Here is a 63,820-nt window from a genome sequence, read left to right as displayed (position 1 = left end):
TTCTTGTATGACTGTAGAGCAATTTTCCCATTTTTCTAACCTTAAAAAAATTTTGGCTGATTGTAAAATAAATCCAGAGATAATTTCGTCACTCATTTGAAAAGGATCCTGAATTAGTCTAATGGGAATTGCAGCTTAGCAAGATCTTTTTACACTTGTATAAATCCTCAGGCTTAGTAGTAAAATCTCATTTTAGTATTGAAAGCTTGATGGTGATGTTGTGTTGCCATGGAATCAAGCAAATGGGAAAAATTTTGGAATGCCCTGAAGGAACAGACTTTCAGAGCTGCATGCGCTCCAAAAAGCCCAAATACCGCTGGGTTTTCACTTCCAGAAAAGGGAGATTCTCTCCTGCTTCCATTGACGCCAATGGAAGGCTTGCCACTGATCTCAGTAGGAGCAGGAGCATGCCTGAGTTTTGCAATCCATCTTTTTAAAGTCCTTAAACTGAAGTGTTTGCAGTGCCAATGAGTGCGGGGAGGTGATTTGCATATGATGGCAAATGAGCAGAACCCTGGCTTTGTGTGAATAAGCTGCTGACCACATTCGTGCATAGCAGCCTGCAGAGGAGAAAGAGCTGGCAGGACTCTTTTTTTCTAAAATAATGATTAGTCCTTCCTATGTTTAAATTCCTCATGAAGCTTCCAGCAGAGTTCAACAAAGTACCTGTTTGCTGGACAATTCTGTGCAGAGGAGGAGGGAGCAGGGACAAGGGGACTTCTTTTTACATCGGCGCTGCCCTGGCTCTGTTCTCTGAGCTCATTCCCAGCGATTCCCATGATGTCACTTTTAGTAATGGAGACATGTTTACAAAAGAGAACACAGCATCCTCTTTAAAAAGAAACTTTCAACTTGGGGAGCATTACAAAAGTTAGGAAACCAAAAACTGTGTGAGGAGGGAGTAAAGATCCAGACAAAGGTTCTTTGTTTGCAGTGACCGAACTTGACCTCACATGACTATGAACAATAATGAATATGCAGTTTGGCAGTGGCAGAACTCAGTGTCAGCACTATTGCCTTTGGTATACAATATATTAAGAGCATCTGAGAGTGGCAAGTGGCCACAAAATGGGCTGATAAGATTGTATATAAAAATGCTTTGGGTATACTTAATATCTCCTTTCAAGACAAATGATTTTTTCTTTTCTAGTTCATCCCCCTTATCTTGAGAACAAATACAAAATTCATTAGGAGTACAGTGACTCTCTCCTATGAAATATATTGTGTGTCTGTAATTTTGAAAAGATAAGGGCATTTTAGCCCAAGCTGCTCCTAGCTTTTCCCTTGAACTTGTTACTCACATTAGTACAAAAAAGGCTTTTGTTCTAACAGAAAGATCCAGTTAACTAACTGGGTTAAAACCAGGATAACTAACTTTTACACTTCCAAACTTAGCACCATTTTTCTATCAAGAAATTACACACATACTTGCGTTTTGTACAAATCAGAAAATCCTAACTATCCAAAGGGATTTGACAGTATTTTAAATTTAGCAATGAGGAATGGCAGAATTTGGAACAAGATTCTCCCATACTCGTGCCTTGAGCAATTATCTACCATAACAATGCAGGCTTCCCCTGCCTGCTGTGAGCAAGGGGGATGTATTATAAGCGTGGTTGCACTTTTCCACTTTTGTTTCTTGAGGGTATTTACAAAGCTGTCATTCTATCCAAGAGCTGATTTTATGTAAAAAGCAACAGATGAACAACTAATTTATGGCATATAGGCCCTAAATACTGTGGGATATTCCAAATTATTATCCATTTGTAAATCATTAAAAATTGATATGTGTGGGGGACTCTGGTGTTTAAAGGATACATTGCATTTGCAGGTACTGCAAGTTTCACTAATAAGTTTATTGTCAAGCCAAATAAACTTATACTTGTTGTCAATTTCTCTGCAAAAAGCAAAGCCTTTCTTCTCATCTAGTTCCCTCTCCAGGAATCCAGAACTGCTTTCTACCCTTCCAAAAAAGAAAGCAAGGAATATAATAGAAAACAGAGAAATCTAAGAGCTAAGGGCAGTAAGGGCCATTTTGAAAAAAATGGCATTTAATAGAAAAATCACAAAACCGTGATCTTATCAAATTTGCTGTGGTTTTTCCTTGAGGCACAGAACAGTGAATTTTTCTAGAATAACACAACCCCTAATTAATATGAGGTTCTAGGCAAGTGTTTCATCAGTATCTCAAAAGGAGGCACTTTTCACTGCTCAGGTTTGCTCTATTGTGCAGGTGCTGGCTTTAGAAGGACTTGTCACATCTTGTAAAGTACTGTAGATACTGGAAGCTGGGATCATAGACAGCTCTTTCAACAACAGTGCACAAGAGGCTTTGCAACACATTGTGTGACCCAGGTGTTGAATTACATTATATCCCACCCCTCCCCTCATTTTCAGATATTTGGGACCTTAATCAAGGCACTGCTGGGGGGACACTTGGAAGAGCCTTAATCCCTTTGCAGTGAAAGACACAAGATCTGATGGTTGGGAAATTTCCACCGAATTTTGGGGACATCTTCTGAAACAACCTGGGAGAGTTATGAAAGTGTCTGGGCATCATTTCTACTCTGATGCAATGGTCCTGATGCAGTTTGCCATATATTCCACTGCAGGCTTTTCACTCCCAATCCCTTATGTGATTATCTCATACAGATGAACAGAGAGACACCTACAAAGGGCTACACTCCCTGCTCCCCAGTTTATCCAAGCAAACAAAACAGATTTGCTGATTTTGGCTTTGCAAAAAGCACAAAGGAACTAAAAATCCCTATAGATGTCTAGATATATTTCCCCTGTGTCAGTTTCACTAAAAAATAGAAGGTCTCCAGGCTTTAGTTTACCATAGATATACATAACTGATTTTATGTAACAGAAATTTTATCTATGAACACAATCAACAAAAAGTAAACTATAAATGTTGTCTCAGCACAACAAAATTAACTGAGAACCCTGACAAAAAGCAGTTTTTTGCTTCTGGCCTTCTTTCTGCACTAATCTGGCTACACCAGTTGTTACATTCCAATTCTGACACTTAAGTCATGTTGAGCAATTTTCCCACAGTGTGTTTTCCAAACAAAGGCATTTTTCCCACTCCCGCTTATGTGTCTCTTGCATCTGGGAACTGCAGAAAAATGTCCTTAAGTCCTAAGATCCAGCCAACCATTGAACTTGTATTACAATGATAGATTTCAAAAACTGTGGGTGATCATTTGACCAAAACTATACCAACTGACCCAGCAAAAGTATACTTTTTCAGTTACTAAATTACAGATATTCAACTCATATAATGATAAAATCTTACATAGTTTTTTTTTCACTGTTTGAAGCATAACCTAATACTTTCCTAAGTACCTTATACCTTCATGAGAACAGAAATCTTTTTATTTGTATACCCTAAACTCTTAAATTGCCTAGTTATTTCAGGATATTCACCTGAAGTGACAGAGGCCTTGAAAAGGTTATAATCTCTTTCTAGAAGATGATGTTTTTGCAGGTCCTGTCTTTCCCCTTTATAGAACAACAGAACATATTACTAACTTGGTATTTCACACATGACCAGCCATTGGTTCAGGAAACTTGCATGGGTCACAGCATGACAGGCTGGATGCATAAAGCTGCTTGTGGGCTAAGTCACCCCACAGCTCTTTCAGATTTAGGATAATGGAGGATCATACATGCTGACTTTATTCTTACTACACTTTCCCCTTTCATTATTTCCAGAGGATGAATAAAGCAAGAGTGGTTTCTGGAGGGTTCTGGTTTATTTTACCTTTGCCTACAAAGAGAGACTAAATATTTCCAGAAGCAAAGTACCCCAGGCTGTAGGACAGGGAGGATTTGAGCCAGGTCTTTTGAGGTAGAGAAGTGACTGGTGCCTTTGTAATCAACTTCATGTCATCAAATTAACCTGAGGTACAAGCGAGGATTATATCAGATTTTGGCTTTAAAAGCCCTGTCTTTCAGAGACACAAAGTTACAAAGAAAAAACATTCCATCCACCATAAAAAAATTGAGTAAATTTAAGCACCTGTTTATCAGCATAATTTACTGAAAGCGTCACAGTAGTTCAGGTAAACTAGAATTGCTGTTAACAGGCAATAGAATCCATGCTGAAAAGCAAGAAGAGGAGCCTCCTGAATCCATTGTCTTATTTCTTCTGAGGAAAAACATTAGCAAACTGCAGATAACCACCTCTGCATTTTGCGACGGAACTTTTTAATTAATGCTATGGATTGACTAGACTGGTACAATAGAATCATAGAATCTTAAGGGTTAGGAAGGAACCTTAAAGGTTTTCTAGACCCAAGCCCCCCTACCATGGGCAGGGACCTGTCCCAGTAGACCAAATTGCTCAAGGCCTTATCCACCTGGCCTTGAACTCTTCCAGGACTGGGGCATCCACAACCTCCCTTAGCATCCTGTTCCAGTATCTCATCCCCCTCCCTCCCAGTGTAGAACATTTTCCTAATATCTAACCAAAGTTTCTCCTCTTTCAGTTTGTAAATATTATAAAGTTAATAATAATTAATAATAAATGTTATATTTATATTATTAAATAGAAAAAGTAATGAGCAGACAAGTGCACTTTGAATGTGCATTCAGAAATCTGTTTTAGTGGTCAAAATATATTGGGCATGCATTTGCCTATGCCTTCTCCTATGGCAAAAAGTTTTCTTCTCATCCTGAGCTACTGCAGTGTCTCTGAGATTAAACTAAGCTTCCCCAATCAAGCTCAGTTGTGTTTCCCCACCAGCTTTTTTCACAAAAGAACTTCCTGTGCATTTTCACCAGTGACAATGCTCAGATACATTTTTGTGAATAGTTAGTGTTTAGTATATATTATGTGACACGTGCTTAGAACATGCTAATTAAGTTAATGCATAAAAAATACTTGTGAAGCACCAGCCAAATCAGAAACTGGAGAAGGCTCCAGTGCACTTAGCAAGTTATTTCTGGAACAGCCTTCCAAAAGAGGTATGTTGCAAATATCAGCCCCAAGTCCAACCTACACTGTGGCATCATCTGACAGTTTTGACCATTCCTCATTCAGTTTCAGCTCCTCTGGTAGATCATTAGTATGTAAGGACCAGGAGGTACCATCAGCAATCCTACCCAGTATGATGAAACATGAAGCAAAATTTCATAGCTTGTTTACCCAAGCAATACCTGCTACTAAAAATAACTTGGTTACTATATTTTAACTAATACTTCAAGGACTGGCATGGATACCTTATCTGCTTCTGATCAGCCCTCAAAATAAGAGCCAATATATTTTGAAATAATATTTATTTTCTAATCTAGGCATTTTTAAATCTTGTAAAAAGGCAGATGTGGAGAAAAAGTCATCCATGTCTGTACTTAGAATATTTGGAAGCAGAACAATGTACAGTTAAAGAGTCTGCCATTTTGCAACTTTATGGTCAGTAGTATGATCCACTTCTTTGTGTGTCTTTGCTTCTCTGATTTTTCTGTTCCTCTGGGGACCCTATGTAGATGTTTCCTGACCATAGATATATGTGATATCCCTGTAGTCATTTAATGTTCAGAATTTTAAGAGGCTGCATAAGGAGTGCATTTTCAGAGGACCACACTAGAAAATATATCCTGGTGGAGCCCTCCAGTGAAGAAGTGCCTTAAATGTAACTTGTGTTTGCTATGGGAGTTCAAAAGAATTATTTAGAAAGGTGTTAAATTAAGGATAGAGAAGGAAAGGAGGTAAGTTATAGCTAAAACATTTTAAATTCAAACTGTGTCTACAATCCTTCTGATTTAAAGTTTCATTTTTGCTAAACTGAGATTTCTTTTCTCATCTGCATTCTCTTCAATTTCTTCCATTTTACATTACATTCTGTATTTAGTGCAGTGTCCAAGATATCTTTACTCTTTTTCCTCAGTACAGATCCTGACTTAGCCTAATTAAAATTAAATACAAGAAAAAGGGCTAAAACAGTAAACTTAGTATATAAAAAAAACAAAACAACCTTATTTTGAATATTGTATGAATGTTGTATGTTGCCTGATCTCTTCTCTATCTATATGTTATTTGTATTTCAGCTTGTATAGCCTGAGATCCTTGGGGTAAAATCATAGCATGGCAAAAGCCAATAGCAAATCTCCCCCTTGACCAGAAAAGCTGCATCACAGTGGTGTGTGGTACAAATATCACAAAATTTATATACTCTATTACAGTACAACCACAGGCACTTTGTGAGCCCTACTTGAGCTTATACTCCACACTTCTGTACTAACGTAACTTCCACAGGGAGCATTAATTAATGTGAAATTAATTCAGCCGAGAGTAACCTCTGAAAGCAGGCTGACACTATCAGCTGTGGCTTGTGCAGGACACCTGAGGGAGCTGCAATCTATGCATCCTTACGTAACAGGCATTAAGGAGCAGTTACACAACTTAATGCAAACACCACCGGCAGGTGAAAATCCATGGCACACACAGGATCTTGAGTAATCATCAAAGCAGTGCCAGAAAGCAAATTCTACCTGCAGAAAACAGGGGTTTGTGTTAAATCCATTTCCTGGGATGCTCTGTAGTTCTGTTGCTGGTGGCCTTAATAGTCTGCCACAAAGTGGATTTTCATTGTGAAGTTTTTATCCTTCAAAACCTGTTAATACAAACTTTGACCAACACTGCCAGAAAATGTGTGTGCAATTCAACTCATATCTTTACTGACTGCAATAATAAACTTTTGGTCTAAAACAAACAGTTCATTAGCAAACATACTTCTGTGCACTGAGGTTACTTGGGCCTCTCTCCTCCTGTCATCCCATTTTTCACTCACTGTTCAGACACTTAGAGTTTGATGTCTGAGTGTGTCTTCATGATGACAGGGCACTGCAGCTTCTTCAGATTTAGTACAGGGGTAGAATATACTGCATTTTTTAGTGCACAAAATGTATTAGTGTCCTTTAATTAAAACTTTTAATTCAGGCAATATTTCAATCTCAGAGGTTAATTTAGGTTGCAGGGTATGCCTAAAGTCAGGCAGTTATGGCTATCCACACCTCTATTCTAAACTCAAGAAATGGTATCTGTTATCTTTGCACTCTTTCAGAATATTTTCTAAAGCTGATCTGATTTCTTGATAAATATGTTTCATTTTTAATTAAAGGAGCATTCCAAGCCCCACTTTAGATACTTCACAGTGCAGAAGTTGAAGTGCTATACAAAGTATTATATGGGACAGACTCTGTTCCCTTTTACATCAAGAGAGATTGGGACTACTCCAGATTTCCACTGGTATAACAAAGTAGATTATTTTTCCTCAGCCAAGAAGAACATGGATGGCAAGACATAACTGTGGTCAGAAATTCTGTTTGAAAGATGAGTAGTTCATCACAGTTTAACTAGGTGACATCTTTAGAAAACCCTCAAGTATTTAAAACACCATCAGGCCTCAGATAAGACACAGGTGGCGTTTTTAGTCTATGGCATTGCTTCCTTGACTGATGTGTTCATAATGGATAAAGAGGTGACATTTTTGAATCAAATATATTTAAACAGCAATAAAATAATAATACTGGGTAACTAAGGCTGCCAGGGTTGGACAGCACTAATGGGGATAGGAGAGCTGAAAGAAGTTTGAAGTTTACCTTTTTCACAGCCTGATAAAAGTCCACCCATCCAACTTTTCTTCTAACCCACCAGTTTATTTGCCCTGTCAAGTATACTGTTTTAGTCTTCCATCTCTCCAAACATAAGCACTTGGAAATGCTGAAATAAATGCATTCAGTCCCTGAAAAGCCTACCCAACAAAGCCCAAAGACCAGGTTTAAGAAGACCTGAGGCTTCCTTGTTCTCTTTTTCCATTTTATTCCCACCTCTCAAGAAAACACACCATTCCTTTGGGATTTTTTGGTTAAAACATGCTGGTGGCAAAATATATCCCTCTCATCAGGGAGGTGTGCAGTGATCTAGAGAAGGGAAATGATCCACCTGAAAGAGAATTCCTCATCAGCTATCACACTGGAACAGCTGCAGTGGCAGTGGGAGGGTGTGAGGAGTAACTGAGGGAGGGGCAGGAGCAGTGCAGAGTAGCAGAGCCATTGGAAGCAGTGTCTGAGCTGTGCTCAGGCAGTCTCATCCCATTGCTTGTGAGGAGTAGCATTGTTTCCTGTTTTTGAAGGAGAGCACAAACATGGGGGAGGAAGAGCCCCAGAATGAAAACAGACTCCATGGAGAATGATGTCAAATTGTGACTTTAAAAAGTACATCTTTTACATGATTATCCTGGTTGGGGTTTAATTTTGTTTTCTGGGAGTAAAAAAAGGAAAATAGCTTGAATACTGATAACATATTTTTCTCTCATTTAAATTCCCAGTTTAAAAATAAATAAATTAAACCAGTTTGTTTTCATGCCAACAATTCAATTTATCAGAATATATTTGTATTAATTCCCTAATTAAAATTGCATTGCATTTGTCAGAGCCCTTTAGGCAACAGTAATATCAATGGGATTAATCACCAAAGCATTATTTTCTTGATCAAGGTGTTTTCCTGAAGTATTGCTACAAGGTACCTCCAATTCAGCCATGCTTGAGAACACTGTAATTGTGTTTGACAGGAGCATCATTCTTTCTTTAATGAAATAGGTTTCCAAAGTGGTTTCTGCCACCTACAGTTTGGAAACCAGTGTGCTGCCATATAGGATGGCTTCTTTCCTTGCCTACTATTGGCAAACTGCCATTTTATCTCTATATGCTCAGTTAGACCTCTGCTTACAAACTACAGGATCTATTAGTACGGAAAAAATCTGGGAAATGCGATGAAGCATTTATGTATCATCTTCTCACCTTCATATCTTAATTTTTTAAGTGTTCTTTATACTGGTTATTCCAGAACTGTCATCTACAACATCCTAATTGTATTGTTTTAACTGATAGATACATTCAAACATCATTCCACAGAGTTATTTTTAATCAGGGATTTCTCATGTTCAATTAAAAAATAGTAAAGAAGGAACACATAAAAAGATAACTGTAAAACAGACAGTGATTCAAAAGGAAGCTAGGTTGCTCTGGTTTACCTTTTGCTCCATTCTAAGACACCTGAGAAACATTTATTTTTCAACCTGCAAGTATTCTGAGCACTGTATGGAACCTCTCACTGTATTTTCTTTTATGCAAAAAATATAACAAAATAACCAGTGCATTACCATGACCTGCCAATCCAGCCACATATGTATGTGGTCATGAGAAAGGACATACATAAAATCTGCCTGGATAAAGAATGATTCATCCATAGAGAGGAGGTACCCAGGAGAGGTGCCAGGGATGATCTCTGTCCTCTGCTATTTTATCTGTCTTGCTGAGGCAGTTACAGCTCCCATGACTGTGATACCAGAATATATAAGGGCATACAGCTGTTCTTACAACACTGAAATGGGATGGACAGATAACATGGGTTATCCTGGGTCAGAAGCTTGGAGATCATTGCACAAGCTTCACATGCTCTTGGTGGGTAGAAGGTGTTTATTGACCATTCCTATATAAATCATCACCTAGCCTAATTCCCAAAGTATCCAATTGTTTCTCAAGCATTCATGCTAAAATAGTCAAGAGGTCCCATCTTGGAATGGGACTGGACATGAACCAACGGCTGAAATGACTTGCAGCAACTTCTTTCAATGCACAACAACTGCTCTTCCACTATGGTTGTCAAGATAAATATATTCCATAACAAGGCTTCTAAATGTCCATTCCAGTCAATCATTTTAATCACAGAGTGCTGAGTAAGACTGTATTTCCCCTATTGTCCATGTGGTCATAAAATTCTAATTAGATCTTATTAAGCTACTCATGCCTCTAGGTTTTCACAGTTTGATTATCAGATCATGCTTTAAGGCTACATTATACCTGAAGCTGATTTGGAAGCAAAACATCCCTGTTTACATACATGAAGAAGCCATCCCCAAACTATAAATATATGAATATGATCTTGTTAATTTACTGAAGCCAGCAGTGACATCTCTGCATGGGACACTGGCATGGTACCATCTACTCTGTGTGATGTAAGTTGAGTTTGATGACTGATGTCACCTGGTAGCTTCTCCTGTAGAGGGACCCAATGCTGCTGGGCTGAGTAACACAGTAGCCCATAAATTCTATACAGGTGCTTTACCACAAGTGGAGGAAAAATGTTCTTTACACAATTTTTTATTTTTCCCAGTCAGAAATTTTTGGTGTTTTTATACTTATCTTTATCTGTAAAATGGCAGAATACTTACCAACCTGGTAGGATGTTGGGTAGGATAATTAGCTGTTATTTTGAGATGCTCTTAGACTGATGAATGTTAAGTCCTGCAAGAGAGAGAAGTATGTGATCCACTGACACTTGATTAACACACACCTATGTCATCACCTCTGCAGCCTTAACAGCAAGAAACAAGCAAGGCTGGATTGCTCAATTAATAACTGGTTTGATAACACCTGTCAATGAAAAGTAATGTGTCCCATATGTTGACATGTTTTCCATTAAAACACCTCTTTTTACAGTCCCATCCAAGCATTTTTCATCCAGTTCCATCTTTCTAACACAGTGGATTACTATATTGCCAGTCTTTTGGAAGCTGGGCTAGATGGCCTCTGTGGGTCCCTTCCAACCTGAACTATTCTCTAATGCCAGTTCAAGTTCATGCTCAATAAGCTTAGGCAGCATTAATTTGTTTCAGACTTCATGATAATGCATTTAAAATAATTTCATTAAGACAACTTATATCTTTTTATTCTTGATTCTAAAGCCACAAGGGTATGTTGTAGCTACCTAGACAAAATCCTCATGACAGAAAACCTGAAAGCAACAAAGGTACCAAGGAAAAAGCATGCAAGAACAAATGCCATGAAGTTCCAGAGCACCAAATGTGCCAAAGACAAATTCTGCAGCAGGACCATTGCAGCAATATAGTGAAGGATGTTTTCATCATGTATTTAATACATTTTAACTTTTACAATTCAACAACAATTCAAGGTTAATGAAAATCAGAGAGGTTGTACCAGAATGGATTTCAACAATGTTAGAGAGTTTCATACAATGCACCGACTCAGGTGACTTTGGAAAGCTTCCACCTTTCATATCTTCATGCTGAAATATCTTGGCTATTTCACTGTAACCAATATGAGCTTTAAGACTAATTTAATACATTAACCTTAATATGGTACAGTCAGATGTAGAAGCCAACCAAATGAAAAGTGTTTTAAACAGTTTTTAGTAGTGTCTTGCACTAGAGCTGGTTGGATATTTTTGCATGAAAGAATGGATAGAATTATAGCATAAAGTTAATCTTTATGGGGAACTTTTCTTGTTAATCATCTCTCATTTAAATCTAAAAATAAGAGCAATTTTGTCCCAATCACTTGCTGAAAAATGAAGATGTCGGCTCAGAAATTCTGCAACACTTATGGAGAAAGAGGATGAGCTCACTAGCTAGCTCAATAGCACTAGCTTGATATCAACAATATCATTGTGTTTCAGGAGAGATGCAGTCCAAAGGCAGCATCCTGCCTTCATTCTCCTCTCCATGCCAGGATCTTTGTCATATGCTCTGCAACATCTGCCCTGGTATAATGCACCTTGAGAGATTTTGTCTGAGCTAGGAGTCCATGCACCTAAATCCATCTCCCAAGGTCTCTGCAGTAATATTTCTGAATAGAAAAGATTTTCAGTTTTCTCTCTTAGAAATCTGTGGACAAGTCTGTGATCACAGACAAACTTTTCTCTGTTCTCTTTACATGGACATCATTGTACACACACAAAGCAAAATTTCCAATAAGTTTGGACATGCAGGGCAGTTTGAGGCAGAAAAGCACTAATAGATTATATTAATACAAATTAAAGTCCTGACCCTCAAAAACTTATTGAGCTGAATGGTTCCCTCTCAGGAGAGGAATTTCAGTGATGCTGAAGAGGCCTGTGACATGTGCATTACTCACAGGAGCCATGGTGCAAGGCTGGAAATCCACTTCCAGCACATTATGCATGTGTGGTTTCAGCTGTCCTAATTGTAGGCTCACAAAGACACACACATTTTGGCTTTCCAGCAGAGGGGGTAACAAAAACCTACAGCCACTCAGCACCAGTGTAACAGCAATGTACTGCAGCAGACACCTCTCCACAGCAACTGGGATGAGCTGGTGGCTGCTGCTGTGCCATACTTCAAACCAGCACTTTCCATGGAGAGGAAACAAGGCAGAATGAAAGCTATGAGGAGTTCTCACATTTTTACATCTGCATATCTTAGTGTTCATAACATGCCTTTGAAATTTCCATTTCAACACCTGGATATTCATTTTGAAAAGAATAATTTGAATTTCCATTGAAAATGCAATGGCAATAAAAGACAAGATAGGAGGATAGACACAGCTCACTCCAAATCAGAAGATTAATTATTTAGTCTTCTTAAATCTATCCCTATAAGAAATTAGATAATTACATATTACCTAGGAAAATCCAGTTGCTGATATATCTAGTGGATACTCAGATGAGTGAAAACAGACATGGCGCTAATCAAGTGGGAAAGTCTGAAAGAGCAACACAGAAAACCATCGTGGGTTCTTAATGCAGAGGAGTTAACCATCTGGGGCAGTATTGCATACCTTGTGACCACAATTGTAGCCCCAGCTGTAGCCTGAGAGGAGCTGTGATTCTGCCTCCCTGGGCATCTGTGAGACCTGCAAGGTCTGCAAGGTAGCAGGTGGTGCTCTGGTACAGTCAGAAGGGGTGATAATTTGGAGATTTTTTAAAAAAGCATTATTAACACAAAACTGGAGTGGACTTACAGGTCTCAATGATATAAATGATTTGCCACACCTTGCTCTTTCATCTGCTTTGTCTGTGCCTAGAAAAATTGTCCTAAGTCCTGCTGAGTCCTGCTAATACTGAGGAGTTACTGAGAGGCTGAGGAAAAGTTGAACTGGACTGAAGGACCAACACACTGGGTGAGCTTCACCCAGGTAAGCCTAGATGTTTGTATCTGTCTCTCACACTAGGAAGAAACACTCATTTCTAGGGCACAGACCTTCTGATCCCAGAGCAAATGCCTCAAGCATCCAGATGCATCACTCATAACAGGCTTTGAAGGACCCAGTTTCTCTGCACTGAATATAAAATTTAAGTTGACTATTCCAAACATAGACAAACCATTGACTTCTAATCATGCCAAAACCCATCCCAGCTGACCACCCTGACAGTCTGGTATTGGAGCAAATCAATGAAGAGTTTATCTAGATGCACAGGAGTGATAGGAAACCCTGAGATATTTGTAGTTACCCAGTGCTACAGCTCAAGGAAGTCCAAGCCTGGACTTTGAAATATAAACAACTTCAGAGTGATCATCAAAGGCTTTAACCAGCTCAAATCTCTGCCAGCAGAGCCTTGCAGCTCCATCTTCCCAGCAGGGTTGCTTCTGTCCTTGGAGAAGACATTAATCCTCCCAATGAGGATATCCAAGGCTCTCACTGTGATGGAGTTAATTATAGGTAACCTGCTGATGTTCAATTAAATATGCTCACCAGCACAATTTGTGGGGTGCATGGTATGCTTTGCTATGCCAAGTAAAAGGATCTAACATTGGACAGGAATAAATACCAGCTTGTACTGCAGGAGATTAGTGATCTGAAGCACCTGCTGTGTGACAGAGACATGCAAGTTTAGATGCCAGTTCAAACAAAGACCTTTAAACAAGGAGGTTTTGTCATGCAGTGTTAGGAAGTACAATTCTTCCTTAATCAAAATTAAGGAGTAATTTTTGAATATTCGCTTGTTATTAGAGACCAGAGGAGGAGTGAGCAGAACTCTAATCCGCCCAGTGTGCTACAAATATTGTAAGAAGAGACAATTTTCCTGGTAAGAGGACTGAAAGCTAAAAATATAAGGCAGAAGCTGAAGGGCAGCCAAAAGCACAGGGTGATATTCCATGTCTGTGGTCACACAGCTGGCCTGTGCCCAGGGCCTCTAGAGGTTGTAGGGGAAAAAAGTGTTGCATGGAATGATGTCTTTCACTGTCCTAAATTAACATGAAGCCAAAGTTCACCATCAGTGCAAGGGCTCAGCTGGCAGAATCTGCTGCTGAATGACTGATCCCACCACCACCAATGGAACCAGCAGTGGGAGTGGATTTGGAGCAGTCTCCAGTGGGATCAGAAAGCTGTTTTACAGAAACCATTGCAGAAATCAGGAGAGATCCAAGGAAAAGCACCAGTCCTTCCTAAACTGGACACACAGATCTGGAAAGGGGCTTGGTACTACCCCAAAGTTCCCCAATTTCTTGAAGTCTGAACACAAGGAGATGTAAAAAACAGAAATATGTTCTAGGTAATATGACAGAGTCTTTCTGTCTTCCATACCTTACAAAACTTAACCAATACAAAAACCAATACAAACAAACCTACCTTAGCTGAAGAACCTTGGTGGGAAAGTCAAGGGGAAATTACGTCCTCCCAAAAGTTTCTGGAACAGTCAAAGATACCCAGAGGCTGAAAATACATGAGAGACCCTCAGTGAGCACTGTGAGTTTCAGAAAAAAGTCCAAAATATTTTGTTCAAGTCATTTCTTCAAAGTTAGGATCAAAAATGAAGCAGCCAAATGAAAAAGAAAACAAACAAAACCCCAAAAAACTCAAAACATCAAAGTACTATGAATAGAATATGAAAAATCCAAGGAAACTGCACAATGTATGTGATTCCCTGTGCAGGGCTAGCACCTGGCCTGTACGTACTTGAACATACCAAGATTTATTCCTATCCATGGACTACACAATGTATTTATGTTTGCAATTGATGTATTGCACAATGTAATGAATAGCAAAGTAATAACAGAGAATAAGTCAGTTTCCTTGGCACCAGGTTCTGGATAGCACTAATCTGCAAATAGCACATGACTCATTGGCAATTCCCTTTCATATGCCAATTTAAAGGGAATTATATAGAAATTTATATTCTGCCCATACACACATCTACATCCTGTTCAGATAACCAATTTATACAGGTGTTGGCTGTGATGTGTATGGTCTACTAACATGAGTCCTGATTATTAACCAAAAACAGTTAGCAGAGAAGGATGAGCATGGCGTAAGTGAAATCCTATCTTTAGGCCATTACATCTAAGAAAAACTGTCATCACATTAAAGCAGACTATAACCTTTAGGTGAATTAGCAGCTACCTGTTTTACACGTGGGAGAGAATTAATTTTTTTCAAAAAGTAGGTAGCAGGCAATTTACTTTGGAAGGGCTGAATGCCCTCAGTGTTAAGATCCTAGGACTTAAGCTACCACTGTGGGTTGTTTCAAGAACAGCACAAGACATTCCAACACATCACAGGAGGATTCCTGGCCTCCATGGTATTCAATCAAGAAATGTCTCTGTTCCAAGCCTTGCTTTTCATTGCTCTTTGTAAGAACAACACAGGGAGTAGAAATTTAGCACAGGAGAGGCAGGTGGTGGATGCAACCCACTTCCAGACACTGCCTAGTTAATTACAGCTATGGAATCATACTCAATTGTAGTGTGAGCCAAATAGATTCCAGGTTTTTTTAATTACTTGTTGCTATATTAATGTTACTTCTATATTGGTTAGAAAAGCTGTGACTCAGAAAAGAGCCACCACAAGAATGACAAGTATTTCAAACTGCAAAGAAATGCACTGGTCTTTCCTGATGCAGATCCACCAAGTGGTAAGGTGGTGAAAATAAAAGGGAATCTTAGGACAGATAAAATAATATTCTACTTAACTCATGCATGTTATTAAATACCTATTAAGACATGAGTAGCAGAGAATCTTATGGGGTGGGGGGGAAAATTGCTGAAGTCAGATCTGCTGTGCCAGTGGTTCAGAAAGGCCAGACCCTTCTAAGCTGGGAACTGGAGTGAGTAAATCCCCTCTGTCTCTGCATGGCTGATTCCTGTATCCCAGGTGAGTGCTTAGCTAAGGGTGTATCACACTCACAGCTCAACACACACACACCAGGCTGCACCTCTGCCTCTGCTCAGGACAGCTTGCCTGCACAGCCATGCACACACTGAAGAAGTGCCTGAACCCCCTCTCTGGCCTGCCCTAAGAGCAGATCCCCCCCTGCTTTGTGCTCACTTGGCTTCCCATCTTATTTGTTTTTTTCTCATTTCTTTTGCCTTTCAATGTTTTTCAAAATCAAATGAATGCTGTGCAAGAGCTGTGTCAGTGCAATGCCTACCCGGCAAGGTCAGGAAGATGGCAAAAGCCATCTGGCTTACAAGGATGAGGGAGAAGGGCAAACAAGAGCAGTTATGTCAGACACTTTCAGAAGCACAGACAAGGCAGGGTCAGAGAGACCAGAACAGTTAAAATCACTCAGGTCCTATCCTGAGCACTGCAGTAAGGCTCAAAAAATACTCTTGTAAATCATTCTGAATCTCAGGAGACTAAAGAAGCTTTAAATTTTCTCTTGCATTGTGTAAGAAAAGGATTTTCACCTGAGAAGCAGATATAGAAGACTTTTGACCACAAAAGTCTTCTGTCTGTACCTCCTAAAGGTATCTCTCATTTTAGGGCAGAAATAAAAGCAGGATGCAGAGGCTGAGTATTCTTCTGATCCCTATCAGCTGCTCGTTAGCTATTTAGAAACTCATTAACTTCCAAAAGAGACCTTGGCCCTAATTAATGCCTGGACTGATCAGCCTGCCCCTTCCTCCTTTACCTCTGCCTCTCAGAGCCTTCTATAATGATTAAAGGAAGCCACATTTCCTTTGTATAATTTTAAAAATGTCATTTTTTCAGCTGTCAGGATCTGCACACAGCTGTTGAATTCAGTTCTATCTTGGAGCTTACCAGACCACTCCAGAATTCTCCAGCTTGCTTTGGCGCCCTAGTCCTTCATGCATACGTGTATCACTCTTAAATCCTTCACTAAACCAGGCTCTGCAATTTCCTGTCCTTGGCCTTTCCTGCAACAGAATCTGTTTTAACTGTGATTGAAGTCCCACCAAGGCCATTCAATCAACTGTATTGTTGGTGCTAATCCTGCAATCTTTTTAACACTATCAATAAGAGGGAAATGTATAAAAAAAATGGATTAGTTCCATCTTCCAAAATTATAATGTATTCTGCATGTAGATATGTACCCTCCATCACAGTGACAAAAAGAACTTATCAATATAATAGAAAAAGAAGAGAACTCTTCATTTTAATTTCTGTCTAAATAGATGCAGTTAACACTCTCAAGTTCAATAAGTATGAGCACTAAAAGATAAACTGGAAAAAAAGAAAAATGAGAAAAGTTACAATTGCAAATCACAAACACAGTCTTACTTGGGGTCTTATGCAGTTTAATGTCTCTGGCCAATACATGCAAATTATTTTTTATTTATTGAATTTCTTCCAGTTTCTCAGAAATATATTTCACACTCATCACATCTGCAGAAGAAAGTAAAGGCTGCCATGCCCTGGAACTGGTCATTTTGGATGACTGGACATGGGGTGCTCTGCTGCACAGCCACAGGTCACTCACAGTCCTCTTCCCAGGTAACTGTGATAGTCCTTATTCACCAAAATTAAAGGAAGCAATGCCCTTGCACATGGGCTATTAAAATAGTGAGTACAAGGGCTATAAAGTAGTAATACTACCCTAACAACTCTCTAATTAATATAATTAATGTAAATGTTACTAAAGGCTCTTATCTTATTGTAGCTATGCCCACAGTGTTACAGGAAGGCAAACTGAAGCTATCGTAATTCATTAGCATAATTATATATTAATGATAACCCTAAATTTCTTTTTCCAAAACAATGTTTGGAAAACATCATCACTACAGCAACAGGAATTCCAGCAAGAGTGAGAATAGTAAACTCCTGAAGGGTGTCCTACTAGTAGCAATTAAGTTGTATTAAATTAAATTGCAATCAAAATATTTGTCAGCCTGGTAAACATAATAAAATATTTCAACAGAACAGGATGCCATTCCACACAAAGAATTTCCTAACTTTATTTCTAAGAGAGCCATGAAGCTAGGAGTCCAGTTAAAATAACAGTCAGTGACCTGTTAAAAATGTTCTTGCTCTGGCATCCTTACCTTGAGTAGTCACATATTTACCAAGCTTGAGCCAAAGGTATGGTCAAACCACTGATTAAATATTTCCTGAATTCTACTGCTGTTTTCCTTAGGATTCCATATATATGTTTACCCTGACCACGTTTGCCTATTTTCTGCTTTTTTACATTCTCATACACAAATTTCCAATTTTGTATTCACTTTGTATTAACCAGTCCTTTGTATTCAAACACAATTTTATGCACACACTCAGGCATTTTCAATTTCTTAAAGACCAGTCTTTAAAAAGAAACACACTAAATAAGTGAGTTTTCCCTAAGTAAAAATTTTAGTCTATATTACTCTTGGGAGAAAAGGTTTCTGCTTCAGAGAATTCTGTGACAGAGAAAACTTCCCCAAACAAGAAGTGCTTTCCCAAACAAGAAGATTTTTAAGCACAACTGATCAAATACCAGACCTTCAATCCTGAAGAGCACTGCAATATTTCCACATTCATTCTCTATAGAATTTGGTTTAAAAATGGAAATAATGAATTCTGTGGAAATACAGATATATCCTAAAAATATACTTTCCTGATAGGATGGAACATTATCTCCTTACCGGTTTTCATTTTTAAGTAACTTAATGGCAACAGACCCTTTTCAGAGTGAGCACTGCTCTTCCAAATGGCCCTCTCTGCCAATATTCTCAGGGAATAACTCTAAGCTGCCCTGAGCAGTGCTGGAGGCTCCTGTACTTGCAGGATAAAGACCAATCTGAAGAATACATGGTGGCCTCAGCAGCCTTGTTGTGAAGTGTCACTTCAGACAAAGTAGAGTCATTGGAAAAAGTACTTGGTGAAAGATAGGAGTTAATTTTTAAAAGGCTTTAGTGCATGACACTCAAAATTCAATAGATCTATTTGGCAAATATAGAGGAAGACACTTTTCCAGTGCTAATAATAGCGGAGAAAAGTCCATCAGTTTTGCAATCCTGAAAATAACTAGACTTAGATTCCTAACTAACTTTTTTAAAAAATATGAGTTAGTCATCTAAAATCTCTTAGATCAATTTTTAAAAGGTATTTAGGTGCCAAGCTCCCTAGACCTAAGATATTTTTTCATAAACAGGAAGTCTTGCAGAGAATATCACATAATTTAAAATTTATAAAAAGCATACTTGCCAAGCAGAAAACTCACAATTGTCAAGCAGTTAAATAACTCATCAGCATGATTGATCTCAGTGACCTTTAATCCCAATGGCTCTTTTCCCAAGCCATCCAGGACACTCTGTCCAGTATGTTACATCTAAAAGATAATATCCATTGCAGATAAGATGGCTATATACAGCATTTAGATACAAATACCAGGGCTTGTCCCTTCACCTGAGCTACACTGCCCACTAGTCAGGATGCCCCCAACTTTGGCATGGACAGGCAAATAAGAGATAAGAGAATCAGAGGAACTGCCCCTCCTGTGTGCAAAATGAGAGGAAAGGGCAGTCCATGCCTCAGGGAAGGCAGGGGCAGTTCCCTTTGCACGGTGAGCTGCAGAATCCTCCCTGAGGAAGGCAGAAAAATGAAATACCAAGGTACAGTTTCCCTCTTCATGCTTTGAGCTCCTGGTGCCAGGCTGTACCTGGCCTCCTCACTTCAAGAGAGCCTGGTTAGACTGAGACTAAAGGGTCCAGGCTGGCTGTGACTGTGCAGCAAAGCAGGAATCACAAGAGCCTTTCTTTCCTTCTCTTTGGATGGGCACGATTGAAATAGCTTTAAAAAGTGCAAACCCAGGGATGTATAACCTGAGATCACAGCAGCAGCAGCCTGCTGCCAAGGAGTCATGTTAGCTGACCATCACTGTCTGCCCAACACCAGCTCCTGCCTGCAGAGCCATTTCTGGCCAATGTCATACTGCTGGTGAGAGGAGCAGATGTGAAAAGCCAGCAGGAAGCCACCATGGAAACCCTGCACAAAGCAAAGGACTGTTGGAAGGAAATATTTACAACCAAAATTTCACACACAAGCATATTTAAGTAGCATGGGCAAAGTCATGAAATGAAGGAGATTGATGGAGCAGCAGTGTTTGCTGAGCTCAGTGGAAGGGGTAGTGCACAGAGAGGTGGTGGGACAGGAAACATGGAAAGGGATGGGAAGGTGAGAATACCAGAAGGTGACATTACATAGTAACTCCTTCAGACATTGTGAGTTTAGTGGCATATTGGGCAGATCATAAGGGTTGCAATCACATGAGGAAAATGAAGACTGGGAAGTGGAGAAATGAACTGGTACAGGAATTCACACGCTGACTGAAAGGCTGGCGAGCTCAGCTGAATTGGCTCCTGACAGGAGGTGCAGAAGGAAAGAAATATACAGCATTTGTTGTCCTAGAGAGAAGCATCTTTCCAAACTACTTGTTACAAGCCACAAGATTAAGGCTTGCAGGAGAAGCTAAAAAGGTCTGGATGATTGAACTTATTTCATTCAAATCTGCCATTCCTGAGTGATGTAGGCTTTGATCTATTCTATTTTTACTTATCTGTTCATAAATTATCCACATTATTAGTTAACGAATGTATTGACAAAGATACAAGAAAATTATGTATGCTCTCCTATTTTACTTGCTTGCCATATTGAAATAGCAACACTAAATCATAATTATTATAGACAATGAAAATAATCAGAACAGGCCAAGGAAGGGTCCAAAAGATGGGCACCATTCAGAGGAGGGTGAGATGTCTTCACCAGATTTCATCAGTCACTTTGCCTTTCTGTGCCACATGTGCCTGTTCATAGTACATCACTAACACCATCTCCTGGCCAGTTGGTGTCTGGACTAAAATCTTTATGAAGGTCTCAGAAAGCCTGAAATGCATGGTATTGCAAACATAGAAAATACCACTGTTGCCATATCTTCTCTACATTCATATCCACTGATTTCACCTGTGCCAAAATAATACCATACCCACCCCCAGGATTAGATGTAGAGAGTGGGCATTCCAACTACATTCTTTTTTCCCAAAGGATTTCCAGAAAGATGTATCCGAATACTCTCAAATCAGCTTACATTTTCAGAACTGACTATTGATTGATGTATTTAGGTACATTTTATTTTGGAGCCCACTGAGAAAAAAACAAAACTGATATTAAGAAAAAAGCTGTGAAAACAGATCCTTTCCTAGTATTTCAAGTTCAGCACTTTAAGCCTTACACACTTTCTGAAGCATCAATAATGTATCTTACCAGCCTATTGCTGTAAAAGATTCAGTATTCCCTGCTCTTCTTATTTTCTCTGTTTTTTTTTTAAAGATATCAAGACCATCCAGAGATGCAAAGAGTAACTCTTCAACTTCATGTGCTTTTGGTATATCCAAGCACTCAGCAGTTTGAGGTCTATTTACTGAATTTATCCAGATGTTTGCAAGCATTTAAAACAAGGATTTGACATTTTCTTGATCTTTCAAAATCTTACATATCTGTAGATGGCCAGTATACATGTAAGGGCACTACCTTGGAGATTGCTTAGGGTTTATTGCTCCTATGTATCAATTAGGCCAGACACCTTTCATTTCAAAATCACTTCAGAAATGACTCACAGCTCAAGGAGCTTTGGCTTTCAAGATCATATTTCCAGAAAATAAATAATCAGAATCAGTAACTTGAATTTTTATATTTAAATTAATTCAGGAACATAAGGTCAACTTCTAATTTTAGCTAATCTTAGAATAAACAAACAACAGCAGAGCTTCCTGCGTCATTAACAGCATAATCAATCTGGAGTCTTGAGCACAGTCTGTCCTGGAGGATTGAGTACTTGGAGCTGTGGTGGGTTATGGAGGAGAACAACTCTATGAATCCCTTGGAAGGTAATCACATTATTGTATTCCTGAGGGATTTTCATAAAAGGGAACTACAGTGTCATACTTTCTGGAATAGCTTGTAGGAAATACTACATGAATGCCATTGGTATCATAATTTCAAGCATTTTTATGACCACAATGCTCTGTTCAGCCAGCTTAGATCGAAATGATGGTTTGCTGCAGACTATTTGCTCCAATTACATTACTGGAAGCTACACCAGAAGGGAGAAACTGTCATTTTAAGAGCTAGCAAATAGTACTTTTGCTCAGGATGGTTGAATTGATTTTGAGTGATCAATACAACACCAGCTACAGCTCAGCAGAAGAAAACACAAAGGTGTCAGCTTTCTCAAACCTGACTATCAGAGGGAGCCCATGAAAATCTCTGAAGAAATGTACATGGACCACAGCCACCTCTTGCATTTGGTGTTTAAGTGAATTCTATAATAAGTAATTAAAATTATTAATAATATAAAATTTTAATAATAATTAAAATTAATGATCCAGCCAATTTAAAAAGTAAGATCTGGATTTTGTTTGGTATTGGTTGAGTCGTAATGCAACAAAGAAATGAAAACTCAACTGAGTGCCTGAAACTTTTAGATCAATTGCTCTGCTCCATTCCACTGCATGAAGCTGTTACATTTCTCTGCTACTGTGAAACACTGTGGATGGAAAGAACCATCTCAGTGGATGTCATCAATAGTGTGTTGGTGCAATTTGAGGAAAACAATACCCTTTAACTGATCTGAAAATTGATCTGTTATCTGTGGGAAGTCTCAGAATGTGACCTTTTTGGAGGCTGAATGCTAAAGAATGTGTCTTGACGAAGTGAGAAGCTTTGTTTATAGCAAATCCACTGAGACACTCAACTGGTAATCAAGTCACCAAATCATTGTCAAAAAGCCATAAAGGCCAGTGGAAATGTTAAACTGACAAGCGAGGGGGAGTTTACTACTTAAGGTGGCAAAAGAGCCTCTGACATGTGAGTCCTATGTTCCAGAAGACATGACCTGGCACTCCAGACGATCATTCCAGCTTCCCAAAAAGCTTTTCTCATTCACAGACAAACCCATCCAGAGTTTGCTTGGACACTTCCTGCTCCACGCTGCTTATTCTTTCAGTGGCAAAGGAAGAGTAAGAGCAGGATGGGCAGCTCAAGAGCCCTACACTGAGCTTGAGCTTTGCCATTCTGTGGCTCAGTTCCATTATCTGCAAAGCAGAGATAATGGTACTAAGATTGTGATAAGCATTATTATGATCAGTTTACAAGCACAGCACCAGCTAATTAATGCAGCTAAGTTTGATACATGTAGCTCTCAGTGCCACATAACTCTTTACAACAAACAGATCCCTTTCACGGCAAAAGAGACTGTCTCCAAGGATGATGCTATCAGACTGCCAAAAATCACAAACTTTCAAAAATGAGGACAACACTGGTATAATGGATACAGTGTGCTGAGAAAAGTAGGTCTAAGATTGAACTAGCAGGATTATGTAGCTTGGGAAACCAAAACTGTGATTTTAATCAGCAGCTGCCACTGATAGAAGCGCAAAGGTTTGTGTTGGATTTGAGACTGCAGCACTACAGATACTGAAGGCTTATTTTATAGGGGAAACAAATGGATCTTAACTCTTCAAAGGATATGAATTTATGGAAAGCATTTCAATAACATGATTTTTACCAGTCCTTCATGTGTGCATTCCTATCTGGATCCCACAAAGCAGGTTTATAGTTCTGCTGGATCAGACCATGGAGAACTAAGGAAGCTGGAGAAGTGCTCTGTAGCTCAGGTAAGGGTAGAGGGGTTAAAGAGGGAGCAGGAGCACTCCAGGCTCCCAGGGCAATACAGATTGCAAGTCTGAGGAAAGGTTTCCAGGCTTGGGAATATGAGGCACTTCCAAGCTACATGGCAATCAAGTCCTTTACTGTAATTCAGCATTCCTCCTGCTTCTGAAATTTCTTTATCAGTTTGCCCCTTCATCTGTCTTTCTTTTGTTTTTTTCTTCCTTAACCATATTTTTAAAATGAGCAGCATACATTTAGGATCAGTTTCTGAGCAATCAGTGGAATTGGCACTGAGGGACCCTAGAGGATAAATTTGCCTTTAGTATACTTTTTATGTGTCACTGCACTGCAGTCCTGTTTTTGTAAGGTTTTCAGTAGCAAAGCATGCAGGCTGGGTGAGCAGCATTATTTATGGCCAGCACACATGGCCAGGAATGAGGCAGAAGATCAGACATCTGCTGGGGTGACATACCCACCCCAAACTGAGAAACAGCATATTTCAGCACCCTTCCCAGCACCAGTGGGATAATGCTCAGAAAAGAGAGCATTACTGAACCAAGAAGTGATGGTCACTGTGTCAGAGCCAGCTGCCAAACTGAGAAGATTAAACTAATGAATGACACAAAGAGTCCATTCTTGTTTTGTTCTCACCTTCCTCTTAAAATCCTCCCCCACACTGAGGTGAGATCCTCACCCACAGTGCCAAGAGATCAAGACCTGTTGATGAGATAACAAGAACTAAAAGGTTTACAAGGTGTTATACAGGATGGCATGATTGAGATCCAGAAAAGCACTTAGGTACCTCAGAAGCCATTCAGGCCACGTTCAGGTGATTACAGAATGCTATTCCACAGCAGGAACCAGCCATTACAAAATGCTTAATCCCTGTGTTCTCAGCAGAAAATCCCTGCAGTTCTGCTCTGACAGGTCCCAGATGGGACAGCAGCTCTGGACACAGTGGAGCCCAGCAGCCACAGCCACATCCTCTTCAAAGAACAGCTGGAGCAGACTGGTGGTCAGAGCCCTCACCCAGGATTACAGGAGACCCAGTTCTTGCTTGTTGAGATCAAAGCTATCTTTCCCCAGAAGTGCTCCAGCTTCTGCCTGGAAGCTGTCCTTGGGCACCCAGTGAGTAATTGGAGGGTGCTGGAGCAGGCTCAGGCATGTGTGCTGCTGACTTTGCAGGGCTGCTCGGGCTCCCAGGGCGAGCAAAAATGAATGCCAAGCCAAGCAGAGCAGTGTGTCTGGCTGGTCTCCACTCAGCTGCCCACACACAGACATCCAGTGTCATTTAAGATGTCCTGACTATCCCTGGCTTCCAGTTCCTGCTCCAAAAGTGCCTGAATGTCCCAGAGGTCCTGTGTCACAGGATATCTTGGGCACCTTACAGATATCTGTGCAGGTATCTTGGCCACCTTACAGCACTTGCTAATGCAATACATGCCTCGTTTAGACAAATTAATTAAGTACATGGCAAGTTTAGGCATCCCCAACTAGAGGCAGTCCAAGGACTGAGGTCTCACATGACTGGTGTTAGTCACCAGTTCTGGTCTCGCATGACCTGTTCTACATGTCTCATACACTCATTAAATCAAGCACCATGTCTTTATTAAATCAACCTCCAAAGTCTTATCCTTCATAACTAGCTGGATCCAAGACATCCCCTAAAAAATCACAACAAATAAAGCACTTACCCACACAAAGGCTTCAAGGAAACTCAGCTGCAAACTGATGTTCTGTTCCAACAGCAGTAAACTGCAAAACAGGCAGGATTTTGCTGGAGAAGCATCCAAAGAACATTAAATGTGCTGGCAAAGCTAAACAGCAATAGAATCAGGCATTCAAATGAACATGAAATATGATTATTGACTTCAGCCACAATTTTGTGTTCAGCAAGATTTGCTGATGTAAATATCTGTTTTGAATAGCAAAATTATCAAGGCTTCTTCAGCTGAGAGACTGTCCTCTCTCACACCCTCCCTCACAGGAGTGCATGTACCAGCAGCAGCACTGTCTCATCAAGCTCATGGCTGCAGGTGATTGCTGAAAAACTATGATTCAGTGTTGCGTAGTTACACAGACAGACAGCTAACACATGAGTAAGTCAAGAGCAGAAGACTGTCTCTTCCAGTGGCCTGAACAGCCATCTCTGGTTTTTATGTGGCTCCTCCACCATGACAGTTTCCTCTGATTTCCCCTTCTTCTGAAGAATATCAGCCACTTGGGGACTTGGGGTGCAGGAGATCTGTGTGTCCCAGGCTCTCTGTATGTACATGCATTGTGCTATAATCTGCACACAAGGCTAAAATATTTATGGAATAGAACTGTAGAATAATTTCGGTTGGAAAAAGATCTTGAAGTCCAACTGTCCTGAATGCCAAGAGCACCACTAGCCATGTCCTGTAGTGCCACATCTGCACGTACCTCCAGGGATGGTGACTCAGTCACGTGCTGAAGCAAGTGACCAGCCACGTGCCATGAGTAATAAACTATTGGAAAGGTATTTACACTGTAAAAGGCAAAACAATCCTAAATCCCTAAGGTATTTATGACTTGAGGGAATAAGTCTACACAGCACAGCTCAATCAGGCTTCAGGAAAATTTGATTGTACCAACAGAGTGCTGCACTTTCAAGGGGATCCACTCACTCAGATCAGGCCAAATGTAAATACAGCTGCTATGCTTCCAGACGCAGCATGGATCTCTGCTATGCCTGTGGGATAAATACACCTCTTATCTCAGACAAAACTGACTATGCCAGGTTTTGGTGCGTGGAAACACTATCATTTTTACATTGCAGCCTCTAGATGAGTGTCAGCTGAGCTGCCTTCCCCTGGGACCAGCTGCCTGTCTCCATTATCCCATAAGTCCTTCCATACAGCTGAGGGACTCTTCAGGTTTATTGTTTTGTCCAAAACCAATGAAAACTGGATGTTGCTATATCCCTTGCAGGTTCAAACAGCAGAATCTCATTTGCTTCATGTAAGAGCCAGACAGTTGATACTCACACAGCTTTCCATCACAATGTGAGGAACAAGGCTGGAGACACAAGCTGCCCTTGTAGGTGGAATCCACAATAAGTCCTTCATTTGCTCTTGGTTGAAATCTGTACAAACACTTAGGTTGCTGAGATTATTCAATGGTCTTGGAAAGATTCAGGGAACTGCAACAATCCTCAATGGTCTGCTTTGCAAGTTAATGGCTTTCCTTTTTCAGTGTGAGCACTTACTGAGAGAAACCTAACCCTTCTCCAAGCCTTCACCTCTGATCAGTGCAGGTATCAAATGCTGGTTGGCTTAGGTACATTCTGTGCTTGTTTCTCATGCAAATGCAAACTACTATACACCAGCTGGCACCACTGCCAAATTTGTTTCATGGTTTTCATTCTGTTTTCTACCTTTTGCCTAAAAGGAGTATTATGTACATGGAGATAAGTTTTCTGTGAGAAGATAGTGAAAGATTTATTTTCTCATACAAATTATGGGATTAGATCCATTTTGGAGTAATTCCACTGAAACCTGTACTGTTATACCAATGATAATTTAATTAGCGTATTTGCTAAAAATTATCAGTAAAAAGCTAATCTGTGTTTCAAGAGCTTTGTTAATTTTGTTAATGTTATGGTGAGGCGGATCACTTACATAATTTTCAGCAAGGCATTTACACTATTCCTAATCAAGATTAGCCAAATATCTTATACTCCAAATCAGCCCTGTGTGTACAGGCCTGATAGGCCAAGTCCACCCTCAGGACTGAATCTGATTCTTTGAGTTTGAAGAATTAGCTTGTACACAGCCATGAGTCCTTTCCCATGCCCAAGTCACAAGCCCTCTTCTGCAAGTGTCCCCTTGTTTCTGTGCTAAATATTCTTGTCAACAGGGTTGATCAGAAAGTCTCACCAGAAACCCTGGTTTCTTCTTCCAGACCAAATACACACTCACACACAGAAAGACAAAAAAATAGTGCATGTTGACACAGTGTATATTTAGATTTAGCCTTAGGAAATCATAATTAGGCCTGAATCCCTGTGGGATTTGGGGTGAGGCTATAAAACAGGTACCTGGAGTTAAATCTTCCTTGCTTTAAGATTTCTGATGAGGATAATCTCTAGTTAAGAGAGATCACACCAAATGATTGATGAGCTTTGCTTCTTTTTCAGTGGATTGTTCTTTAATTCAATTAAAATAACAACAAACCCTGCCCAGAGGATTTTATCCATGTGTCCATCTTTAAGTAATCTCATTTAAATCAGAATGTGGTGTCTTGCAGACTCACAAGAGCAGTAAGAGCAACTCCTTACAAAGCTTCAGTCTTGGTTCAGACTTGATATTTGAAATCAAGCACCAGCATGGCTTTTCAACCTTTTAGGGCTTTGGATCAGCTTTTCAACCTTTGTTTAGGGCTTTGGATCAGTTTGCCAGAAGAAGTCACCCTGATCACTTAATTCTTCATGTCACTGCAGATTGATGTGCACACGACCATTGCCAAGCAGACCTCACAGTGCAGGTGCACCCATTGCCCTGCTTTGCTCAGGTCTTCTGGCTTGAGACACTTCTTGTAGCGAATGCTGTCATCAAGGTGTTCCTACAAATCTCACTCACAGGCTAGTTAAAAACTCCTCGTTGAGCATTTCAGGTTTAGGTCAGGGCCACTGTGCTCTTCCATTTGATTCTCTCAAAAACTCCAAACTACTGACAACTGGTACACCTTTATTACTGTGCCACCCTGTTTGCCAAAAACTGCCTGGGAGAAGGCAGATCCACACCAAAGTCCTGCTGTGGGTGGGGCAGAATGAGGTTCTGCACAAGAGGAGCCAACAGACCATCTCTGAGGAGCCCCAACGGGGCTGGGTCCCACGTTAGTGACTCAGGACATCAGAGCAGGAGTGGTTCAACAGCACACGGGACTGGGTCAGGTTTGGGACACAGTGCCCAAAGCTCCAAAGCTGAGCCTGGGCCACTTCCCATGGCAAAACTGTTTAAAACCCATATTCTGTATAAAATAGTAGTAGTGCACCCACTACTTTTTTGGGCCTTTCACTATAAGCTGACAAAAACAGGATCTAATGAGGCACCAGAAAATCCCACCAGCTAGCCAAGACTTTCACACGCAACTTCGTGACTGGTGGTCATACAAAGAGTAAATTTTTTTCAGTTTTCTGTGCAATGGTAAATTTTATACAATCTATAGTTTAATGTTAAATGTATATTACACAGCCTTGTGTGCATTTAGTATTATGTACTATAATGATGTAGCATAATGCTAAGGCTTATGGAAGAGTCTACCTAAACTCAGATTACTTGCCTGAGCTTTTAGAAAAAAATAAGTAAAAAAACAACTCCAAAGGCAGTATATGATCTGTTGCCACTACTTTTGTTCATTTGTATGGCACAAAAGCTTGACATTCTCAATAAACCATTTAAGACAAGCAGCTAATTCCTATAAATATGTTTTCACTGAATTCTAGCAGGCAGCTGTATCTTCACCTCTCCAGAAATTTACATCTTCCTAATAAACTCACAAACCAAAAAATTTTGTACCTTCAGGAGGTTTCTGTTCACTTGTTTGCAAGATCAGTAAAAAGCCACTGTAGAAAGATTTGTAAAAATCAAATAGCAGCAATGCAGTCTCATCTAGGGGAAGAGAACTGCTTTTCTATAACTCTTTTTTTTTTCCTCTCACACTGGACAATACTGGCAGGTTGAGATTTAACCAGAGATGGGCTCCTTTTACAAGATTGCTTATATAAAGCGAAGATAACACCAGCTGGGTTCATTTGAAAGAGGACATCTTGGAAAGAGCTGACGGCGCTGCTTTTGGAATAAGACTGGAATGAAAATCTGAAATAATTAGCACCTTCCTGCCCGTCTCGTAGGTATAACCTTTAATTTCTTGTAGAATGCATGGGATGATAATTAGAAGGAATTGTCACTGATACGTACTTTAAGACCCTTTTATAAACTCATGTATATTTATATATTTTTAAATAGAGGCTGAGTGAAAATGTTGAAATTGATTGGTTTTGTTAGAACTAGTGAATTGGAATGATTTTTTTTTCCCTGTAAATGATATTTCTTACTTCTGACTTAGTCTGCTTAGTGATGTGTGTATGAGGGCTGATACTGAAGAGTGTCTTCAAAGGGAAATTATGAGAATTGCAGTTCCAGTCCCACAGGCTCTATATGTTTTTCCCCTGTGGGAAACAGCTTTCAGGTTGGAGGCCTGAAATATAAATGTAAATAACTTCTATGGATGTTTTCCTCAAAACTCAACATTTAGCAGCAAAGGAGAAAATGCATAATTCACCAAAACTGAGCTATCTTAAGTTTATATGCATCAGAATACCAATCACCACAGAGAATAGTTTCAGCACTAAATTTTAAGCACATTATATATGCTCTTGTGTCATATTTCTTCTAGTAATTTCTATTTCCTCTTTTTTTCAAATTCCACTGTTTCAGTTTCATTTGGTTATATTAACACTTCAGGTTTAGACTATTTGCAAGAAATCAAACTAGAATAATTAAAAGCCACCACTAAACTGAAATAGTAAAATTGTCACAATAGTGACCTAATTATAGCAATGGTCTTTGAAATATTTACCCTGTAGTTGCAATTAGATTGGGTGACAGGATATCAGTAATGTTATTTTTTCTCTCTGCAAAAATGACATTTTAACAGTAGCTACTACAAGCTCAGGACTGCAGACAATGCATTGTTTTTATTTCCACTTTTAAAGACATTTTCAGCTCTTATTTCCTGTGTCCTCAGATCATTGCAAGAAATGGTGACTCTTGCTGTTTATCTGCTGGTCATTTTGGCTCGAGGTCTTGCAGGGGGGCCTTGCACTCCAAATAAAGCAGGTAAAATAACTTAAACCTCCTGAGATCTTCTCCTGTAATTAAGATGCCAAAGGGTTTTTTTCATTCAAAATCAAAAGGTTTTCCTTCAGAAAGTTAAACTGTGGATTCCGTAGAGCTAATCCTTAAATTTCTTTTATTGACCTGCTTTGAGCTAGCACAGTAAAGAATGTTCGATACAAGTCCTAACCCCACAAAGAATTAGGCATGTAGCTAATTCTGTGCAATAACCATAGTGCAAGAAAGTTAATCACAAAAGCATATAGTAGCAGAGGGAACAAAAGCAATTAGAAATTTTCTGTAATAGTACAGGCTAGACGCAGCAGATCTTGGCTGCCCAAACTGGGTTGTAGTCCCACGGACTACATCAGATTGCCAGACCTGTAACATAGATTTCACTACAATTACAAAATGTGGTCCAGAAATGTGTTGGAATATGCCTCAATTTAGTGTTTGCTTTTTAGTGCATGACTGCTGTCAGATTGCTGTCAGTCATTTCATGGTATATCTAAAGTATTTGGCCCTCTAGCCATTTATTTCAGTACCTTTATTTGCACAAGCAGTTTCTCTTAACTGCAGGAATTTTCATAGCTCTAAAGTTGCCAGTTTTAAATCTGAGCATTAACACAAGCAGAATCAGCTTGCATGTGCTCAAGGTTTGTTAATCAGAAAAACCAAATTGTTAATGTCTCTACTTGACTTTCCCAGATTATTCCCCAGCAGACATGGAAAGGCTGCAAAATGAGGCTTTTAGCATAAGAAATGAGAGTGGCAAGGGCTTTGAAAAAAGTAACTGAATAATTCCAGGGAGGGTACCTTTTTTTCTCACTGTGGTAATTGGAAGTCTTCCTCAGTTTTCAGGTCACTAATGGTTAGTCAATATTTGCCCTTAAAATTTCCATCGGATGTTCAAATTAGCTGTGCCTGTGAAAAATATCCAATTCTGCTGTCATGAAGGTATCAGTCTGTCTGTCTGTTATGATGTTCAGCATTCATGTGTGCATTAGCAATCACCATGTTTGGAAATACACAGCACTGCTGTTAACAGGGCTGGGAGTTTGGGTCATTTCCTATTGTTGTTAGCAGGCCTAGGTTAAGTTTTAGAACTTGGCTTTTGACTTGACAATTGGAAAAATTCAGTTTGTGCTGGATTTATAGTGCCAGTCCAAGAAAAGAAAAGGCAGAATATCTATTGTGGCCAAGATTTATACACCAGTACAAAACAGTGCAGATCTACAAAGCCTACCAAACAACCTCACCAATATTATTTTTACAGAGTCAGTGGTGTTGCAGAAGCCAGCTTTGCAGCACAAGTTAATGAGACATTTTCAGCGCAGTTTTTTTTACTTCAAGTTTCTCACCAGTGTCTCTGCTTTTCAATTGGCAATTCCAGAAAGATAAAAATTTTTCACAAAGTTCTGCATTGATTAGAAGGCAAAGGCTAAACTCTTCCATAGAGGACAGAATTTAACAACCTAAAGGTCTGTTTTGTGTAGCAAAAGCTGCTGTCATTAGGGGACCTTCCAGCACACATCCCTGTTCACAGAAGGTTAAGCCCAATGGAAAGTAAATGGGTGGACCCATCTCTTTTGAAAGGAAATTACCACTGAATAACTTCAGGTATATCATTTTCCTTCCAGATGTAATTCTAGTATACTGCTATCCTAAAACCATCATTACCAGAATTCCAGAGTGCCCTTATGGATGGGAGGTTAATCAGCTGGCACTTGGAGGCATTTGCTACAATGGGATCCACGATTCAGGATATTACCAATTCACAATCCCAGACCTGTCACCTAAAAACAAATCATACTGTGGCACACAGTCAGAGGTAAGACTATGAAGGTCAGCATTTCTGACTCAGGAAATGGCTGCACTCACTTGAGAGAGTCCTGTCCTCTTCAGCTTGAAGTAAGCTTTAGGTACCAATGGAAGAAGGAGCCAAACTGCAGAGTCAAGGAGAAGGAAGAATCACACAGCTGTGCTTTGCAGTTCCAGGCAAAATAGGCTTAGTGATATTAGTCTGCTGTTCACCTGCACCTGTGTTACACAGAACTTATGTTTAGTAAGGCATATGAATAGGCAGCACAGCATATAAAGAGCTACCAAACCAATTTTCCTTGGGGACCCTGTTTTGACATCAGAGTCTTCATGTTTCCAAGTTTATTCCTGATGCCTCAAGGACTCAGTACTGCCCACATTTCTCTGTCTCACCATTCACAGTTCAAGAATCCCATATACCACTTCTACAACTCCATCGTCTCCAATGACTCCTCAGTGATTGTGAAGAACCAGCCGGTGAATTACTCCTTCACCTGCTCATACAATGCCAACTACCTGGTGAACCAGGCTGCCTTTGACCAAAGGTATGTCCTCTCCTGGGAGTGTGTCTCACCCTGTCCTCATTACCATGCCTCACTCATGCAGAATTTTGTCTGGTCCCCAGGGTGGCCACTGTCCATGTGAAGAACGGGAGCTCAGGCTCATTTGAAAGCCAGCTGTCCCTCAACTTCTACTCTGTAAGTGCTCTCTGCCACTCACACCTTCACCTTTGCCTTACAAAGGCTTCAGCCAAAGGGCTGGAAAAAACAGGGCAGCTGCTCCTGACATTTATGTGTCATGGAGCACATTACTAGCCTGGAACAGATAATTGCAGTGGGATTGGCAGGGGTTCTTGTTTCTGCTGATTAACAGGGATATACTTAAAGTGAACTGAACAGACTCATGCCAACTGTTCTTTTAATCCCTCAGAATCAGACAGATTTTTCTGCTGAGAGGTACATTTCTAACCTGCTGACAGGTTTTATAAGAAAAATCAAAACTTGTGTGCAGTCCCACTGCAACAGCAGCATGAATCTGCACGTACTGCTGGCCTTGCATGGCCTCTATAGACACAGCAAAGCTCCCTGCATTTCTCTTGCAGCTTTCTCCCTGATCCTCTCACCTGACAGATATTTCATGTACCCCACAGATCTTTAGGTCATGCTGGAATTTTGTTGCCAACAAAATATTGTCCCTTGATATCAGGCAGATCTTTTGAAGACTCCCTCTCCTCTCTGCAGCTTCACTGCACTGCTGGAGCAGCCAGTTCCTAATCCTGGAATCTTTTCTCCACAAAAGCACAGTCAAAACTCCAAAACAGCCTCTCTATTTTAGCACAGCAAGAAAAAGCACAACTAGGAACATACTGTGTTAAAATTATAGGCCAGGTAAAAGGAGTATTTTCCACTAGATAAGCCAATGCTTGAACTAAATCTGATGCTTTTTGGTTCTTTGTACAATTCTGGTGCTAGCTTTGTTATCATCTTACCCAACAAGAAGCATTGGGATTTAAGGTAGGCATTTCAGTGTATTTGTAACCAAAACTTTTCACCTGAGCACCACACTGCTCCATGTTCAGCAGGCTGGCTTTTTTCTTGTCATTTCTGCTTGTCTTCCTTCCTTTTCTCCAACATGTGGTCATGTCCCAACTCCATTCCCATTCTGCACACTCACCTTCACTCTCACTCCCACCAGCTTCTCCCACCAGCAGAAGCAGCAGCAGCAAGCTTGCTCCCCACCCATGCTCTGTGGGAATATATGCAATACATGCTACAACCCAAACAGCATCAAGTTCTCTCACTGATCATCATTATACACCAAATATTAATCAAAAGATTTTTAAACATCATCTTGGTTTGCAATAGTCCTACTACCAGTGTAGAGTTTGGAGGTTGCAGGTTATAAGAACCCAGGTTTCTGGGGTCAATCTCTCCAGTGGTGGCTGAAGTTTAATGATGCCTTGCTTTGTATGTTACAATGTATGATGCCTTTGTCTTTGCCTTTCAAAGAATGCCAAGTTCTCAAGTATAAAGGAAGCCCCCTTTGTGGTTGAAACATCAGAAATTGGTTCTGACATATTTGCTGGAGTGGAAGCCAAGGGCTTAAGTGACAGGTAGGCAAAGGAAGGAGGAATGAGTAATAAACTGGCAATTGGGACATTCCTTGCTAATCTGGGGTTTGTATCTCCCCAGGTTTAAAGTTGTTCTCAACAACTGCTGGGCAACCCCCTCCTCAGAGTATTTCTACCAGATCCACTGGCCTTTGATCACCAAGGGGTAGGTGCTGGTGGGACCCAGGGGAGCACCTCAGCCCAGCCCTGAGGATGGCTGGAAAGCTGGTTGTGGGGAGCAAAGGAAAAGCTGGGCAAATGCTTTCATCAGATGTCACCTCAGGAGATGTCTCACTGAAGCCACGGGGGCTCTGACACTGCTTCTCCCCACACAACACAGGTGTGCCACGGACTACTCCATCCTAGTGCACGAGAACGGCAAAACGAACCGGGCCACGTTCCAGTTCAACGCCTTCCGCTTCCGCAACATCCCCAAGCTGTCCAAGGTCTGGCTGCACTGCGAGACGCACATCTGCGACAGCGAGAAGTTCTCCTGCCCCGTGGTAAGGCCTCCCTGCTGCAGAAACACGCGGTGCCACCTTCAGACAGAGGATGGCCAGCCCTCCCCGAGCGTCTGCAGGCGCAGAGCCGGCGCCAGGGCTCTCGGCAGATGGAGGCAGGCACCGTGCGAGCCCAGCTGGGCAGCCCGGCCCCTGTCATGCCACAGGCAACATTGGGAAACTTGTTTAAATGTATTGAGAAATAAGGCAGCCATTGAAAAACTCAGCTCCTGTTCATATCCCAGACTACAGTCCTGTCTGACAAACAGCTACAGCTAAACACAAGCCTGGAAAAAGGGAGAAAGTTGAGCTTTTTCCATTTTACCAAGTATCTTGGTGCTAAGAGCAGCCTCGGGGCAGTGTGAGTCTCAAAGCTCCCAGTCCCCCTTCCCAAGGAAAGTCCTCCCTGCCATGCAGCAATAAGTTATTGCTCTTGCAGACATCTTACTCTGCATAAAATACATAAATTGTCTCTGGAGCAGGAACTGAGGTAGAAGAGTAGATTCCTGTATCCTTAGATGGGAGCATGGTAAGGGTGCTATACAGGCACATAATTTAACAAGGGTAAGTGCCCATAAATTGTCTTTCTTTAAAGACTCTCTCTCCACCCTTCACCAAGTCAGAGCTTTGCCATTCTTTCTCTCATGCAATGAAATAGAATTTTATTTAACCTAAAATGAAAACACAAAATACTCCTTGGCCAATATGCTGTCATTTCAACAATAAATGTTTCTTGCCGGAGAAGAGAAAACATCACTCCTGCTGGTGAGCCCAAGTTTTCATTCTTACCCCTTCCTCAGTCCAGGAGCAAATTAAGGCAGCATTTTGTAATATACAGCCTCAGTGCTAAGCAGGAGGAATTGACTTGTGCACAAGTTGCATGTTTGACAAAAGCACATTGTTAGAAATTCTAAGTTTCAAAGGCAACAGAAAAAACTTTATAATTTTGTAGATTTTTAAGATTTCTTCAACTTTTTATCCAGTCACAGATCGGAGTTAAAAGAAAACACAAACCCATTACTTCATATGTGCCCCTCTGGCAGTACTGTCAAACACCTACATCATCCTTTCAGGCACTGTGTGGAATTCCCACCTTACCCTCCAGTGCAAGTTAATTGCTCAGTCAGGCAATATCCCTCGAGTTCCCACTCAAAAATGCAGCTGGTGGTCTTCTGCAATTAAGGTTGAACCAAGCTGGTGGTCTGTGCTTACAAGCAACTCATAACCAGAATTACTACATGCTGAGTTTGTAATAAAAATGCCCACAGCTGGGGATCTGCAAAGGTCAGAGAGATGCACAAGGACCTTTAATCTGTAGAGCACCGCCTTCAATACAGACCTTGTCAGCTGTGACAGGCATCATTAGTGCTGGACATGAGCTGATCAATTCAGAAAGGATTTGGTGCTTCCTATTTCTACCCAACGGACAACAATTATCATCAGCAATAAACAACCACAGAAGCCTTCACAGAGGTCAGGGGTTAAACAGATGGAGCTCAATTTCCCTCTTCTTGACAGGAGTTTTGTTTAAGGCAGGGTGGGAAAGCAGCCCACCAAAATCTTCAGAAAATGAACTGTAAGGCTCTCTTCAAATCTCTCCTGCACTAAAACCCCCAATAATTACAGGCAGGAAACAAAAATGTCCCTAGAAAATATGCAGCAATTTCCTTGGTTGGAAACATAAGAATTGTGCCTGTGGGGTTTTAAAATAATTTTTAATTGTTTTGGTTTTCTCTCTGCTCTCTTGAGATATGTGACAAGCGAGGGCAGCGCGCGGAACAAACCGGAGGCGTTCTGGTGGCGGAGATCACCGTGCGCAGTAAGTGCCAGGGCTCCTGGGGTGCGTCTCCTTTGGGAAGCCATGAAACTGGCAGACAGGAGCGAGCAGAGAGAGCCACAGCCCTCTGCCAGACCCCTGTCCCCCGGGGCAGCAGAAGTCTTGAACAGAAGTTGGTCCCCTCCAACTCTGGCAGGAGATCTCAGTGACATTCTCTTCTCTTGCCAAGTGAGTCAAGGCACCCCTTTGGCATTTATGATAAATGGCCAAACCACTGGCACACAGAGCTGGCAGTGAAAGCTCTGCTCACCTGCCTGTGACCTCAGCAGCAGCTCAGACATGCTCTGAGCTGCACGGGAGTGGGAGAGAGGTCAGGAGCAGCAGGAGAGTTTTTCTTTACACTGTGGGTCCGTGCTTCAGCATATCCACAACACCTTCATGTGTTGCAGGGATGATTTGTGCCTATCCCTCCTGACACACCGATGGCACTGCCATCGGCCTTCCCCACTGCACAACAACTGCTCCCTCCAACTGCTGCCTCCTGCAGGCACCAGGGATTTCTCTCTGAGCTGGTTCATCTTTTGAAACAAGTCCTTGGAACAAACAATGTTTTCACTGGAGCCCTTTATACTAGTTTATCAACTGCACCAATCTGAAAGCAAATTTAAAATTACAAATACAGACACAGTAAAATTATTACAATCCATTATGTCGCACCAGAAAACCCCCATCGATATTAGAAGGTAAAAGAACTGAGGATTCTTTTTTAACTTCAAAACAGTAAATCCAAGAGGAAGAAATCTTCAGAATTTCAAAATGTGACAAATGTTTCCTGTTCTTTTACAAAGCACACTGGTGCACTTTGCCCTATTTTAATCATCATCCTGATGTAATTATTTTCTTCCTCTTTTATACAGGCAAAGGTTTATCCAGATTTTACACACTCTCAGGTAAACAGCAAAGTTTTACAATGAAAGTATCAATTCCAAATATGCATTTTGAGTGTCTTTGTCGACATAAAATCCATAGCTCAAAGAAAAAAGCTGAAATACCAGTAAATTTGACAGAAGAGTGAATATTTCAAAATCAGATTTTATTTCCTGGTGTAATATACTTTGTTTTCCTTCTTTTGGTATATCACTCACACCAGACAATAAAATCATAGCAATTACTTCCAATACAGAACAATCTTTTTTCTCTAATTGTCACACTCCCTTCCCAAAAAGGAACAATCATGTTTTACTGGGTTAACAGGGATGTCTGAAAGCATTTCTGATTGGAAAGGCTTTGAAACACACCTTTCAAAATCTATTTGTTAACATTTGATATGTTGACAGAGCCACATTAGGGCCTGCAGTTTTATTGAACAGGGTGGGAAGAGAAGGTGAAAGGGAGCTGACAGGGAAGTACTCACATGTAGCCTGTGTTTCTCTTGCAGATGTCATCTTCCACCTACTTTTTGTGATTGGATTTTCTGCTGTTTTATTATAAAATCAGCCCAGCTGTACTTTGTAACTTTCCTCGATCCTGTTTGGACCTGGACTTCTTTACTAAAGATGTTTATTTTACAGAGGAAAAAGGAAAGCCACTAAAAATCCTTGTGCACCATTTTACCAGATAAATAAAACATTCCATGAGCTTTGTGCCTCAAATTCTGGAAAATTCCAAAGCAGATTTGCTTCTCCCAAGTCTCTGCTGGCATTCTGAACTAGTGAAAACCCTTGGGTTATGCCAATGCCTCCTTGTAAAAAGCTGTGATGGCAATAGGACTTGTTCCTAAAGAGAATATAGGGATGTGCAAACTCAGCATTTTTCAGTGCCAAATTTACCTTCAGGGTCCCCCTTCCCTGCCAGTCTCAGTGTGGTACCAAACTCCCCTCCAGGCCTGGTCTTGCAAAGTCCCAGTTTGTTCTGTGAAGTCTTGGAACAAAACAGAAACCAGCCTAACATGTCAAGGATGGGAGGAAAGGGTGCTTTTCATGTAGTAGTAATTAGAAGGTGTTCAGAGTTAATTACCCGACATTTCTTTCCTGATTCTCAGCGTTGTCAGTATTGATTGGTTGGATTAAGTAGAGCACACTGTAGGAGTAGGATGTCTTGCTGACTGGACAGGCGCAGTGCTGGATGGTTACGTGGTGTGGGAGCATATTGAGCACTTCTGAGGTTGGAAAACAAGCTAATGAGCCTCGCACTTCCCCTTGAAGACATAGCCAGGGGCAGACACAGCAGGGTCCAGGTGTTAGGTCTGTACCTGAGCAACAACAGCAAGACAAAAGCACTGGAAAGGGAAATAATGATTTATGAATAGCAGGAAATGTCAGGACATGAAACAATTCCCCAAAAAGCATAACAGTAGGTTCCTTACTTCCATTAGTTACTTGAACAATATTGAAAAAAACCCTTGAAAGTGTCAGAAATATAGAACTTTTCCATGAAACTTCCAGGATCCTAAATGTGAAAGAGGGAAGAATGACTACAGTTGTTACATTTTCAATTAATGAACACGGTGGGTGTACCTGTGTTTGCACATACTGAAGCAAAAGCTCATTACAGATTTTTTTACTATTGTTTGTAGAGAGGGAGCCTCCTGAATAACTGTGAAGGATTTTCAGCTCCCTGATAAAGCTCACTGTAATGAAGATAACGCAGAGCTCGAACACGCATCCATTAGACCCCAGCGGTAAAATAAACACATTTAGTGCATTTCCAGGGGCTCCTTTCGCTGCTCCCGGCGCAGTCTCGGTCCGTGGGCGCTGCCGAGGGCGGAGGGCGCGGGGAGCAGGCGCCGTTCCCCGCCGGGCACAGCAGAGGGCGCTGCGGGACAGCGGCTCCACAGGGCGGTCTGACCGCCATGATCGCCCCTCAGGCTCCGGGCCGCGTTTGCTGCATTACCTCCCTCTCCTCTGCTCTCCTCCCTCTTCTTCCTCTGCTCTCCTCCTCCTCCTCTGCTCTCCTCCTCTCCGCCGTGCCCGCTGCTCCGCAGGTCATTCTGACCTGGGATAATCGCCCTGCAGGCTCTAGGCCGTGTTTGCTGCATTACCTCCCTCTCCTCTGCTTCCTCCCTCTCCTCTGCTCTCCTCCCGCTGACACCCCGCGTTTCAGCACCTCCGAGCGGCGTTTGCCTCTTCAAATTCTTGTCCTTCTCCAAAGCTTGTTTCTTTTGCCTTGCTTTTATAACAATCACCACACTCGTGTCGCGGCTGTTTTGTGCAGAAAGACTTGGCAGGTTGGTTCATTCCTTTCTGGTTATGCAAGAAGTGTGGCTTTGGAACCAACCGTGCAGGATTTCAGCAGCTCTGGATGCGCCTGTGGATTCCCAGGCTGCTCCCGCCAGCCGTGGGATGGAGCCTGTGACACACACATCTGTCCCTGTGGCACACACATCCCCTGTCCCTGTGGCACACACATCTGCCCATGTGGCACACACATCCCCTGTCCGTGTGGCACACACATCTGTCCCTGTGGCACACACATCTGCCCACGTGGCACATACATCTGTCCCTGTGGCACACACATCTGTCCCTGTGGCACACACATCTCCTGTCCGTGTGGCACACACATCCCCTGTCCGTGTGGCACACACATCCCCTGTCCGTGTGGCACACTCATCTGTCCCTGTGGCACACACATTTCCTGCCTGTGCTCCTGCACTGAGCAGGGCTCGGGCAGCCCTCCTGTCTGTTTTGTCTGCATCACTGTCTCCCTACAGTCCAGAAATGGTTTATTGCCAAAACTAATCAAAACACAACTGAAAAACATCTGCCAGAGTTGATTGTGGAAAGGTCTATCTGCCAGAGAAGAGAACAACACATTTACAGGTTTCAGCTCAAGCAGTACTGCTCCATAAGAAAGCAAAAGTTGTCCATCCTAGATAGTTTGCATAAAAAAAGTATCCACCTTTTATTTTCCTAACCTAGCATATGGCTCATCACTACTTGTTCTACTAAACACTATTTATGTTGCCTGTATCAGAAAATGCAATGACTGCTAAAGATTTTAGTACAAGATGAAGTTTGATTGACTTCATCATTTCAGATGGACTAAAATCCAGTCTTTTCTAGTCAGGGCATGAAGATGCTTGCCTTGATCTCTGCATCTGAAAGCCAAACACAAGTCTGCCTATGGAATCATAAGGACAGGAAATTTATTTAGGGAGGATGCACATAATCTCTTTAGAACCCAACATTTGTCTCCACAAAGATTCCAGTTGGGCTTTGTCCCAGTTCTTCCTTCCATTTGGATGAACTCTAATGGGACATGAATTTCTGCATGCTTTCCTTCCCACAGTTTGGCACTGCAATGCTGAAGCACAAGGTCACAGAGGTCATGACAAGAAGTAGGAGAGAAATGAACACACACAGGCATCAAGATGATAACAACACAGGTTGCAGCACAATGTTGCCAGTACAGTGACACACTTTACACAATATTTTCTTCATTAAATGGAGGTTCTCTTCTCACTTGCAAATGGTAAACAGCATTAACCTGTGTGGCCTTTATTTGATAGTCACTGAAGATGCAAATAACAATTCAGAAGAGGTCCAACAAAAACTGCAAATGAAAGAATGAGTCAAATCTTACACAAAATGAGCAAGAATACCACAATGCAAGCTGGTACCTCCCATTGTGGACAATCTATCCTTAGTACTCCCAAACAAGCATTACTATTGGCACTGTGATTCCTGTCCTGCCACCCCATGCTCAATAGTGAAGAAGGAGCAAGTACCAAGACTGTCAAGTCAGAATTAATTATGTTCAGTCATTAATGCCTCATATCCTGTGCTTGGATCTCACAATTTCAAATGCAAACTTTAGAATTAAACCTCAGCAGGTATTTGCTGGGGGACATGCACATGATCCTGCTGCAGAAATGCCAGGCTGGGTCTGACCTGACATGCCCACCTTGTGCAACCCCTGCTGGGGCAGCCCTGCAAGGAGGGAAGCACATTCCTCCTTGAAAAGCTTTTCTGTAGGGGGATCTCAGCTCTGAGATACACACACTGAGGTAAACAGTGCATGTGCTGCCAGAATTGGCAATACATTACACAATGTAAACACAGGCAATGCCCCAGATCCAGATGCCATGTACAGAAACTCTCCAGTCTTAATCCTTAATTAAATACCAACTTTATCTCTTTATTCTGTAAATCCATGACATTTTTGTTTAAATGTCCAGGTCAGGGACAAGGAAAAACCCTACCTTAGAACAGTATAATAGCTCACTACACCCAAAACACATTATAGATTTACATGGTCTGTATTAGGAGTGAACCTCTCACTCTGCACTGAAGATCAAGTCTTTTCAAGTTATTCCCATCCAAAGGGCAGCTCACAGGTGCAGAGATAAAAAATAGCTATTGATGGATTGGACCCCATGTCCCTTTCATGTAGCATATCACTGCAACCCTACAAAGGTCAAGTTCAGTGGCTTCTGGGAAATAAATAGTAATTCTTGCAGCCCACCTGCAATGCAAACTGCTACTCTGGGGTGCCACCAGTCTCCAGCCTTCCCAGATTGCTTTCTGGCAGCCTGTGCCTCCTCTCCTGCTAAATTTTCTCTACAAGTGGTCTCATCCACATTAACACCCTCCTCCCCCAGACCACCTTTCTCTGAGAATTTACAGACTGTGACACAAAGCATCTACTGGAAGGGATCCTATCCTGTTGCTCTTCTGCTTACACTCACCTGCTCCCAGCAGAAAAATAACATCAGCATTTTTCTTCTGGGAGCAAGCACATCAACATACCTCAGACACAATCAGGATGTATATTAAATTAACTTTGTCATAAAAAGACAGTGTACAATTGGTAGCACAGACTTGTCAGTAACATAGCCCAGAAATGTGTTTTGAGAAGATCTTGAAGGTTTAAATTTCATTCTGCTTTTCCATAAGCACATTCTGCAGAGTGCAAATGATGCAGTAAGGCATGATAGGAAGTGGGGTACAGAGATCCTACAGCTTGGAGAGCACTAAAGCTGAGGCCTAATGCTAAAGCAAAGGTCTAGTGCTAAAACAGACATCTTATCACTGTGAAATGTTTGCCCAGCACTATAAAATTACATGGTGATTAATCAGTGCTGATAAGAACATTCTGAGCACTTCTTACTGTCTCCATGCCCAACACTTCTGTGCTAGCACCTCACAGTGAATACTTCAAAGTACTCTAAGACCAGTAACTGTTTAATCTGGAAGATTTAATCTTCCCTTTACAAACTGAGAAAATCTGACATGTAAAGAACGTCATGAGCAGGTCATGGCAGGGGGACATACCAAATTGGCACTCGTTCCAGTAGAGGGGACTGTTACTGGACCAATATAATATTAATCAAGGAAAAATAGGCAGATAGATCTCATACTTCTGAGAATGAATTGTGAACTGAGGAAACTTGCAAATTTTGCATTTATTTTATCTGCATTGGAAAGAGAAAATCCATATATATAGAAAATCAATACAATAAATTCAAGGCTTCTGATATGCAATTTATTATGTACCTGGTGACACGCAGTAACAAATCACAACTATAGCTAACATAAAATAAAACTCAAAGGTTAATAACCTGGGAGGAAGCTTACATCAACACTTTTTCCCTCACACTTGAGCTAGGTGTGACACTGTGCCTCAGAGGGTGGCAGTCCTTACCCTCCACTGTGCCTGGACCCTCACGCCCTCCCAGCCAGCCAGACCTGGGCTGTTGGCTCGTGTGAAGGCCAACAGTGCAATTCCAGCTCCTGTCTGGGTGCACTGCCTATCTCCAAAGGAATCACAGCACTCAGGAATTTGTCAGACATGACAGATATTTCCTCAGTGCTGCTGACCCCACTGGGGATGGGGAGGCTGCGCAAGAGGAACATTTCCTCTTTGTAAAGCTTCACAGGCTTTCTGCAAGAGCTAGTAAGGAACAGAAATCATCCTATAAACTCCTAACAGTAAGGACAGAGTCCACAGAGATTTGGAAACACTATTGTCTTTGGGAACCACATAAAACCTTAAAACCAGACGGCTTTTGACCAAGTGTTCACACTATTTACTCTTAAAACCCAAATATGCACCAAGGTGAGCTTCCAGCTAATGCAGCAGAGGTCCTGTCAGAGAATGTTTATAAAGTTATTTGTGATACTCATTGCAGAGGGGACACAATTCTGACAGAAGTGTCAGAGAAAGACACTGTCCAGCTTTACTGTCTGACCATGCCAAAACACAGGGATATTTCAGAAGACCAAAAAAAATGTGATCTAAAGATGGTCACAAGAAGATTGCTTTTTATATTGTGCCAGAAAATAAAAATGAAAAAGCTGTTCTGTAGAGCAACTCTGAATTGTTTTATCATCTTCAATAATCCAAATTGCTACTGATTTATTTTTTTCTTGTATGTCAATTTGGATTTATTGGCCTCCCACAGATTTCAGGTGTTTGCATATTTTATAGTACTATGTAATGCATTCCTTACCATGATAGCTTCAGAAGGATTTTCACACAGCACTTGTTAAGTTCCTGAAAAAGCTATAGTTATGTATTTTTCCCAGTTCTTTAACTAACATATATTTGTCTAAATTCCTCTACCAAAACATGGCTGATTGTAATAATACCAGAATATCTACATCAAACAAAAAAATTCTATGTTTTTGGCCTGACATTCATACTGAAAGGGAATACTGAAACTGAGGAGCTTGCAGGAGAGTTAAAGGATGCAACAGATGACAGTGATCCAAATCAGCAGACAGAATTAACTACACAGGATCATGTGTTACCTAAGTAACTATTAGGCAATCAGCAAAAATAATTTTTTTCTCTATGATGTATATCTCTATCAAGATTTATATCCAGGGGATGACAACTTTTGCTCTCAAGTCTCTGATTAAAAAAAAAAAATTGAAAAAATCATTTGACTTGGGAAAAGGTCAGTTAGGAATGAAAAAAAGTAATTGAGCAAACAAAAATGTTGCAAGATGAAAGCTAACCACTCTTCCACAGAAGCTCATCGTGCTCTTTGCACCAGCCCTGTGGCAGCACAGAGAACTGCTAATCCCTCCCTGCCACCTGAGGGGAGCCCAGCGAGGCAGATTGAGCAGGAACAGCTGCATTTGCTGCTCTTGGACAATCTCTAGCTGGACCTCATTGAAAGGATGTCAAATACAGCAGCAAGATCTCTCTGAGAGACTTTTCTTAGAAAATAACAATCTCTGCAGCAACAGGCAACTGCTCGAGCTTCTGGCCATGCAAACTGGGGGAGAACCAGGAGGGACTTCCCCCAAACTCTGGTAAAAGTCCATGTAAGTGGCAGTCACCTAAATGCATTGTCTTAAGGTGACTAGGAACAACAATCACAAGGGCTCTGGATGAAAAGGTAATTTACTTCAATTTTAAACTCTCTGTTAAGTCTGGACACTGAACCTCCATTAGAAAAGTTTCGATATCTGACAAGCATATAGAAATTCTCCTGTCAAAGTGGATTCATTGAGAAAGTCCTTTTATAAATCATTTCAATTGAATGGGAAAAATCAATTTCAGACTGAAATTCTTTACCATGTTGGTCTATTGTAAATCTATACCATTTGCTATGGGTCCTTGAAGCCACACTGGAAGTGATCTTGAAATCACAGAAGAAAATACCACTAATAGATTAGACAACTAGAGGGTAGACAGCATCCCATTAAAGCAGTGTTTTCAGGTTTGTAAGTTTGTGAGTAGGCTGGGTAAATCACTGAGTGAATGCACTGCCCCAAAACAAGTTGTTATTACGTGAGGGTGTAGCTGTCAGAGTATAAAAGATGGTTGAGTAAGCAGATCGAATAGCAAAAAGCAGGAAGCTAACAACAGTGCTAAGGAGATTAAAGAAACAACAACTGATATTCTACTGAAAGAGGTAAGTGACTTAAGGCAAAAATAACCTAAAGAAAAAAAAATTTAAAAAATTTGCTTGCTTTATCCATTTCTTGGGCAAAGGTGCTTAGCGGAAGTTAACAACTCCCTGTTGCTTCAGACTTGAGACTTCAATGATATTGTTGATCTCTTCTGCTCTCTCGTGTGTCATAATGCATGTTTTGATCTTTCATAGTAAGCTCATTAAAAGATGCTAGGGGATTTTTATGGTTTTGTTTGTGAGGAGTATCCTCTCTAGAGTATCTAGTTCCATTTACCAGTCTTGACTAACAGCTACTGTGGGACCACTTGCTTGGTGCATTTGCACTTTTGGAGTGGAAATGAGAAAAAGAAAGGGAATGAAGATAGGAGAAATAAAAATTCTAAATTCTTACATTCTATGACAACTATTTGATACATGGAAATATGTGAGATAATGAATCAATGTATACTGGTATGAATTTTTGAAGAGTATGTGGAATTACTGCAAGACTGGAAGAAAGCAAATAGCACTTCAACCCACAAGATAAAAAGAAGGATCCCAGCAACATCATGGATGCTATTTTTTCAAATGATGAAGTAGTACTACAGAATATTAAGTACCCTAGTGACTGCACAGAGCTAAGTGAAGCCATCAATTCTACTGCCTGGATATACCTCCTTAGTTTTGGGGTGGTTTTTTTCCTTTTTCCTTTTTTTTTAATTTTTTTTTTTTTTTTAACAAACACAGATTGCAAAATTTGGAGATGAGAATGCAAATGAGATGAAATCCATCTGGGTGTTACAGAAGTGTTTCCTAATGTGTCTTCTTGCAAAAACTTAATTTAAAAAATTAAAACCACCAGCGTGCACCACTTTTGAATGGAATAGAAGAGAAGGAAAGAAAAGGAAAGAAAGACTCATCACTTCCAGCACTTGTCAGAATCTCCAGAGCCTTGGTTGTCCTCCAGCTGTGCTGGGAGGCTGAAGTCAAGCACCTTCTATAGAAGCTCCTGCTCTGTGGGAATATGGGACCCTTTCCTGTCATTTGGTCAACAAGATGGGTTCGGGATGTATTACTCTAACATGGAATAATTAGTGATATTGGTTACACCAAAGGTTTTACAACAATATGTGGGTGTATGAAATGAAGCGTGGCACGTGACAGCACCTCAGGAGGAAGTCTTGCAATGATCTCCACTCCTCACCATGGACTGAAACATGAGTAAGCTGGGGATGTCAGCAGCCAGAAGAGGACAACAGAGGGTGTTACCACACAAGTCTTTTCCATGGAGTGTATGCACAGCATATGGAGCAGATACTGCTTACTATATTCTAGCAGTTTTTAGTATTTACAAAGTGACTGAACAGTTTAACACTCTTCAAGTGTTCCTCTGCTGTTCAGAATCAGCTGCCTAAAGCTCATATAATTAATGATCCATTTCTCACTGGTGATGATGATTTGACATTTATAGTATTTACAGCATTTATTGCATACTCCTGCTAACAGAGACAGATTTCCTTATGTGCTATAGGACATGAGCCCAGCTTAAATGCCATAATTTCCTCAAGGAAGGTCTGAAGTTGGATGTTACCAGTTTTAAACGGAGATATGGTACTGCAGGAATATATTCCAGTGTTTGCATTGCATACCTCTACCAGGAAGCACCTTTGGATTGCTACAGAGTGAGTCAAAATGCTGTGACTGCAGTCATAGCAAATTCATCTAAAGCTATGGGCAGACTGCCAGAGAATCTCAAAGCACAGTTTTGGGGCAAACTATACCATGGTGGGTGTTGTGTTTGAAAGGCTGAGAAATGAGCAGGCTGTGTGCCAAAGAAGAGGAAACACTCATGAGCTCCAAGCAGCCTCAAGTACAGTGACATCCCATGGTACAGAGATTAATCCTGGCAGTGCTGCCTCAGGCTTAAAAGGTACTCAAGGCAGCCTGAGCCAGTGCCTGAAGTGCCACCCCAGGATGTACAAGACTGGGGATGAAAACACAGGCTGCTTCTGACTAGTTAAAGTATTTCTCAAGGCCGGTATCAACTGCGGCCAATCACATTGCAAAATACCTGAGCTCAGCTGGAAATTAAGTGAAGACATTGTGCTTCAGCATTTCAGAAAAAAATAATGCAATTCTGTGCAGATAAAACTGTTCTTTTGCTTTTTAAAGTTTGAAATATCCTCAAAGCAAAATAGTGTTCAGCTTTCTGAAACTACTGAAGACCAAATAAAACTCCTTCCTAAATAGCTCTGAGGTCTTCTAGAAAGTACTTTATGGGAAACAGCCTGAACAGAAATCAGCTACTCATCAGAGAAAATGATAGAGCTGACTGCAAAAAAGGCTGACTCAAGTTCAGCACAGCTGAAGAGCACTACTTGCCTGGGTTTGCTGTTAAATGCTTACCCTTCTGTCATTTGTTATAATTACCAAACAAGCCCCCTTCCATCCCATTTCCTAACAGCAAGTACCAGCTTCCCAGCAGAAGGAATTATGCTCCCAGATCTGGCACAGGCACAAAGCAATCTGTATCAAAGGAAGTTCTCACCACAAGCGGATGAGAAGCCACAGGAAAACGGTGTTAACACTATGTTAACTTACACAGAAGACTTACAGAGAGGCAGCAATTTTCAATCTCCTCCCCATGCCCTATTTCCCAGCTTGCTGTCCAAAGTCTCATGTCATTTTAGCAACTACTGGCAGGTGCACGGGGTCATCACAAGAATTTCAGAACTTTATACAGAGGGAGAAAGTGAGGTGCATGCACTGCAGTAACCTGTGAGCTCAGACACAGAAGAAACAATGCCAGAGGGTACAGAGCCCCTGACAAAATCCTCCTGGCTCCTCAGAGCAATAGTCTTACTCCAAAGCACTCCTCCAGAAAAGCCTGGAAACAGAACACAGTATCTGTGGGAAAGTAGCAGTCAAACTGGGTTTTACCAAAGAAGACAGGTGCAAGTCAAAAATTAGACAAAGCCTTCTCCCATGCCAGCATTCTCCTATTTGCCACTGAAATTGGAGAGACATTGGTCCAAGCTGTTCTCAAATATCCAAACCCCAGAGTCCCAGGACTTGGAGGGCAAAACAAGCTAACCACAGGAACAGAAACTCCACCTCAGCCTTTGAGCAACCTGGTCCAAAAGGGATGAAACATTCTCCTGCTGAACCTGACAGGTGAAGGTATCAGAAGACTCCCTGGCATTGCAAACACCATCAGCATAAACAAAAGCTGGGCTAAAGTTACCTAAGGACGACTGGTCGGAAATGGCTGCTGACAGCAATCTGGAGAGCTGAGCCCTGCTTCTCACTGCCATGTGGGTAGGAAGCATTCCAAGGTGCCTGAGATGCCCAAACAAGCTCAGAGGTGTCTGGCACATTAACCAAAGTGTTGGCAAGGTTCACCAGAGCAAGAGCTATTGCAGCACTGACAGGCAGGAGTGGCACTGAAGGGCACAATGAGATGTGCTGTCACCAAGTGGCAGTACAGCCATACCTCAGACTCTATACTTTTCTCTTATTTAATTTTATATTCTGCTGGCTCTGACTTCTTTATATGTCACCAGATATTAATTAAATCATAATTAATCAGAGCATTTTGGTTTAATTGTTTCAATGGCATCCTGAGTTTGGACTCAATATATATTGCAACCCAGGGCAGCTCAGATTTTACAGGTTATCATATATTGTTTATCACACTGCAGCTGGAAGGAAAACAACTGGGTATATTTGATCCAGTCAAAGAGTAATTAAGGATGAGGCAAATACACAGTGAAGTGCATGATTGCCTCAGTGGTATTGCTGTTCATCTCTCTCTATTTAAACCAGAAGTAACTTTCTATATTATACAGCACAGGTAGAAATTCTCTTCCTGGACAGAAAAGCACACACTTCTGCTGCCATCCTAATCCAAGAAAAATCCTTGCTCTTGTTACATATTTATTGCAGATCCTTCCTGTTCAAATCTGGAAAACATGCTAGTTTAAAACACTTAAGAAGTCACACTGAACACAATAGAAATTCAACAAAAGTGTCTGTACTTAAGTGCTCACCATGACGCATCTGATTAGTGATTTGTCATGACTTCCTACAGTACCTTTTGACAATCATATCTGCTGTAGCTCAATTAAAAGCATCAGATCCATCCCTTTTGCAAATCTATTGCAGTGACTGCAGAGGAAATGCCTTTGAAGGACATTGGAACATTTACAACCCCATATATCACACATATATCTGAATCATACTGTACTGAATCAGGTATGCAAAGTCATGTAATCACCTTGCTCCAAACCCTTACTAAACATGACCCAGGGGTTACAGTTTAGCCACAGGAAATACTGATTGCCTGAATTTGAATAGCACTACTTTTTTTCCTCAATGTATTCCCCTGAACTGCAATATACAACTATGGGGTTTTAGTCAAGCAATTAGCTTTTTCAAAGTCAGTAGCTTCACTTGGAACTAAATTGAATTTGAAAATTCTTTATCTGTACAATCCTGAAAACCCACATGGGCTATTGAAACTACCTCAAACACAGTCTCTCCATTTCTGAACCTATTTTTAGGTGCCAAAATACAAGTGCTTTAATCATTACATAAGCAACTTCAACAAGAGAGGCTTAATTAAAATCCAAATTCTCAGTTCAAAGCAATGCTTCTCTTTGTGATCTTGCATGTCAGTGATCTCAAAAACCTTCTAAAATTTAGCAGTGGTCTGTTTACACAGATTTCTAAAGAAATATATATGGAAATTAAAAACCATGGCAGTACTGATCCAACAGCATTATTTATTGGTCTTTTAAATCTATGTATCTAATGAAAACCAGAGAATAAAATCACGAAAGCATTGGAACACCTAATCTCACAATGTCTTGAACTTCTTATATTTAACCTGGTCTTTAGCTGGGGCAAAGCTGACTCAGTCAAGGCTTGAGCTGATGCACAGATCAAGGGAAAATATTTCAGAAATTACAGGCATTCTGCATTGTTTCTGTAACAATCTGTAAGTAGAAGAGCTGCCATTTTTAAAGGCTGAACCTCTATTGGTTTATAATTATAGGTAACCAACATCAATGGCATTATCTCAGCCTGAAAGGAAAAAAGAGTCCCTGTATTAGACAGTTTCTAAATTAGAGATGGAACTCAAGGCTCCTCAGAATATCAGAAAAAGTGCTAAACTCCAGGGCTTATCCTATCTGTTAAGCACAGGTGGACAGATGAGGTCCAAGACACAACACACAGAGGGCTGTAACAGACATCCTAGCAAACCATTGTATTTACCACTGCAGCATCAAAAGCTTGTTATCTTGAAAACAAAAATTGGAATTTAGTTGTTTCAATAAGAATTTAGCCACCTAATGAAATTACAGCACTGATAACACTTAGAAGCAATCCAAGTGGTCTTTAAACTTTCCTCATCTAAATACTACACGTCAGGTATTGCTCACTTTGAACATCAGCTTTTTTCCTTTTATTAGTATGAAAATCCAAAGTCTAAAGTCACTTGGAGAGATTTGCTCCATCTTCCTACTTCCAGTTTGAATGGTCAATAGTCAAAGTCTCTGTTCATAAACTGTCATGTCTGCTTATGCTGTCCACATTTTATCCTGACAGTACAGCAAAATGTTCAAGTAAATGTTTAAGTGGAACAAGAGAACTGGACTTTGAAAACTACTGAGCAAATGAAACAGTAGCTTCAGTTTTTGGATCATCTATGGATCTTATCAGATTGAACAGAAGAGATCAATGCCAAATATTTCTTTTGTATCAGAGCTCAGAAAAATCAGTCTTTTGAGGACAAATTCTGACCCCAAATATACCAATGTAAATACACTCTATAACATATTAAAAAGTTTCCAGTCAAATCATTATGTCAGTTGTTATGCTTAGAGTCAGTTGGTCAAGATAGAAATCAGATGCTTTTTTCCCCTGCAAGGTAGAGAGTACCAGTTCATACTTGTATGTATTTAACACCCACAGTTATCTCAACATTCTGTTTGGTCAGGTTTTAAAACCATAGACACAGGCACACACACCACTCAACTTTACATGAAGAGAGGAGAATGCAAGATTGTCAATGGTAACATGGAAGCACCAAATTCATTCAGATTCTTCAATTTTATGCAGCAGCTGCATCCTACAACAAAAGTAATGTGCAGCTGTTCTTGGGCCCTAGGGAGCAACTGCAAATACATGTGCAGCCTCCTTAATTGTTAAAACAGTTCGATGACACAGCTATGCCTTTCACACAAATGTTTTAACACAGTAAAAAATTATTTATAATATCATGGCCCCAACTTTTACTGTGTCAGGACAACTATTTAGGCTGAAGGGTTAGAGTTTATTTTGTGTTTATCGTTCAACAACCTATTGCATTTGAGTAGATTTCACAAGACCAATAAAAAAAGGGCTTTTTATATGGTACCTAGGAGTGAATAAACTCCAGCTTGTGTAGTAATGACCTTTAGCTCCACTCTTTCATGGCTCAGACTGGTTGCCCTACCACAGTAAGAATAACTTTTAAGCAGCATTCAGGGATATGCCACAGTTGTAGGTTCATTGGCAGGTATCTAAAACACACCTCTGAATTCTGCATTCAGTAATGGAGCTTGAACAAGGCTGGAAGACGCACTCTTTTTAATTGCTTTTGCTCCCTTTTGGTCTCTTTCTTCATTATTCAAGAGTCAAGTGAATTGCACAAGGGGCAAATGATTAGGTGTGTTAATCTGAACCAGTGATACTTTAGATCAGCAGAGAAAGTGGATTTAAACAAAGAAGGGAAACTATTGAGCTTTCTGTCACCTGTAACAAATAACAAAAGAAAAACCATATTGTCACCATCTTGAAAACCCCATGCATGCAGACACTTCTGTCAAAAAGTAATAGTTTGAATAAATATTGAGCCATAACCTGCTCAGACCTCAAAAACTTACTAGCCTGTTAAAATTCATGGAACCCCTGCTATCCTACAGAGAATTCATCATGGCACTTGTCATCCATTTTCTTAATAATCAAGTTTTGAGGGGAAAAATGATTATTTTCATTACCTGATTTTTTTTTTTCAAATCTTATGAAAAAAACACCCGGTGTTCGTGGGTCTGCCTTCAACTCCTCATTTTCAGAACTGGAACATAGGTGATGTTTGCACAGCTGATTCAGGTTATTTTATGTCATTGGTTGTGTTCTTTGGTCATTGAGATCACAAACTACAGCATCAATTATTTGCAGACCACAGAGAACACAGATGATGTGCAGAGACAAGCCTGCACTGCAGAACACAGCCCATTGTTTTCCAGGACTCATGAATGTGTTTTCTCACACCTGCTTTCAAAACAAGCTGAAAAAAGGTTACCCACTATTAGCAGTTCAGCAGGACATCTGACCAAGAGCCTCCCCTGCCGGACTCAAGGATGACCCACTCACTGTTCCAAGTGACTCAGACCACAGTTTTCAACAGTGAACTAATCAATAGTTTTAATTCATTAGGAATAAACTGTATAGGTGAAAGGTGACAAAACACCACAACTTGGACAAATTTGCTGTTGAAATGAGGTAAAATGCCATGTACTTTATGTACCAGAGAGAAAGGGTGGAGAAGGAAGAGCAGTTACAGCTTTACACACACAGCTGGCTCAGGGAATTGGCTTTGTTTCCTTCTCAAGTGACTCTGCTGCGCTTCCCCGCCTTCCTCCCCACCCCCACTGCTCTGTGAAACACATCCAGGAGCCAAAACCACACATGGTGTCAGTCACTCCACATCTTTTGAGATGATGATGCAATATCCACTTAGGCTGAACGGGGACCTGCCCAACTACTAATTATTAGTATCTGTTGCATACTTGTAAAAACCTTGAATCAAATGCATTGTTTCCCACATGCAAGATGCTCCACAGACAGAAGCCAAGAGACTTCAACATTGCTGTCACCTCCTTGCACCAAATTTAGAAAACCCCCCTAGGAATTTTCTTTCATCCTCTGTAAAATGGCATATGGTAAAACCTAAGAGGAGGTTTGAACCACAAGGTCTAGAATGCTGTGTTGGCTCAGGTACTCTCACTTTTATTCATATCCACTGATACAGGCAGGTTGCCTTGCACCAAGTGAGAATACTTAAGGTCTTAAGTGAAAAGTGTATTAATTTATTCTTCAGACAAACCAGACCCAGATCAACAAAAGCTTTATTATCTTGACCAGTCACAGAATCACAGAATAGTCTGAGTTAGAAGGCATCCATGAGAATCATCAAGTCCAACTCCTTACCCTGCACAGAGCCATTCCCAAGGGTCACACCAGGTGCCTGAGAGCATTGTCCAAACACTCTTTGAGCTTTGTGAGGACTGGTGCTGTGACCACTTCCCTGGGGAGCCTGTTCCAGTGCCCAAACACCCTCTGGGTGAAGAATCTTTTTCTAATATCTGAACTAAACCTCTTCTGACACAGCTTCCATTCCCTTGGGTCACCAAACAGAAGAACTGCCTGTCCCTCCTCTCCCAGTCAAGAGGAAGCTGTTCCCCTGTCTCCTCCACACTGAACAAACCAAGTGCTCTCAGCAGCTCCTCATATGGCTTCCCCTCAAAGCCCTTCACCATCTCTGTTACCCTCCTTTGGATGCTCTCTAAGTGAGTGCTGAAAGGACTTTGCTATTTATCTCTTGGATCATGTGCAGAAAATGTCTTCCACAGATCATATCCACAGCTTTTGGAAGCAAAGCCAGGAGGTTCCAACTGCTATCCCAGCCTTCATACCTCACCCCACAACAAGCACTTGGCTTTCTCACACAGCCTTAAGCACAGGTGCTCTCTTATTCCCATTTCAGATAGAGAGGAAGGCAAAAAAACCCAAACCAAAACCACAGCTGTTTAAATCAACACAAAAAATCTCTCACAAAACAGGCTTGGCCTACTTGGCAGTTGAGCAAATGCACTGACCTCTGCACAGTGTCAAAAGGGAAGGGGCACCATGGTGAGATAACCAGCCCCCATACATCCCAAAGGGGCTGGGAGCCCTGACCCCAAAGGAGTGGCTACTTCACAGACCCCTGGAGCTGCAAGGGAAACCCATGCCTCAAGCTGGACATGTTATGGACAGGACTCTGCACAAAGCATCTGGTGAAAAACACTGGAATATGTTTGCTTGCTCAAAGTGCAATCTAAGAGGCTCCTTTTCTCAGTGAAGCAAGACTTCTTCAGTGCCCCTGCACACCTGGAGTAAATGAGAGCCCAATGAAAAGCCCAGGGCTGCAGCTTTCACAGGGCTGGGGTTAGTTTTCACAATGCACTGCTCTCTTCTAACACTCTTGTGCAAGACTTGTATGTTTAACAATTCTAACCAGCCAAAATTGCTCTTTATATTTGATCAGGAATAATTTTTTTTCTTACCTTTGAACCTGTTGCAAAGCAGGTTCAAAGGTTACCTGGGTGCAGTGTCGCCTGTTTATTAAAGCCACACTCTGATGATTCGGGGCTTAGTCCTGCCACGGGAGCTGGGGAAGCACCACTGCAGCTGGGGAAGAACCAACCCTAAAACACCCCTTGGGACTTGTAAAGCAGCAAAGGAAGCAAGCTGTACCTCCACCCTCCTCCAGCACTGAAGGAAGGTAAGAAAATCCCTCCTAGTCAGAGCCTGTGTTTCCCAAGTCCTGGGCTTCCTGCTCCTGCAGGGAAATACTGCAAGTGGGATAATAACCCCAATTTGTTGCAATACCTGGATCCAATGCACCATTCTTATCACCCTGTGTGCTGTTAAAGGCAACAGCTGGATGTTATTAAAGAAGCAAGTCTGGGCTCAGGGTGGCATACAGGGAAATCACAGCTTGAATGAGAGCAGCCAGCTGAACACTCCCTGTTGCTATAGGCTGGCTGGAAGTAGAAACCTGTCTACAGTCCAGGCTGAAACCATTTTCTTATCAATTTGTTAGTTATGCCTATGTAAAGATACAGTGCACAAAGTAGCAGTGCCAGGCTCCCACTCACACTAATGTTTAAACTAGGTTCCAAAAATATAAGAATATTTGCTTTCACAGTTTCACAAGCAGTAAAAGGCTGCAATATGCTAGGTCATTTACATGCACAAGCTTATTGGCAACATTTAATACAACAGAATCTAGCTTAATCCCTAACTAGGAAGATAGAAGCTGGCTATAATGCCTTTTGGAATGGTTTAAAAGCCCCTATCATAGGGTATGGCACACCAGACTGTCGCCATTGCCTTGGTACAAATGCTTGTTCTAGCTACAGAGATGGAGCCTTCTCCAAGCTCTTGTTGTGTACAGAGAGGGTGGTGGAGACAAAGATCAACCTGAAATCAAGCTGCAAGCAAGAGAACTGGAAAAAATCATGCTGCTCTTCCAAGTCTTAAAGCAGCCCATCTCCTATCCCTACCTCCTTTCCTGAGGAACTCGCTTGTACTCTGAGAAGATAATTTCTATTTCAGTGCAGTTATTCTGCTTTACAAAGCCAGACACGGCCCTTGAAAAGCAGAACAGAGCGATAAAGAATTGTTGTGTTTATAGCATTAAGAAAACAAACTGGAATTTTAAAATAATTCAAATGAAGTGAGCTCACACCTCCCACAAACTCACAAAATTTAAATCTAAGTTTTGAAGGGACAACAGAGTAAATGGTAAATGAAGACAATGCTTTCCTTTCACTTATTTGCATCCTCTGCCATTTCCTATATATAGAAAGGTTATTTTGACATCTTTGGATAACAAAAGCTCATGTTTTGCTATGACCTTAAGGTTTGTTCCAAAAGCTCACCTGATTCATCCTCCATGCAAAACTTTTTTGGCAGTGACAACAGAAAGGAAACAACATGAACTCCCCATATGCATAAGCTACCTACTGCTCATCTTAAGTCACTAATGTGTATGATGTGTGCAGGTGTAAATTTTATATACATGCACAAAGAGAAGCAAAGGCTGAGATTCATAACTCTGCTTTGCTTTTTGACAGAAAATTTCTAGCAAAATAAGATCTGTGCCTTTCAAAAAGCTGGAGTTTATTCAAATAATTTATGAAAAATTAAAAGCCTCAATATTTGCATGTCGCTTGTTATGTGTAACTGGGGAAGAGTGTCATCTGTATTCTAATTTATGAGCATTGAACAGAAATGATCATTAAGGAGAAGCATTCCTATGTGCATCCTTTAATCCAATTTATGTGATACCCACTGAGCCCAGGCAATAGAGTGCAGCCTTATAGAGCTCTGGGTCACACCCTGGGCTCCTGGGAGGGCAGGTAGGACCATGCTGTGGGCATCTTCTCCCACCCTGCAGCAAAGTGAATGCACCTGAGATACCCAGCACTGCTGTCCAACAGCTGACCAGTGTCAGGGCAAACTCACTGCTTCTTCTCTTGCTCCTGGAAAAACAACAGCCCGAGGCCAGATATCAGAAGGGGGAAAATGCTAAGAGAGGCACACAGAGTGGGTGCTAATGGACCTGGCTGGGCTGGGAGCCTGGCCTTGTCTCCTTTCTATAAGCACAAATGCCCCCTGACAGGCACTACTCAAGCTGAAGCTCATAGCCTCTCTGAAATGCCGCAGGAAGACGTCTGGGAAGGAAAAGCCAAAGGCAGAGGAGTTTCATGAAGAAAAAGCTATTTCTTTTTATGCTCAGCTTACAGGAAAATCAGTGAATCAACCCTCAGTTTCCCTAAAAGATACCTAGGTGGCTAAATAATGCCATAACTATATGAAAGTTAGCTCTACCTGAATAGCATAAAGATTACAGCAGCAATAAAAATATAATTGCAATTAGTAGGGGCTACGTGTTTTAGCAAGCCAAGGTCCAGTACAGGTTTTATTTTGGATACAAGTACATGCTGTGTTAATTCCATCTCAGCTTTACAGTTTGGCTAGCTAAGCAGATTATTCTGAAATCATGCAGCATAGGAAAACTGTCAGATGGGGAAACTCCTAAGTGGAGAAAACAATTCTAAAATCTGAGGTTAAGTCAATAGAGAGATAGGTGAAGTTGCTGTCTTCCCATCCCTCCAAACCTACTGTGAAATTCCAGTTATAGTATACAAGCATTGAAGAGAAAAAGGGAAACTGCAACAGCTATAAACTTATACATAAAGAAATAAAACTGTGAAATAATTTTTAAAAATCCATGTCACAGCAGAAACAAAACTGAAGCTTGAAACAGGATTCATTGTTACCTGGTACAAATAATTGCACCTATGTATGTCTATAACAGAACAGAAAGAACTAGCTAGCTTTTTGGGAAAAAATAAAAAAAAAAGGAAAAAACCCAACAGCAGCAACAAGAAAACTAACATCAAAACCAAGTAAAACAAAACCATCAGCAGCAATCCAGCCCACCAGCAAGTCCATTGCAGCAGTATATGAGAGATGCTGTAGTCAAAACATTGACTACAAAGCTTTGCTCACCATAACATACATGCAGCTACAGAGAGAAAATTGCTATTGTTGAGAATACAGCTTTATACATAGAAAACATAATAGCAAACAGCTTAGAAAGAATAAACTATAAATACAATTTTAAAATGTTTTGGTTTACTTTTCATTTAGATCTACTTCAAGCTGTTTTCATTAACAAACAAAAAAGCTCAATTACTTCCTCTTGTGTGGGTGGATTGTTGGGGTTTTTTTTGGTTTATTTTTTTTAATCACTCCAGTTTCCCCATGCAAGTTCCTCCCTTAAAGCTCCCCTCCCAAAAGTGCCCAAATTGATTACTAATGTGCTTCTCTTCTTGCTGATTTATTTAAACTGGGGACAAGAAAGTGGCTGTAGTTTTTGACATGAGTGTTAAAAGTGGTGTTGGTTTTGTACTGTGCTACTGAGGTTCCCTTTTACTTAAGAAGAGGTTGATTTCCAACCCTATATTCAAAATGGAAGGTGCCTTTACTCACTAGTTCTCATCTCTATACATGCTCTGCCAGATTTTCCATGTAAGTAATGAAGTTTTACTGTATTTGTTTTATTGCTCATGAGTTTGCTGGTTGTTACTCACATGGGCTTTAGTAAATCCAATGTACAAGTGCAGTGATTAGATGCAGGGTTCAAGATAATGAGTTTTTCAGAAGCCTCCTAGGAAGTCTCTGGTAGTGTGCTATCAGTTAAATGTGGACCTTGGGCTGAGTTAAGTTCAGATATGTGTTTGTTCTTTGCTCTTCATAATTGAAGTGCTGTGATAATATGAAGTAATGGACATTAATAGCTAGAAACTTCAAGTGCTACCTTTTCTCTGTGTGGCTGAGGTGCCTAGTGATAATATTCTAATTTTCTTAGCAGTTCTATGTGAATTTTCAAGTCGAGGTTTAGTCCTTGCTCTTAAAACCATGCCCTATCACTAGAGAAAACTTCCTATTAATATAGTTTTGATGCATTAATGCACTTTTTTTGAGGCACTTGCATTTTTGCAAGAAGTGAACCTGTATTATCCAATAGGATAAACAGTAACAGAATCACAGAATCACAGAATTTCTAGGTTGGAAGAGACCTTTTAGATCACTGAGTCCAACCCATGTTCTAACACCTCAACTAGATCATGGCACCAAGTGCCACATCCAGCCTTTTTTTAAACACATCGAGGGATGGTGACTCCACCACCTCCCTGGGTAGATGATTCCAGTATTTGACCACTCTTTCTGTGAAAAATTTCGTCCTTAATTCTAGCCTGCTATACTGACTGTATTTTAAATTCTTTAAAGCTTCAAAGGGCCAATTGTGCATGTTTCTGAGTAGTTAGTTTCAAAGAGAAAATCTGTTATAAAGACTATATGAAATATTGGCTTTTCAATTTATCTGAGAAAATAACTTTTAGTACTAAGTAGTGTCATGATGTTGTTGCCCTCCTGATGGAGAGACACAGTAATATCCAGCACAGTAAAATTCCTTATTTTAAAAAAATGGTCTTTCTATTTGAACATACTGAAAGCTTGAATTCAATTGATTTCATCAGCAAGGCTCAGAAACCACAGCACTCTGCTTCCTGAAAGTTACTGAGGCCTCAGACCTTCCCACCCTCTAGCAGGGTGTTTCTCAGCTAAGATCAAAAGGTGCTTGAACTGTTTGGCTCCGACTCTCTGAAGAGGTACTCTAAAAGCAAAGCCTCACTGAAGCATATCCTGGGCTTAACACAGGTTACTGAGCATTTTGCTTTGTTTTTTGCATGGTTCTGCTCAGAAATCACTGCTGAGCTTTTGTGCTTTAACTTCCCTCTGGATGCTCTAAGTTAGATGTTCCTAAACCCTGTGGAACACAAGACTCCAGCTGCATCAAGGAGCAATATGCAATGCAAAGTTTCCAAGGAGTAAGAACTGGCAAAGTGTCTCAGGTCTGCAGGACGACACCAGGCAAGAGCTGCACTGTGCAAGCAGATGGAAAGAGTGAGTTGCTGATGGTTAAGTAACTAATTAGTGTAGGTGGCTGTACTCCACTTTTCCTGCTTGTAAACAGTCAGTGTTGCCTTGCTAATGATGAGAAAAAAGATGTCATGATCATGCCAAAAGCTTAGGCAAACTTGATGCAAAGTACAGAACTGCAGAAGACATTCTCCCAGGCAGGGCAGACTGTTGCTTCCAAAACTGTGCAAGTATCAGAGGGTGCTTTGTTGTCCACAATGCCTTGCAATGGAGATGACACTGATTTTTCTTCATATTTATGTAATCAAAAGTACAAAGATCAGCCACTTTCCAGTGGAGAGAATCTCACGTGGAGAGCATAGAGAATAACTTTAATTCTTTTAGGTAATGAAGGAATAGCTGTAAAGGGGGAGGTACAGTAGAAATGAGAATGTGTACTCCTGAACTCAAGGCTGTAAATGCTATCCCTGTAATCTCTTCTGATAAAAATGAAGCCTTTGACTCTGGAGCTTAGTGCATCTTATCCCTGACCATTGATCAGGGCAGACAACCTAAGTACACTTTCAACTGTCCAGCATCTTATTGCACAAGAAGCTTAACAGGTGGCTTGAGACATCCTCTTCATTTTGTGTCCCTGGGAGCTGAGCCCTCAGAACTCCGGGTTTTCAGACACTTCACCTCTGACCCCTCTGAAGTTTAGAAAGGCAACTGGTGCTCAGACTTACCCTGCAGTGGAAGTGGGTGTCTGTCCAAAATGCTCTGGTTTTTTCTTGTTCTGCACTGTTTTCACTAAATTGATGTAGATCAGGTATTATGTATGCACAGGGCACTTGGATTTGTGGGATGAAGTCTGGTTGTAGCTGTTCCATAGCACAGATTTAGGCTGCAGCTGTTCTCTCACTATGGACAGGAAGGTCTATCAAGTACAGATCCCTGTCCTCTCTCTGGCTTTTCTGTTTTGATGGCAGCAGGATTAAATGGCATTTGGATGATGCCAGAGGTGATAAATTAGCAGCTACTTGGACTGACAAATAGTTACAGTAAAAGCTCTAGGCATAGGAAACAACTGTCCTAATTGTGGGATTGAGACAAATTTGCTGACAATCTCTTGCCACAGCCTGAGTAACACACCCTATGTGCTTTGACTGAAGAGACTAAAGCCCTTTTTTGGAAATGTTGTTGGAAAGTAAAAGAAAACATGGTCACTATTCTATTAATAAAGTAAGGGTGTTGAAAATAATTTTTCAGATATGAAAAACATTGCTTTGTATTACTTAGATCTGTGTTTTTGTGCATCGATGGGGTTTTTTATGCAGCACTAACCTCTCTACCTTCAAAGGGTATATATGCAAAGTCCTGCATATGTAGTCTCAGTCAGGGCTGTAAGTGGGCTAATGAAGACTAAAAGTTACTGAAAACACCCACCAAACCCTAGAAGCTAATGAGCATATAATACTTCCCATACCTTAAAGAAACTTGTCACCAGGTCTTTCTTTAAATTAAAAATTCATTCAAATATAATTGAAAATCATCCTTGACTGGGTATGCTGGGAGGGCTACAATGGGATTAAACTACTGCCACATGTTTCCCTCTTTCTTTTTATGCAAAAGGTTTGTGGAATCAATTCAGAAACTGAAGGCAAAAGTTTTGCTGTATTAAATGATCATTTCTTGATTAGGTGTTCTCTCTGGACTTTGAGTTCTTTGCTCCAAGCAAAAAAATCATATCCTTCAGGGTTTGATGTTCAGTCCTCTTACATGTCCTGGTACAAAGTACTTTGCATGTGAGTCAGTGAGAACAGGGAAATACGCGGATGGAAAAATTTTCAGTGACTTGTCTACTGCTGCATGGAGCATTTGGGGTTACTGGGTTCTCTGATCCTTATCACAAAAAGGTCAGAAAAGTGTCTTCTGTAAATTTTCTGTAAGTCCATGTAACAGACAGTAGCTATTTGTGACAACTGCTCTGGTCTGTCTGACCTAGTCAGACAGTGTTAATGGTAAGCCATATAAATAAGTTTAAGAAGAGGACTTGGTGCCATAAATAAGATAGTTTTGTTTCTTGCCTCTAGCATGATACTTTAAAAACAACCTATCATTCATGGTTTTTGGGAAATTGTCTTAAAGTACTATTAAAATAAGCAGATGAGAGCACACTTTAGCCAATAAAACTGGTCCAGCTGTACAGGCCTGTGGTCTCTCTGGTTACTGCATATAGCTCTATTCTCTCACTGCCGATTAAAAAATGACCAGGGAAGAGTCATGTGAAATGCAGTAAGTAAGAACTACTTTGTCAGTCTAGAAAGCTTCCAACATACAAATGGTGCAAATGTGATTTGCTCTGTCATTTGGATTTAGTAGTGGGCTCTGAGCTAAAGGAATAAAGTTTGTATATTCCACCTTTCATGATGGAGAATGGAGATGCCTCTATCTAGCTGCCTCAGTGCTCATGCTATGAAAAAGTGTCGGGCTCATGTTAGTGAAAGAGGAAATATAAACCACAAACCATATGCAGTTTAATCACTGCAGAAAGCTGCTTGCTAACTGCTCCATTAATGGTCCAGATATATATAGTGTCAAGAGCAGCTGATTACCAAATTCACTTAATTAAAAATCTTCAGTTTTCCAAACCAAGCAGTGCTAAACCTAAACTGATAAGTAGCTTTGTCCTGAATGTAAACTTGATCAGCAGACCTGGATTTAGGGTCTGTTTTTCTTTTTTTTTTTTTTTAATCCAGGCTCAATTGATAAAGGTCCAAAGGGAGATGGGTGATATGCTGTGATACAAACAGGTTTGTGCTCCCACAGGATCAATATGCCCAGGGACTGGAATTGTCTATCAGTAGAGAGTCCCAAGGGCAGTTCCTGCCTTTCAGGCTGTAGCACAATCTTTTTGGACTCTCAGTACATGAAGCCAAGGTCAGGAGTTTGAAGGACACGTGGCAACTAAGGTTTAGAGTAGGAAAGAGGACTAGGGAGTTGGTATTTCTCAGATATGTATGTGATGTGCATCTGGCAGCTTGGACTAGCTGAAAAGCCTCTGAGGTACCCTTTCTTATCCACATGCAGGGCAGGCAAAGCATGCCTTTTTTACCAGAGAACACACCAGGATTGCTGATTAACCCTGCCACTGGGAACTACAAAACTGTAAAACAGATAATCTACACTGGCACTGGAAACTACAAAACTGTAAAACGGGTAATCTAAATGAGCACTCTGGGCTCAGACACCCAAATTCTGACTTCAGGTCCTGTCTGAACTTACTATTGGTTTGTAAAATACCTTCAACTTCATTGGAATTATAGTTAAAGGGTAACTGGAACTCATTGCATCAGGACTCTTGGTATTCTTGTACAGGGATTTAGTTGATAGCTGACATGTTATCTACTGATGGGGTTCCTTTGATTCTGTATGAAGGAGTTTGAAAGAGTGTTGTTATTCATCTTGCAAAGTGTGAGGTGGTGTGTCCTGCATAGATATTTAGACACTAGCAAATACAAGTTGCTGAGATCTGAGCTGATTCAGATAGAAAGCAGTCTTGGCAATTTAATCTTAAAACATGTCAGAACATTCTGGAGATAAAATTGCTTGTTTCTAAGGAAGAAAGCTCAGGTCTCTGTGACTCATAAAAAGCATCTGCATTCTCAGATTTTGCTTCCCTGTCCTTGATGGAAGATACCCTGGAGAATGCAAGCAGCAGAATTGTTTCTGTATTTCCCAGTTAGACTTCCATTGCCCACATTGACATCCAGGTCACCGCTTCCTAATGGAAAGCAACTTTCACAGTTTTGATTTGTGCTGGTTTTTTTTGGCTGACCACACTGTCACTCTCTGCAATATTTGTCTGGCATGACCTGTAAAAGCAGCTGAGAGTGAATATATTGTTTGTCCTGCAGTCATATATGTAGGTATATGAAATATGTA

The 63,820-nt window shown here is 40.8% G+C and overlaps 2 protein-coding genes and 2 long non-coding RNA genes across 5 annotated transcripts in view; 2 read left to right on the top strand and 2 right to left on the bottom strand.

Annotated features, from left to right (window-relative positions):
- Window positions 1–12,502: 12,502 nt before the first annotated feature.
- LOC134421844 (uncharacterized) lies at window positions 12,503–18,713 on the bottom strand. Its single transcript, XR_010028693.1, has 3 exons — window positions 18,633–18,713; window positions 14,401–14,484; window positions 12,503–12,531 (listed from the first exon to the last, which is right to left on the bottom strand). It is a non-coding gene; the product is annotated as an uncharacterized LOC134421844 (long non-coding RNA).
- A 4,670-nt stretch (window positions 18,714–23,383) lies between these two features.
- On the top strand, window positions 23,384–38,266 carry TECTB (tectorin beta). 2 transcript variants are annotated; one of them, XM_063163200.1, is made up of 12 exons: window positions 23,384–23,660; window positions 29,356–29,526; window positions 30,427–30,518; window positions 32,156–32,346; window positions 32,739–32,881; window positions 32,962–33,034; window positions 34,346–34,449; window positions 34,529–34,612; window positions 34,787–34,949; window positions 36,696–36,765; window positions 37,641–37,673; window positions 38,162–38,266. In XM_063163200.1, exons 3-12 carry the CDS (start codon window positions 30,440–30,442, stop codon window positions 38,212–38,214), a joined length of 993 nt encoding a protein of 330 aa, XP_063019270.1. In that variant the 5' UTR covers window positions 23,384–23,660; window positions 29,356–29,526; window positions 30,427–30,439; the 3' UTR covers window positions 38,215–38,266. The 2 variants fall into 2 exon arrangements, with proteins under 2 accessions (XP_063019270.1, XP_063019269.1); XM_063163199.1 differs by having other exon boundaries at window positions 29,356–29,530.
- Window positions 36,645–39,993, bottom strand: LOC134421843 (uncharacterized). Its single transcript, XR_010028692.1, has 2 exons — window positions 39,829–39,993; window positions 36,645–39,001 (listed from the first exon to the last, which is right to left on the bottom strand). It is a non-coding gene; the product is annotated as an uncharacterized LOC134421843 (long non-coding RNA).
- A 15,010-nt stretch (window positions 39,994–55,003) lies between these two features.
- ACSL5 (acyl-CoA synthetase long chain family member 5) overlaps window positions 55,004–63,820 on the top strand; it is a 20,846-nt gene continuing 12,029 nt past the window's right edge. Inside the window, exon 1 of the mRNA XM_063163194.1 lies at window positions 55,004–55,160. The gene's annotated coding sequence lies outside the window, so the exon portion shown is untranslated. The remainder of the gene's footprint in view (window positions 55,161–63,820) is intronic.

The sequence above is a fragment of the Melospiza melodia genome, chromosome 9 (genome assembly GCF_035770615.1).
Source record: "Melospiza melodia melodia isolate bMelMel2 chromosome 9, bMelMel2.pri, whole genome shotgun sequence".
Lineage (NCBI taxonomy): Eukaryota > Metazoa > Chordata > Aves > Passeriformes > Passerellidae > Melospiza > Melospiza melodia.
Note: the sequence above shows the minus strand (reverse complement) of the source record. Positions and strands in the feature narration are given on the sequence as shown.

Excerpts from the sequence above, each read along its gene's own strand:
- TECTB (XM_063163200.1), top strand. The coding sequence starts at position 30,440 with ATGGTGACTCTTGCTGTTTATCTGCTGGTCATTTTGGCTCGAGGTCTT. Across the intron at positions 33,035-34,345 it reads TGTCCCTCAACTTCTACTCT|AATGCCAAGTTCTCAAGTAT; the intron begins GTAAGTGCTCTC and ends TGCCTTTCAAAG. Across the intron at positions 34,613-34,786 it reads TGGCCTTTGATCACCAAGGG|GTGTGCCACGGACTACTCCA; the intron begins GTAGGTGCTGGT and ends CACACAACACAG.